Below are 72,089 nucleotides of genomic sequence, written 5' to 3'. Positions count from 1 at the left end.
GTACGACCCGTACCCCCACCCGCGTATGCATGGAGCGCACCCCCCATGCCAACAGTGTAAGTACGACTCGAACCCTCACCCGCGTATGCAAGGAGCGTACCCCCCAGCCCAACAGTGTAAGTACGACCCGTACCCCCACCCGCGTATGCATGGAGCGTACCCCCCACCCCAACAGTGAAAGTACGACCCGTACCCCCACCCGCGTATGCATGGAGCGCACCCCCCATGCCAACAGTGTAAGTACGACTCGAACCCTCACCCGCGTATGCAAGGAGCGTACCCCCCAGCCCAACAGTGTAAGTACGACCCGTACCCCCACCCGCGTATGCATGGAGCGTACCCCCCACCCCAACAGTGTAAGTACGACCCGTACCCCCACCCGCGTATGCATGGAGCGTACCCCCCACCCCAACAGTGTAAGTACGACCCGTACCCCCACCCGCGTATGCATGGAGCGTACCCCCATGCCAACAGTGTAAGTACGACCCGTACCCCCACCCGCGTATGCATGGAGCGTACCCCCCACCCCAACAGTGTAAGTACGACCCGTACCCCCACCCGCGTATGCATGGAGCGTACCCCCCACCCCAACAGTGTAAGTACGACCCGTACCCCCACCCGCGTATGCATGGAGCGTACCCCCCATGCCAACAGTGTAAGTACGACCCGTACCCCCACCCGCGTATGCATGGAGCGTACCCCCCACCCCAACAGTGTAAGTACGACCCGTACCCCCACCCGCGTATGCATGGAGCGTACCCCCGGCCCAACAGTGTAAGTTCGACCCGTACCCTCACCCACGTATGCATAGAGCGTACCCCCACCACACCAGTGTAAGTAGACTCGTACCCTCACCTCGAATGCATTGAGCGTACCCCCACCGTGTATGTTCCAAGCGTACATATCCTGAAATCGGAGGTGTGTGTGCAGAGTCCACCCAGCAGTGCCCTGAGACAGGAGGGGTGGGTGCCTATCACTCCCAGCATTGCCCTGAGACAGGAGGGGTGTGTGCAGAGTCCTCCCAGCAGTGCCCTGAGACAGGAGGGGTGGGTGCCTATCACTCCCAGCAGTGCCCTGAGACAGGAGGGGTGTGTGCAGAGTCCTCCCAGCAGTGCCCTGAGACAGGAGGGGTGGGTGCAGAGTCCTCCCAGCAGTGCCCTGAGACAGGAGGGGTGGGTGTGGAGTCCTCCCAGCAGTGCCCTGAGACAGGAGGGGTGGGTGCAGAGTCCTCCCAGCAGTGCCCTGAGACAGGAGGGGTGGGTGCCTATCACTCCCAGCAGTGCCCTGAGACAGGAGGGGTGGGTGTGGAGTCCTCCCAGCAGTGCCCTGAGACAGGAGGGGTGGGTGCCTATCACTAACAGCAGTGCCCTGAGACAGGAGGGGTGTAACACCTGTGTGTGAGGCCAGAATTATCCACATGCATACTGGCTACAAGGGAACATGTCCCCATGAACTCATGTCAACAGACTCCACACACAAGTACAGTGATCACCAAGGATGCCACGATTGTTGCAGGTGGAGACATGGCCCTGCATGCATGGCCAAAGTAGAAGGGCTCCGTCACACACACAGCTCATGTAGACACAGCTCTGCGCTAAACATTGGGAACACCCTGCAGGGAAGAAAGCTGGGTACACAGAGGAAGGAATACACCCTGGGACAAGTGCACCATGCAGTAACTGCTTACATGAACAAAGAAAGTTAGCCAACACCTTGTGATGGCACACAGATCACAGGGTCGCACCAATGAGCAGTACACTACTACATATCCCACACACCCAAACCCTTACACACCACCCAAAACCATGTATCAGCCCCACCAACACCAACACCAGCATAGCAGTAGTGTGATAATGAAAACAAAATTAAGCTTTATTCAGCATGAGCACAATGTCCGTGGATCGCAGGCAGTTCAATCTTCACAAAGCCCATAGGGCAGTCAATGATTCTCAGCTGGATGGGGGACACAGTGGGATGCGTGTCCCCTACCTTGCCTGCACAGTCAAATGGCATCGTCTTCCACACTGGTGAGGGCATCAGGGGGGGGGGAAGCAACAGGCACCGCAGGGACATCAGGGCAAAGGGGCGGCGTTGTGGGTGCAGGGATGGAGGACTCCACCACAGGGGGTGGGTCAGTGCCAAAGGCGGAGGCCAGGATGGCACTACACACCTTTGCAAGGTCCTCCAGGGAGTCCCCTGCACCCGAAGGGACCTCAGGCCCCAAGGAGGGGGGGGGGTCAGAGGGATGGGTCGCAGCGCCACCGGGGGAGGGTGGAGACAGGGGGGGAGACTCAACCACCCTGACCGGGGACCTCCTTGACCGCTTGCGTGGTGGTGTAACTGTGGGGCTCAGGGACAGAGCGGCCATGAAGGAGTCCTTGGGGGAGATGTGGCCAGGAGAGCTGAGGGGAGGGGATTTGGAGGGAGTGGACTGGGTGGAATGCGGACTCCCACTATGGCTGCGTGTCACACGTTTGCCCCCCGACCCAGTGGGTGTGCCTACCTCACCCTGTGTGTGCGTGTCAGGAGGAGTGCGGTGGACCTTCCCTGCTGGTGTGGTGCCCGTGTCCGTTGATGTGGGTGCATGCCGACGTCTGGGTGTACGTAGGACAGGCATGGGAGTGGGAAGTGTGGATGGGGCAGGGGTAGGTGGGGGGAGGTCGCACTGCAGGAGACCCACTGCTGCAGTCAGTGTGGAGTCTATGGACCTCAGCAAGTTGCGTTGGTCAGCCTGCGATGAATGAATGCCCTCCAAGAAAGCCTCGATGTTGGTGAGGGTTTTGCCGTGGGCATGGAGGACATTAAGGATCGCAGCCTGACCAACCTGCAGTTGCCGCTGGATGTCCACAGACTCTGCATTGGCGGCAGCAGTGGAGACAGGGGCAGGGGGTGCGGTGCCTGGCAGGAAGGGGACATGCTGTGACCGGGCACGCTGGGAAGGGACACGAGCAAGTGGGAGGCGGCTGGTGGAAACTGAGGGGGCGGTGCGAGGTGTTGTTCCGCTGTCAGCTGCTGGTGCAGCCTCCGCCCACTCGGAGACATCCTCCTCGGACCTGTCAGCTTCGTAGTCTGATGTGCCAGTCGACAGGTCCTCGGCCACACTCTCCTCCGCCTCTGTCCCACTCGATGTGCCAGACCCGATGTCACGGCTGGCACTGGTGCTCGGTCCCTCCGCCTGGTCTGTGTCCATGTCTCCCTCTGTGTCCCCTGACGATGCTGTGGGCAGGGTGGAGAGACAGAAATTAATCAGACACCTGTACACATCTGTCACATGAGTCCAATCTACATAGGTAACATTGCATGGCCTGAAAAGGAAGATCCCTAACATCTACTGAACAGGGTACCGATGTAGGGCATGAAACACACAGTTGGTTGAGCCACCATGCCACTGAAATACCATGGAGAGCATGAGACAATAGCTAAACACAGGAAACGGAGTCTGACATAGCACCCAGGCCCTGGGGACAATCCAGCACTGCATCTGCACCACACAGCGTTGGCGAAAATACCAATGACCAGGGAGCATATCCATGAACTTGAGACACATGCTGCATAGGTAATGCTGAAAACATGCACAACATGACTCGGTCACTGCACATTGCGTGTGTGTCCAGACACATCACACACTGCCCAGACCCAGCAAGTGGAAATCAGGAGTTAACACATAGGCATTGCCCGCCCCAACAAGACCCTACACGAGGCAAATTGTTGTGACACAGGTGGCACCAACATCTCATAGTCTGGGTGATACACACAGGGGCAGGCAAAAAGCAAGATTGGACGCCAAACAGCCAAGGTGCGCCTGTACAAATAATGAGGTACCAGTGCCCATCCTCAGATGAGTATAAAAAGACACACAGGCACTGGCAACTGTGAGTATGAAGAAGGACAATCAGGTCAGGCTGCACAGTGGACACCTGTACAAAATAGCACGTCTATATACATGGTGACAGGGGACAATGGCACAGAGCACAACCTACGCTGTAGACACTGAGATTGGCCACGTTTATGATGACACATACACCACTGAGGAAAAGGTGCCCCAGGGGACAGTAGTGGGCACGCAACTACATGCTACTGAATGGTAATGACTGCAACACACGTCACCATCCCTGCACTATGTGTATCGCACACTCATGCACATCATGTCACAGGCCACTACATAGGACATGCGCGCTGTAAGGCATGACACATGAGAGACCAACTCCCATGTCTGGAGTCAGCATCAGTGCCAACTGACATGGAACCCACATGCAGTGAACTTGACAGTGCACAGGCAAGGTCCCACAACCTGTTACACACCACCCCCACACATGATGCTACAGTCATTGTTCTCGTGGACAAAGCGCCAGCCTACATTACCTTGTGAAGGAGTGACTACACACAGACCAGGGAACACATTGCAAGGAGGGGAAGGGTGGCAGGGGCACAGCGCTATACTGGGGCAAACAGGATCTGCACAGCACCTTTAAACCCTGCCAGTGAATTCATGCTACTGTGCCCTTACAAATGCCGGTGACACACAACAAACACACATGTACCTACCCCCTTCCGGCTGCTGCATCGCCTGTAAGCGCCTCTCCAGGTCTGGAAAGACCACCGGCAGCACACGCCTGTGGAGGTGGCTCAGACGGCGGCGGCCGCGGTTCTTGTGGCTCTCAGGTGAGTCCCCCAGCAGGAGCCGTGCAATCCTCCGCGTCCAGCACCGGATATCCTGCCAGCGTTTCCTCACCTGGGGCAGGCTCCGCCTCCGACCATCCACACCCCTCACGGCACTGACGGCGGTCAGCCAGATCTGCTCCTTGGCAGTGGCGCCTACCTGTGAGGAGGAACAAGTGACACCACATCAATACACCAGCCACATGTCACAGAGAGACATATGGGTACAAATTAGCTGGTTACAACAAGGCATGTCATGCAGCCAACGCATTGCACCTTTGTCATAGGGACATCATCCCCTGGTGAGGGCAAAAGCAGTACGTGCCACAGTGGGTACACAGGTGGAATGATGGCAATGTCACAATCAATGATCAAGGCTCACACTGTGCATCACACCCACCCCTCCTGTCTCAGGGCACTGCTGTGAGTGATAGGCCCCCACCCCTCCTGTCTCAGGGCACTGCTGTGAGTGATAGGCCCCCACCCCTCCTGTCTCAGGGCACTGCTGGGAGGACTCTGCACACACCCCTCCTGTCTCAGGGCACTGCTGTGAGTGATAGGCCCCCACCCCTCCTGTCTCAGGGCACTGCTGTGAGTGATAGGCCCCCACCCCTCCTGTCTCAGGGCACTGCTGTGAGTGATAGGCCCCCACCCCTCCTGTCTCAGGGCACTGCTGTGAGTGATAGGCCCCCACCCCTCCTGTCTCAGGGCACTGCTGTGAGTGATAGGCCCCCACCCCTCCTGTCTCAGGGCACTGCTGTGAGTGATAGGCCCCCACCCCTCCTGTCTCAGGGCACTGCTGGGAGGACTCTGCACACACCCCTCCTGTCTCAGGGCACTGCTGTGAGTGATAGGCCCCCACCCCTCCTGTCTCAGGGCACTGCTGTGAGTGATAGGCCCCCACCCCTCCTGTCTCAGGGTACTGCTGTGAGGGATAGGCCCCCACCCCTCCTGTCTCAGGGCACTGCTGGGAGGACTCTGCCCCCACCCCTCCTGTCTCAGGGCACTGCTGGGAGACATCAGGCACCCCCCCCCCTGGGACCCCCCCGACAGTACATGGCATGTGTGTTACACCTGGACGCAATGGCAGAAGTCACAGTCACAACATAGGGACAGTCTGTGGCAGTGGCCTATGCACTCACCTGATACCCTGGTCGCCCATACAGCATGGAGTACTGTGGGAGGATCACATCCAGCAGAGCCATGTTCTCCTCCAGGGTGAATGGCTGTGTCCTCTCCACAGCCCTTGACATGGTTCCAGGGAATCAGTAGCAGCAGCTGGGTCGACGAATGCAAAGATGTGCAGGCAAGTGCTCCCTCATGGGACCTGGCTGCCTTATATGTGCCCTTCTGCCCAGTCTCATGCACAGGAGTACAGAGTGATTGGTCACTCACATTTGCATCCTATGTTTCCACCAATCCCTTCAAACCTAGCAGTCTGTGGGTTCTCTATCGGTTTCATTCTCCTGCATGATGTCAGCCCCACAAACACATTGCAACAAAGTAGAAGAATTCCAACTGACTTCTGCTGTGCACCTTCCAGAACAATTCCGAAATTTGAACTTGGTCTCCATGACAACCAGCATGCATGTAGGCCTTAATACTTGTCCCCTATGTAATTTGGAGCATCACACACAGGTACGGTGCGTTTCGGGGCCCTAGGGCACCCCAAATGCATGGCAACGGCCCGTACATGCATGCCTACGTTCACTATCACTATGGGTCTGCACGCGTATGCGTACTCGTAGTGGTACGGACCGTACACAAGCATGTACGCTCACTATCACTATGGGTCTGCACGCGTATGCGTACTCGTAGTGGTACGGACCGTACACTCGCATCTACGCTCACTATCACTATGGGTCTGCACGCGTATGCGTACCCGTAGTGGTACGGACCGTACACTCGCATCTACGCTCACTATCACTACGAGTACGCATACGCGTGCCGACCCATAGTGATAGTGAGCGTAGATGCGTGTGTACGGTCCGTACCACTACGAGTACGCATACGCGTGCAGACCCATAGTGATAGTGAGCGTAGATGCGTGTGTACGGTCCGTACCACTACGGGTACGAATACGCGTGCAGACCCATAGTGATAGTGAGCGTACATGCGAGTGTACGGTCCGTACCACTACGAGTACGCATACGCGTGCAGACCCATAGTGATAGTGAGCGTAGATGCGTGTGTACGGTCCGTACCACTACGAGTACGCATACGCGTGCAGACCCATAGTGATAGTGAGCGTAGATGCGTGTGTACGGTCCGTACCACTACGAGTACGCATACGCGTGCAGACCCATAGTGATAGTGAGCGTACATGCGAGTGTACGGCCCTATCACTATGGGTCTGCACGCGTATGCGTACTCGTAGTGCTACGGACCGTACAAATGCCTGTACGCTCGCCATCACGATGGGTACACATACGGCAGCACTCCCACAGTGATTTGGGAACATGCACAGGCCCTCTCAGCAGCAGTACGGCGGTTTTTACACATCACTGTGGTGATAGGCGACACACAGGTAGGAATAGGGCGGACATACTTGTCCATGGATGGACATACTTGTCCAGGAATGGACATCAAGGCATCGTCTGTGCATTACTACATGTGTGGGGCACAGGTGTCACAGGCTGTGATGTGGAACATGCCTCCTGAGTGGAGAAGGCACCAGATGTATGATGAGATGTGTACAGGTGTACTGTGTGAGGGTGCAATGTGTGCCAGGCATGCCCTTGACTCCTTTGACATGTGTGCATGCGGGACTGCGCACTTGGGGTGAGCGTCACTGGCATGGCACGGACACCAACACACGGAAGTGTCCCATGATGCCCGGTACAGGGGTCATGACACATGACTTGTCACTACCCACAGTGCACAATGTGACTATGTCATATATGTGTCCGGGATTTACATCAGGTTGATGTTGTAGCACCCTCAAAAGCTGCAGCCGTTGCAGCAACCAACATGTGGCTGTGTGTAGATTGTCATTGCACACTGTTCCGCACACCATGCCACATGTGTTATCGGATGTGAGGTGCACATGTATGCATGGGACACGGAGTAGCGTGACAAGGCCATGTCAGCATCCTCACAAGGAATGTGTGGTGAGTCATGACATGTGCACCTTCATGGCAAGGTGTGTGGGCTGGACTAGTGTAATGTCATGTGACCTGTGGCTCCAGTGTTCCGCTACCAGTCTCTGCAATCGGCATCCCACTTCTGCTGATGTGTGGGTGTATGTCACTCCTGTCTTGCGTCGGGCTGTGCACTTGCACTGGGACACAGCTATGTCCATGGCGTGGCATGGGGAGGTTCTCAATCACCGTGTGTAGCTGGGTCTTGGAAGGAGTGTCACCTTGCATCCATACGTGTCCTGGGCATGTAGCACATACCTGACTCCCTATGTAGCATGTGTGTATTGCCAGATTTACATGTGCTCAGTAGACATGAGTTGTTCTCGTAGTGCACTCACTCTTCCTTGTCACTTCCAAATTACTGCAGAGCGCCGCCTCTTGCCCGAAGAATTCCAGACTTGGCTACCATGCAGGAGAATGACAGGATCCGGCTCTACCGCTTCACCCAACCGTTGATTCTGGAGCTGACGGCGAGACTGGCACCACACCTGCAACCGCAGCACAGGTATCCTACGGCACTGACACCCCAGCTGAAGGTAATGGCTGCCCTACATTTTCTTGCCACGGGTACCTTCCAAAATACCATAGCTCATGTTGGTGGCATGTCCCAGAGCATGTTCAGCGGTGTGCTGCATGATTTCTTGGAGGCCATGTTGATTCACCTGGATGACTTCATCAAGTTCCCAACCCCTGAACAGATGACTGAGGTCAAGCGTGGATTCTATGCCCTGGGAGGGATGCCCCATGTCATTGGGTCCATAGATGGGACACATGTAGGTTTGGTACCACCACACGCACGGGAGGTGGCGTACCGCAATCGGAAGCACTACCACTCCATCAATGCCCTTGTGGTGTGTCTGTCCAATATGGTGATTTCACATGTCTGTGCTCGTTTCCCAGGGTCAGCACACGATGCCTACATCATGAGGCGTAGCGGGATGCCTGATATGATGATGCAGCTGCGCAACGAACGGGCATGTGTTGTTGGTGGGTACAGTCTGTCTGTCCTGTATTCTGTATAGCCGACCAGCACGACCGCTTCACCAGTTCTAACGATGTCCATGTGCTTCCCATGTAGGGGACGCTGGCTATCCCAACATGCCTTGGCTGCTGACACCTCTCCGCAACCCCATCACGCCGGCCCAGCTCCGCTATAACACCGCCCATGGCCGGACAAGGCGAGTGATAGAGAGGACGTTTGGCATGCTGAAGAGCCGATTCCAGTGCCTCCACAAGACCGGCGGTGCACTCCCTTATGCCCCGGCGAAGGTCTGCAAGATCTTCATGGTCTGCTGCATGCTGCACAACATGGCAGTTGAAAGAGCTGTGCCACTCATCCTGAATCAACATGACGAGGACCATCCACCCGTGGAGGACGAAGGGCTTGGCAATGGGGCTAGTGATGTGGAGGATGTGGAGCCGCAAGAGGACATCCGGACTCGGCTCATACGCGACTTCTTTGCTTAGTGGTGAGTACCAGGGTCTGAGTGTGCACGCATTGGTCCCCGTGTGGCATGCGTTGTGATGTGTGTCTCCACCTGCATGTATGGCACGTGGGTCAGAGGTGTGTGTGGGTGTGTCACTGGAGTGATGGTGGCAGTGATGGTAGTATTTCCCCAGTCATAATTGTGACCTAGCATGTTGTCATCCATACATGTGTCGAGTAAATGCACATGCAAGTGGCTGTGCTTTTTGTGGCTGACTTCTTGTGTGTCTCTCTTCCCCAGGTACCTGCGCATGCCGTTTGCTGGTTGCATTGTTGTGGCACTGCTATTCCTCATGGACATGACATCGTGGGCTGACTCAGCGTTACAGGCACGGACACGTTTGGAAGTCTCCATGGGGTAAGGGATGCATCTGGGGTGTATTGGGTGTGGCAGTTGTTCACGATGTGTGCACACTGCCCCGGTCGGGGTTTGGTTCCTCTGCAGTCATGTGGCATCCCCATGGGACACGACATGCAGCTGGGTACACCTGAATAGATGGGCTGCCTGGTTGTCAGTCATCAGTGATGGGATAGTGGATTGTGATGATGGCATCAATGTGTGTGACACTGCCCTCGGACACATACGGTTAACATTGTCTTGACATGGCGTGGGACTTCCACATCAGCGGATCTATGGTGTATGTCAGGCTCTCCGTGTGCAGCTGTGGGTTTTAGCTGTTAGCCGACACTTGTGTGCCAGTTCCATGGCTATCACGCATTTGTGCTGCAGAAGGGGGGTGCCAGTGTTGGACCCACATGTTACTCCACATGATGTGTTCATGTGTACTTCAAGTTGCCTCTGCAATCCCAAAAACATGACTAATAAAGGTGTCCCTATGCCTCCAAGGTGCCTCTTCTCAGTCAATGCTGGTGTGTTGGCACGGTGCATCCTGCATGTCTGGCATGGTATTCCCTGATTGTGGCTATGTGTCAATGTGTCGAGTGGCAAGATGCAAGCTGTGTGTGTGTGCTGAGACTGTGTATTGGGCATGATGTCCATGACTGTGTGGGTATTGTGACATGTGCCATCCCCATGCATCCAACGTTGTCCATGACCCCATTCTCTGCATCCACCGGACTCAAGCTTGCAGGACATGGTTCTGCCACCTGTCTACACATACCTGGGTGCCCCCCAGGACACTGGCCAGGATCCCTGACCTCTGCGCATGACTGTTGCTGTACTCAATGTGTCTGTCAGCACGGTTGTTCGGCCACCCCCTCAGCTGGTTCTGCCCATCACGGGTGTGTATGGTGCTCCATGTCTGTCTTGCCTAATAAACTGTGACCCATGTGTCCTGTGCCAGACTCAGGCCCCAGGGTGTGGATGGTTGAAGTGAACAGATGACTCAGGCATGTTTAGACTGTACAAGACACATGTTAGGTAATAATGCTACCAGCAGGCATCTACTCTTAATAGTGTGATTTATTATTGGGGGGGGGGGACAAAGTGAGGGGCTTTCCGGGATTAGGGAATCCAAAGTTCAGTAGGGGAGTTGGTGTCCTTGCCATTGGAAATCCTCAGAGTCCATGCCACAGTCTTTGTCAACATTGGTCAGCCAGTGACCAGCAGGGCCATGTGGCAGAGAATGTCTCTTGATGCTGTGATGCTGTTGCTCCAGTGCGCCAGGTGCCAGGCCAGGTGTCCTGGGAGATGGTGATGTAGCAGCCACCCTCACGGTCCTTTCCGTGGACGACCCGGCTTCCTGCGGGGAACCTCAGCAGCAGGCCGTGACGACGTCTGGGATGCTCCGTCGGATGTTTCCTCCTCCTCCTCCTGATCCCTCCCTGTGGGTGGTGATGTTCTCCGCCTTCTGGCAAAGGGAGGGTCGGCCATGGTGTCGGCCATCCGACGGAGTGTAGCGTGAATCCCCTGGAACGCCGTCACTTGCTCAGCCTGTCTGTCCTCGATCCTCCGTTGGTGTACCTGTAGACAGGCTATTAGCTCCGCATGTTGCTGGGCCTGCTGGACCTTGATCCCCTCGAGGACGGACACGACCTGGGCCATGCCCGTGGTGTCCTGCCGGTATGAGTCCAGGATGTTACGGACATGGGAAAATACCGGATCCCCAGCCAACTGGTCAGGCTCGCGCCTCCGCCGTCCTCCACTCCCACCACCCCTGCCCACTTGCGTCTGGCCTGCACTTGTGGGCACATCGGGTCTCCGGGACCCCTGAGGGGTGGCATTGGCGTTGTCGCCTGCCTCCTCCTGGGTGCCCGGGACACCGTGTCCCTCCTGGCGAGCCTGGCTGCATTGTGGTGTTGGGGCAGGGATCCTGGGTGTCTCCTGGGATGTGGCAGGAGTGGGGGTGGTGGTTGGCACGGTTGTACCTGACGCAGGTGCTGCAGGTGGTTGGACACCAGAGGGGCCAGGTCGGTCGGGGTCGTCCGCAGAGTGGTGAGAGTGGTCGCTGCCGGTGGGATCGGTCTCCTGCAGATCCGGGTCCTGTGAGTGTTCCCCCCCAGTGTTGGGGGGTGCAGCACGACGTTGACCTGTGTGTGAGAGAGAAAATGTTAATTTTGGTCCATGCAACATCCATGTTTCATCCGTTTCAAAGTTGGCACATTTCCTCTTGGAATTAGGATCTGTCTTGCATTCCACTCACAGTGCACTTGTGCATGGGTGTGTCCCTTGGGCACCAATTTGGCCCCTTTAACTATGTGTGGCACAGTCTTACTTGCTGCGTCAAGTGTGACTGCAGTCAGCAGTGGAGTGTGCAGGTGTGGCGAGCCATGCATTTGCGCCTTCCTTGTAGCACTGCACATGTGCACATGGAGTGGATCCACACACTTATATGATGCAGGTGGCTGTCCTTGTGCTCGTGTACAGGTTGTGACATGGCCCTGCGTTTTGCCATGATGAAGAGGGGGGGTTCTGGCACTGGCCACCCTTGTCTACATGCACGCAGTCCACCTGCTGACGAGCAGACATTCCCGCACACCAAAGGACTGATTTGCTATCCCTGTGTCTCCCTCCTTCTCTGTCCCCCTCTCCCTCCCTCTCTGTCCCCCTCTCCCTCCCTCTGTGTGTCAGCCTCCTCCCTCTGTCCGTCTTCCTGTGTCTCCCTCCCTCTCTGTCCCCCTCTCCCTCCCTCTCTGTCCCCCTCTCCCTCCCTCTGTGTGTCAGCCTCCTCCCTCCCTCCGTGTGTCAGCCTCCTCCCTCTGTCCGTCTCCCTCCCTCTCAGTCCCCCTCTCCCTCCCTCTGTGTCCCCCTCTCCCTCCCTCCGTGTGTCACCCTCTGTCACCTTGGCCCAGCTTCCTGGGCACACACTGTTAGCAGATCTTTGAGTGGCCCTTGGCCTGTTGATGTGAGTTTGTTTCTGATCTCCAGGCACCCATTTTGTCTGCTGTGTGTCTGTGCGCTGCTGCTGTGGTGGTGTGTGCTGCCACTCTTTCACAATGTTGGCTGTTCATTAGCTGCTGTCATGTGCAAAACAGTGCCTTCACCCCCATGTGTTGATGCAAGGCGTCCGCCATTTGCTGGCAAGTCATTCCTGTGTTGGGACACAGTGTTTGTCTGGCTGTGACCTAGGCCATATGGGCAGAGGGCATTGTTGTCTGCTTTGGAGTCGCACTATGTGATTTTTGGTGCCCAGCCTCCCGCCATCCGGGTTACCGTGTCATGTGTTGTTGTCTTCTGTGGCCTTGTGACTTGACATTGTCCAGCTGGGTGCATGGGGCATGGTGGCAGCAGTGGCATGTGCCTGCTCATGGAGTGTGGTTGAGTCATGCGATGGCTTGTGGTGGTTGCGTGCCTGTTAGTAATTTTGGTTGTGGTTGCAGTTCCCCCCATGTGAGGTGCGTTGTTTGTGTACTCACCCGGGTCTCGGAGTCCTTCTACTCCTTCAACTGCCTCCACCGGCAGTATGGCCATCACCCTCTCCTCCCAGGGATGGTACTGTACGGCTCTGCGGGAGGGCCCTCCTCCGGTGGCGTTGGCCTGGTCGTGTTCCTTCTGCCTCTTGGCTCTGACCCTCCTCCGCAGATCGTACCACCTGTTCTGGCAATCCTGCTTGGTCCTCCTGGTGTCCGCAACAGCATTCACAGCATCGACGATGGTCTGCCACATGGCTGTTTTGGCTGACTGGCTGGTGCTTCTGACCAATGTTCCAAAGATCTGTGGCTCGACTCTGAGGATTTGATCAACAAGGACCTCCAACTCTCGGTGACTGAACTTTGGATTCTTGGTAGTGGGCATGGTGAGGGGTGTGGGTGGGGATGGTGTGGGTGTGTGGAGTGTGTGGATGTTGGGGGGGGGTGTGGATGGTTGTGTATGTGTGTGAATGTGATGAGAGGGTGTTTGTGAGGGTGGTCGTGTGAAGGTGTGCAAGTGTAAGGTGTGGTGTAGCTTGTAGTCTGGTTCTGTGGTGTCTGGCAGCAGTGAGTCTGTTGCAAAGGCTCATGGTTTGTGTGTGTGGGCCCTTTTTATTGGTCCATGGGTGGGTGTGGCAGTTTTTGAATTTTGGGTGGGTGTGTTATAAGGAGTGGTGGTGTATTGGGCCTCTGTTTGTTTTTGGCAGTTGCAGGTCAGTGATTGTGTTATTTTAGTGGTTGTTGGCCATGTTTAGTGGCTGTGTGCCTTTCGAATGGTGTATTCTTGTGTTGTTTTATTTTGTCCTGGTTGTGTACGTGCGTTTTGAGCGTGTGTACGGTGTGTACATGGGCCATTTGGTTGTGCGATGATGTCCTTGTGTGTGGCTTTGTACGACTCGTACATGCGGTTGTGATGTTGGGGCATGGGGTGCGCTCCGTACTTAGGAGGTTGTGTTGGGGGTGCGCCAGGAACTACTGGGGTGTAGGTTCACGGTGGTACGACACGTACTGGGGTGGGGGTAGGACTGGAACGTACTGGGGTGTAGGTACACGGGGGTATGACACGTACTGGGGTGGGGGTGGGGCTCGAACGTACTGGGGTGTACATAGACGGTGGTACGACACGTACAGGGGTGGGGGGGTGTACATTGACGGTGGTACGACACGTACAGGGGTGGGGGGGTGTACATTGACGTTGGTACGACACGTACTGGGGTGGGGGTAGGACTGGAACGTACTGGGGTGTAGGTACACGGGGGTATGACACGTACTGGGGTGGGGCTCGAACGTACTGGGGTGTACATAGACAGTGGTACGACACGTACAGGGGTGGGGGGGTGTACATTGACGGTGGTACGACACGTACAGGGGTGGGGGGGTGTACATTGACGTTGGTACGACACGTACTGGGGTGGGGGTAGGACTGGAACGTACTGGGGTGTAGGTACACGGGGGTATGACACGTACTGGGGTGGGGGTGGGGCTCGAACGTACTGGGGTGTACATAGACGGTGGTACGACATGTACAGGGGTGGGGGGGTGTACATTGACGGTGGTACGACACGTACAGGGGTGGGGGGGTGTACATTGACGTTGGTACGACACGTACTGGGGTGGGGGTACGACTGGAACGTACTGGGGTGTAGGTACACGGGGGGTATGACACGTACTGGGGTGGGGCTCGAACGTACTGGGGTGTACATAGACGGTGGTACGACACGTACAGGGGTGGGGGGGTGTACATTGACGGTGGTACGACACGTATAGGGGTGGGGGGGTGTACATTGACGGTGGTACGACATGTACAGGGGGGGGTGTACATTGACGGTGGTACGACACGTACTGGGGTGGGGGTACGACTGGAACGTACTGGGTGTAGGACACGGGGGTATGACACGTACTGGGGTGGGGGTGGGGCTCGAACGTACTGGGGTGTACATAGACGGTGGTACGACACGTACAGGGGTGGGGGGGTGTACATTGACGGTGGTACGACACGTACAGGGGTGGGGGGGTGTACATTGACGGTGGTACGACACGTACAGGGGGGGGTGTACATTGACGGTGGTACGACACGTACTGGGGTGGGGGTACGACTGGAACGTACTGGGGTGTAGGTACACAGGGGTATGACACGTACTGGGGTGGGGGTGAGGCTCGAACGTACTGGGGTGTACATAGACGGTGGTACGACACGTACAGGGGTGGGGGGTGTACATTGACGGTGGTACGACACGTACAGGGGTGGGGGGGTGTACATTGACGGTGGTACGACACGTACAGGGGGGGGTGTACATTGACGGTGGTACGACACGTACTGGGGTGGGGGTATGACTGGAACGTACTGGGGTGTAGGTACACGGGGGTATGACACGTACTGGGGTGGGGGTACGACTGGAACGTACTGGGGTGTACATAGACGGTGGTACGACACGTACTGGGGTGGGGGTACGACTGGAACGTACTGGGGTGTACCTAGACGGGTGGGGGTATACATATACGGGGGGTACGTGTCGGACGTACGGGGGCTGGGGGGAGTGTTGGGCGCGTATGCGGGCACATGTCTCCATGGTTGCTATAGGTGTTCGGTGCGGACGGTGTTTTTTCCATACGGTTGTAGGCTCGGACGCACGGGATGGATCGTGATTCCTCGGTCGGACTTGGATTTTTACGTTTGTAAGGTAAATCGTCCGAGGACGTGTCGGACACATTTTCCGACCCGAGGACGTGTGGGGAATGATTCCCAGTGCGGTTCGTATGGACTTTTTACCATGCGAATCGTGATTGCCAGTTCGTACGGCACTTGTACGATTCGTACGGTAAAAAGACCCGATACGAGTCGTACGGGGACATTTTTTACCGGATCGTGATCGGCACATAAGTCTACAGCTACACTTTCCAATACTTTCCCTACTGCTGCATTTTACTGGAGTTACAATAGTAATTTTTACCCCTGCAGCATCCATCACTTTCACCATTGCTGCATCTTGCTGGAGTTAGAATAGTAATTTTTACATCTACACTATCCAACTCTTTCTGTACTGCTGCATGTTACTGGAGTTAGAATAGTCATTTTTACCCCTACAGCAACTATCAATTTTCCAACTGGTGCACCTTCCTGGAGTTACAATAGTAATTTATATTAGAACAGTATCCAACACTTTTCCTACTGCTGCACCTTCTGGAGTTAGAATAGTAATTCATACACAAAAATTATCCATTTTTTTCCCTACTGCTGCACCTTCCAGGACTTACAATAGTAATTTTTACCACTAGAGTAGGCCACAATTTCTGTATTTTTAAACTATATTGATTATTTAAAAAAAAGTTATAACTATTACTTTGTGCACTATTTAGGTCTGTTTATTTCAAATACCTTTTGGTTTTGGTGATTTGTTCTTGGTCTGGCTTCCTGTCTTCTATGTTGGAATTTTCTGCTGATTTTGGTTGGCTGGTTTTCTGTGCTTCGAGTTTTGTTTAAGAGTTGAATCTATTTGTGTAAGGGTCTATAAGGATAACAAATGTTAATGTACATTTATAAAAACATTTATTTAAAATTGCATTGCTTTGTTGATAATTTATTATAGTGTACCTGTACTGTTTTAATAAGTTTAACAAATGCTACATTTTCCAGGAGTTAGAATAGTAATTGATACCTGTTTACCATGCAACACTTTTTCTAATGCTCTACATTTCTGGAGTTAGAATATTAATTTTTATCTCTACACCATTAAAAACTTTCTTTACTGCTGCATCTTCCTGGAGTTAGAATAGTAATGTTTTCCCCTACACCATCCATCACTTTCTCTACTGCTGTACCTTCCTTGATTTAGAATAGTAATTGATACCCCAAAACTATACAGCAGTTTCACTACTGCTGCATGTTCCTGGAGTTAGAATACTAATGTTTTCCCCTACACCATCCATCACTTTCTCTACTGCTGGACTTTCCTTGAGTTAGAATATTAAGTGATACACTAAAATTATTCAACACTTTATCGAGTGCTGTATGTTACTGGAGTTTGAATGATTATTTTTACCCCTACAGCATCCATCAATTTCCCTACTGCTGCACCTTCCTGGAGTTAGAATAGTAATTTTTACCCCTACACTATCTTACACTTTTCCTACTGCTGCACCTTCTGGAGTTAGAATAGTAATTCATTCACAACAATTATCCATTTTTTTCCCTACTGCTGCACGTTCCAGGACTTACAATAGTAATTTTTACCACTAGAGTAGGCCACAATTTCTGTATTTTTAAACTATATTGATTATTTAAAAAAAAGTTATAACTATTACTTTGTGCACTATTTAGGTGTGTTTATTTCAAATACCTTTTGGTTTTGGTGATTTGTTCTTGGTCTGGCTTCCTGTCTTCTATGTTGCAATTTTCTGCTGATTTTGGTTGGCTGGTTTTTTGTGCTTCGAGTTTTGTTCAAGAGTTGAATCTATTTGTGTAAGGGTCTATAAGGATAAAAAATGTTAATGTACATTTATAAAAACATTTATTTAAAATTGCAAATATGTAAACATTTCATTGCTTTGTTGATAATTTATTATAGTGTACCTGTACTGTTTTAATAAGTTTTACTACTGCTACATTTTCCAGGAGTTAGAATAGTAATTGATACCTGTTTACCATGCAACACTTTTTCTAATGCTCTACATTTCTGGAGTTAGAATATTAATTTGTATCCCTACAACATTGAAAACTTTCTCTACTGCTGCATCTTACTGGAGTTAGAATAGTAATGTTTTCCCCTACACCATCCATCACCTTCTCTACTGCTGTACCTTCCTTAAGTTACAATAGTAATTGATACCCCAAAACTATCCAACAGTTTCACTACTGCCGCATGTTCCTGGAGTTAGAATAGTAATGTTTTCCCCTACACCATCCATCACTTTCTCTACTGCTGGACTTTCCTTCAGTTAGAATATTAATTGATACACTAAAATTATTCAACACTTTATCTAGTGCTGTATGTTACTGGAGTTTGAATGATTATTGTTACCCCTACAGCATCCATCAATTTTCCTACTGCTGCACCTTCCTGGAGTTAGAATAGTAAATGTTACCCCTACACTATCTTACACTTTCCCTACTGCTGCACCTTCTGGAGTTAGAATAGTAATTTATACACTAAAATTAACAATCACTTTCTCTACTGCTGTACCTTCCTTGAGTTAGAATAGTAATTGATACCCCAAAACTATCCAAGAGTTTCCATAGTGCTGCATCTTCATGGAGTTAGAATACTAATGTTTTCCCCTACACCATCCATTACTTTCTCTACTGCTGGACTTTCCTTGAGTTAGAATATTAATTGATACCCTAAAATTATTCAACACTTTTTCTAGTGCTGTATGTTACTGGAGTTTGAATAGTAATTATTATTCCTACAGCATCCATTAATTTCCCTACTGCTGCACCTTCCTGGAGTTACAATAGTAATTTTTACCCCTACACTATCTTACACTTTTCCTAATGCTGCACCTTCTGCAGTTAGAATAGTAATTCATACACCACAATTAATCATCATTTTGTCTTCTGCTGCACCTTACTGGAGTTAGAATAGAAATTGTTACCCCTAGAGTATCCCACAATTTGTTTATTTTTTAAGCTATATTGATTTTTTAAAAAAGGTTAGACTATTAATTTGTGCAGTATTTAGGAGTGTTTATTTCAAATACCTTTTGGTTTTGGTGAATTTTTCTTGGTCTGGATTTTTGTCTTCTATATTGGAATTTTCTGGGTATTTTGGTTGGCTGGTTTTTTGTACTTCGAGTTTTGTTTAAGAGTTGAATTTATTTGTGTAAGGGTCTATAAGGATAAAAAATTTTAATGTACATTTATAAAAACATTTATTTAAAATTGCAAATATGTAAACATTTCATTGCTTTGTTGATAATTTATTATAGTGTACCTGTACTGTTTTAATAAGTTTTACTACTGCTACATTTTCCAGGAGTTAGAATAGTAATTGATACCTGTTTACCATGCAACACTTTTTCTAATGCTCTACATTTCTGGAGTTAGAATATTAATTTTTATCCCTACAACATTGAAAACTTTCTCTACTGCTGCATCTTACTGGAGTTAGAATAGTAATGTTTTCCCCTACACCATCCATCACCTTCTCTACTGCTGTACCTTCCTTAAGTTACAATAGTAATTGATACCCCAAAACTATCCAACAGTTTCACTACTGCTGCATGTTCCTGGAGTTAGAATAGTAATGTTTTCCCCTACACCATCCATCACTTTCTCTACTGCTGGACTTTCCTTGAGTTAGAATATTAATTGATACACTAAAATTATTCAACACTTTGGTGCCGATCACGATTCGGCAAAAACCGGGTACGAACCGTCCGACGGAGCACAATCTCCGCCCGACGCGTACCCGGTCGTCAATTTTTACAAACAAGGAATTACGATTCGCACGGGTACACCATTACCGTACGAATCGTAAAAAAGCCCGACCGAACAAAAAAACACCTACCAATGCGATCCGGGAAAGCGCCGACCTGACGTCGGGACGCTCGCAGCCAGCCATTCACGACCCAGGAATCACGATTCGCACCGACGTCACCCCGCACGGTGAATATTTTGCGGCAGCCAAAAACTGCCGGGAAATCAGGACGACGCGAACAAGGACCACCAGTACGCGACGGACAGACGAAGACGCGAACAAGGAGGACCAGTACGTGACGGACACACAGGACGACGCCACCAAGGAGGACCCGTACGCGACAGGACGACGCGATCAAGGAGGACCCGTACGCGACAGGACGACGCGATCAAGGAGTACCAGTACGCGACGGACAGACATGGACCCGAACCTACGAGTCATCCCTACCCTCATAGCAGTCCACCTCCTCTACAGGTTACGACGCAGACGCCGCAGAAGGTCAGAATAACTAAGGGAGGGGGGAAAGTGGGGTGGGGTGGGGGTGGCAGGACCAGGGCAGGCCACAAAACAACCACATAAGTCACACACCACACATGGCCTGGACATACCTGACTCCCATGCCCTGGTCACCACGAGGGGGTGGGGGCGTGTCCTGATAAGCCAGCGACCGCCACAACGGAAGTCCGTCACCACGCGAACCGGCAACACAACCAGACAGGTACGTCCCGTACCCACGCCTGAAGAGCGTGGGTACGAGTCGGACCACGCCCACACACGTCACCCCAACAATGGCGGGACGGATCGCACCCACGTGGCAAAGGCCTGGGTACGGGCCGCACAAACATCACATAGCGTGGGGACGGATATGTACGGACCCTACCCCCACCCCGTATGCAAGGAGCGCACCCCCACACCAACAGTGAAAGTACGACCCGTACCCCCACCCGCGTATGCATGGAGCGTACCCCCACCCCAACAGTGGAAGTACAACCCGTACCCTCACCCGAGTATGCATGGAGCGTACCCCCCACCCCAACAGTGTAAGTACGACCCGTGTGGAGAGGTGTGGCTCACTAGTTAGAGGCGGCAGACCCGTAAGCAGAGAATTGGCCAGGGACCAGGGTTCAATTCCCGACGCGGCAGGGTCGTGGACCAGGGTCAAAATGGACTCGATAATTCTCGCCTCGGTACCTACTCTAACCAGGAACACACTCGGCAACTCTGGGCATTAAGCTTGCCTCATCTCTACAACGGCCCCCCACAGACGCCAGGGATGCCTGGTTTCACCTTGGAGATACCCAGAAAGGGACCATCTCACAGGGATAGCCAGGACGGGTTCCCCAGCGGTCTACAGCGCTGGGACACCCCGTTGCTGGGGTAGCTGTGCGCTTTACAAGTCTACAACATTTACATTTACAACATTTACCCTCACCCGCATATGCAAGGAGCGTACCCCCCACCCCAACAGTGTAAGTACGACCCGTACCCCCACCCGCGTATGCATGGAGCGTACCCCCCAGCCCAACAGTGTAAGTACGACCCGTACCCTCACCCGCGTATGCAAGGAGCGTACCCCCCAGCCCAACAGTGTAAGTACGACCCGTACCCCCACCCGCGTATGCATGGAGCGTACCCCCCAGCCCAACAGTGTAAGTACGACCCATACCCCCACCCGCGTATGCATGGAGCGTACCCCCCAGCCCAACAGTGTAAGTACGACCCGTACCCCCACCCGCGTATGCATGGAGCGTACCCCCCATGCCAACAGTGTAAGTACGACTCGAACCCTCACCCGCGTATGCATGGAGCGTACCCTCCATGCCAACAGTGTAAGTACGACTCGAACCCTCACCCGCGGACGTACGGACCGTACCCCCACCAGTGTAAGTACGACTCCTACCCCCACTCGCGGACTCACGGACCGTACCCCCACCCCAACAGTGTAAGTACGACCCGTACCCCCACCCGCGTATGCAAGGAGCGTACCCCCCAGCCCAACAGTGTAAGTACGACCCGTACCCTCACCCGCGTATGCATGGAGATTACCCCCACCACACCAGTGTAAGTAGACTCGTACCCTCACCTCGAATGCATTGAGCGTACCCCCACCGTGTATGTTCCAAGCGTACATATCCTGAAATCGGAGGTGTGTGTGCAGAGTCCACCCAGCAGTGCCCTGAGACAGGAGGGGTGGGTGTGGAGTCCTCCCAGCAGTGCCCTGAGACAGGAGGGGTGTGTGCAGAGTCCTCCCAGCAGTGCCCTGAGACAGGAGGGTGGGTGCCTATCACTCCCAGCAGTGCCCTGAGACAGGAGGGGTGGGTGTGGAGTCCTCCCAGCAGTGCCCTGAGACAGGACGGGTGTGTGCAGAGTCCTCCCAGCAGTGCCCTGAGACAGGAGGGGTGGGTGCCTATCACTAACAGCAGTGCCCTGAGACAGGAGGGGTGGGTGCCTATCACTCCCAGCAGTGCCCTGAGCCAGGAGGGGTGGGTGTGGAGTCCTCCCAGCAGTGCCCTGAGACAGGAGGGGTGGGTGTGGAGTCCTCCCAGCAGTGCCCTGAGACAGGAGGGGTGTGTGCAGAGTCCTCCCAGCAGTGCCCTGAGACAGGAGGGGTGGGTGCCTATCACTCCCAGCAGTGCCCTGAGACAGGAGGGGTGGGTGCCTATCACTAACAGCAGTGCCCTGAGACAGGAGGGGTGGGTGCCTATCACTCCCAGCAGTGCCCTGAGCCAGGAGGGGTGGGTGTGGAGTCCTCCCAGCAGTGCCCTGAGACAGGAGGGGTGTGTGCAGAGTCCTCCCATCAGTGCCCTGAGACAGGAGGGGTGGGTGCCTATCACTCCCAGCAGTGCCCTGAGACAGGAGGGGTGGGTGCCCATCACTCCCAGCAGTGCCCTGAGACAGGAGGGGTGGGTGTGGAGTCCTCCCAGCAGTGCCCTGAGACAGGAGGGGTGTGTGCAGAGTCCTCCCAGCAGTGCCCTGAGACAGGAGGGGTGGGTGCCTATCACTCCCAGCAGTGCCCTGAGACAGGAGGGGTGGGTGCCCATCACTCCCAGCAGTGCCCTGAGACAGGAGGGGTGGGTGTGGAGTCCTCCCAGCAGTGCCCTGAGACAGGAGGGGTGTGTGCAGAGTCCTCCCAGCAGTGCCCTGAGACAGGAGGGGTGGGTGCCTATCACTCCCAGCAGTGCCCTGAGACAGGAGGGGTGGGTGTGGAGTCCTCCCAGCAGTGCCCTGAGACAGGAGGGGTGGGTGTGGAGTCCTCCCAGCAGTGCCCTGAGACAGGAGGGTTGTGTGCAGAGTCCTCCCAGCAGTGCCCTGAGACAGGAGGGGTGGGTGCTTATCACTCCCAGCAGTGCCCTGAGACAGGAGGGGTGTGTGCAGAGTCCTCCCAGCAGTGCCCTGAGACAGGAGGGGTGGGTGTGGAGTCCTCCCAGCAGTGCCCTGAGACAGGAGGGGTGTGTGCAGAGTCCTCCCAGCAGTGCCCTGAGACAGGAGGGGTGGGTGCCTATCACTAACAGCAGTGCCCTGAGACAGGAGGGGTGGGTGCCTATCACTCCCAGCAGTGCCCTGAGCCAGGAGGGGTGGGTGTGGAGTCCTCCCAGCAGTGCCCTGAGACAGGAGGGGTGTGTGCAGAGTCCTCCCAGCAGTGCCCTGAGACAGGAGGGGTGGGTGCCTATCACTCCCAGCAGTGCCCTGAGACAGGAGGGGTGGGTGCCCATCACTCCCAGCAGTGCCCTGAGACAGGAGGGGTGGGTGTGGTGTCCTCCCAGCAGTGCCCTGAGACAGGAGGGGTGTGTGCAGAGTCCTCCCAGCAGTGCCCTGAGACAGGAGGGGTGGGTGCCTATCACTCCCAGCAGTGCCCTGAGACAGGAGGGGTGGGTGTGGAGTCCTCCCAGTAGTGCCCTGAGACAGGAGGGGTGGGTGTGGAGTCCTCCCAGCAGTGTCCTGAGACAGGAGGGGTGTGTGCAGAGTTCTCCCAGCAGTGCCCTGAGACAGGAGGGGTGGGTGCCTATCACTCCCAGCAGTGCCCTGAGACAGGAGGGGTGTGTGCAGAGTCCTCCCAGCAGTGCCCTGAGACAGGAGGGGTGGGTGTGGAGTCCTCCCAGCAGTGCCCTGAGACAGGAGGGGTGTGTGCAGAGTCCTCCCAGCAGTGCCCTGAGACAGGAGGGGTGGGTGCCTATCACTAACAGCAGTGCCCTGAGACAGGAGGGGTGGGTGCCTATCACTCCCAGCAGTGCCCTGAGCCAGGAGGGGTGGGTGTGGAGTCCTCCCAGCAGTGCCCTGAGACAGGAGGGGTGGGTGTGGAGTCCTCCCAGCAGTGCCCTGAGACAGGAGGGGTGGGTGCCTATCACTAACAGCAGTGCCCTCCCTGAGACAGGAGGGGTGTAACACATGTGTGTGAGGCCAGAATTATCCACATGCATACTGGCTACAAGGGAACATGTCCCCATGAACTCATGTCAACAGACTCCACACACAAGTACAGTGATCACCAAGGATGCCACGATTGTTGCAGGTGGAGACATGGCCCTGCATGCATGGCCAAAGTAGAAGGGCTCCGTCACACACACAGCTCATGTAGACACAGCTCTGCGCTAAACATTGGGAACACCCTGCAGGGAAGAAAGCTGGGTACACAGAGGAAGGAATACACCCTGGGACAAGTGCACCATGCAGTAACTGCTTACATGAACAAAGAAAGTTAGCCAACACCTTGTGATGGCACACAGATCCCAGGGTCCCACCAATGAGCAGTACACTACTACATATCCCACACACACAAACCCTTACACACCACCCAAAACCATGTAGCAGCCCCACCAACACCAATACCAGCATAGCAGTAGTGTGATAATGAAAACAAAATTAAGCTTTATTCAGCATGAGCACAATGTCCGTGGATCGCAGGCAGTTCAATCTTCACAAAGCCCATAGGGCAGTCAATGATTCTCAGCTGGATGGGGGACACAGTGGGATGCGTGTCCCCTACCTTGCCTGCACAGTCAAATGGCATCGTCTTCCACACTGGTGAGGGCATCAGGGGGGGGGGAAGCAACAGGCACCGCAGGGACATCAGGGCAAAGGGGCGGCGTTGTGGGTGCAGGGATGGAGGACTCCACCACAGGGGGTGAGTCAGTGCCAAAGGCGGAGGCCAGGATGGCACTACACACCTTTGCAAGGTCCTCCAGGGAGTCCCCTGCACCCGAAGGGACCTCAGGCCCCAAGGAGGGGGGGGGGTCAGAGGGATGGGTCGCAGCGCCACCGGGGGAGGGTGGAGACAGGGGGGGAGACTCAACCACCCTGACCGGGGACCTCCTTGACCGCTTGCGTGGTGGTGTAACCGTGGGGCTCAGGGACAGAGCGGCCATGAAGGAGTCCTTGGGGGAGATGTGGCCAGGAGAGCTGAGGGGAGGGGATTTGGAGGGAGTGGACTGGGTGGAATGCGGACTCCCACTATGGCTGCGTGTCACACGTTTGCCCCCCGACCCAGTGGGTGTGCCTACCTCACCCTGTGTGTGCGTGTCAGGAGGAGTGCGGTGGACCTTCCCTGCTGGTGTGGTGCCCGTGTCCATTGATGTGGGTGCATGCCGACGTCTGGGTGTACGTGGGACAGGCATGGGAGTGGGAAGTGTGGATGGGGCAGGGGTAGGTGGGGGGAGGTCGCGCTGCAGGAGACCCACTGCTGCAGTCAGTGTGGAGTCTATGGACCTCAGCAAGTTGCGTTGGTCAGCCTGCGATGAATGAATGCCCTCCAAGAAAGCCTCGATGTTGGTGAGGGTTTTGCCGTGGGCATGGAGGACATTAAGGATCGCAGCCTGACCAACCTGCAGTTGCCGCTGGATGTCCACAGACTCTGCATTGGCGGCAGCAGTGGAGACAGGGGCAGGGGGTGCGGTGCCTGGCAGGAAGGAGACATGCTGTGACCGGGCACGCTGGGAAGGGACACGAGCAAGTGGGAGGCGGCTGGTGGGAACTGAGGGGGCGGTGCGAGGTGTTGTTCCGCTGTCAGCTGCTGGTGCAGCCACCGCCCACTCGGAGACATCCTCCTCGGACCTGTCAGCTTCGTATTCTGACGTGCCAGTCGACAGGTCCTCGGCCGCACTATCCTCCACCTCTGTCCCACTCGATGTGCCAGCCCCGATGTCACGGCTGGCACTGGTGCTCGGTCCCTCCGCCTTGCCTGTGTCCATGTCTCCCTCTGTGTCCCCCGACGATGCTGTGGGCAGGGTGGAGAGACAGAAATTAATCAGACAGCTGTACACATCAGTCACATAAGTCCAATCGACATAGGTAACACTGCATAGCCTGAAAAGGAAGATCCCTAACATCTACTAAACAAGGTACCGATGTAGGGCATGAAACACACAGTTGGTTGAGCCACAATGCCACTGAAATACCATGGAGAGCATGAGACAATAGCTAAACACAGGAAACGGAGTCTGACATAGCACCCAGGCCCTGGGGACAATCCAGCACTGCATCTGCACCACACAGCGTTGGCGAAAATACCGATGACCAGGGACCATATCCATGAACTTGAGACACATGCTGCATAGGTAATGCTGAAAACATGCCCAACATGACTCGGTCACTGCACATTGCGTGTGTGTCCAGACACATCACACACTGCCCAGACCCAGCAAGTAGAAATCAGGATTTGACACATAGGCATTGCCCGCCCCAACAAGACCCTACACGAGGCAAATTGTTGAGACACAGGTGGCACCAACATCTCATAGTCTGGGTGATACACACAGGGGCAGGCAAAAAGCAAGATTGGACGCCAAACAGCCAAGGTGTGCCTGTACAAATAATGAGGTACCAGTGCCCATCCTCAGATGAGTATAACAAGACACACAGGCACTGGCAACTGTGAGTATGAAGAAGGACAATCAGGTCAGGCTGCACAGTGGACACCTGTACAAAATAGCACGTCTATATACATGGTGACAGGGGACAATGGCACAGAGCACAACCTACGCTGTAGACACTGAGATTGGCCACGTTTATGATGACACATACACCACTGAGGAAAAGGTGCCCCAGGGGACAGTAGTGGGCACGCAACTACATGCTACTGAATGGTAATGACTGCAACACACGTCACCATCCCTGCACTATGTGTATCGCACACTCATGCACATCATGTCACAGGCCACTACATAGGACATGCGCGCTGTAAGGCATGACACATGAGAGACCAACTCCCATGTCTGGAGTCAGCATCAGTGCCAACTGACATGGAACCCACATGCAGTGAACTTGACAGTGCACAGGCAAGGTCCCACAACCTGTTACACACCACCCCCACACATGATGCTACAGTCATTGTTCTCGTGGACAAAGCGCCAGCCTACATTACCTTGTGAAGGAGTGACTACACACAGACCAGGGAACACATTGCAAGGAGGGGAAGGGTGGCAGGGGTGCAGCGCTATACTGGGGCAAACAGGATCTGCACAGCACCTTTAAACCCTGCCAGTGAATTCATGCTACTGTGCCCTTACAAATGCCGGTGACACACAACAAACACACATGTACCTACCCCCTTCCGGCTGCTGCATCGCCTGTAAGCGCCTCTCCAGGTCTGGAAAGACCACCGGCAGCACACGCCTGTGGAGGTGGCTCAGACGGCGGCGGCCGCGGTTCTTGTGGCTCTCAGGTGAGTCCCCCAGCAGGAGCCGTGCAATCCTCCGCGTCCAGCACCAGATATCCTGCCAGCGTTTCCTCACCTGGGGCAGGCTCCGCCTCCAACCATCCACACCCCTCACGGCACTAACGGCGGTCAGCCAGATCTGCTCCTTGGCAGTGGCGCCTACCTGTGAGGAGGAACAAGTGACACCACATCAATACACCAGCCACATGTCACAGAGAGACATATGGGTACAAATTAGCTGGTTACAACAAGGCATGTCATGCAGCCAACGCATTGCACCTTTGTCATAGGGACATCATCCCCTGGTGAGGGAAAAAGCAGTACGTGCCACAGTGGGTACACAGGTGGAATGATGGCAATGTCACAATCAATGATCAAGGCTCACACTGTGCATCACACCCACCCCTCCTGTCTCAGGGCACTGCTGTTAGTGATAGGCCCCCACCCCTCCTGTCTCAGGGCACTGCTGGGAGGACTCTGCACACACCCCTCCTGTCTCAGGGCACTGCTGTGAGTGATAGGCCCCCACCCCTCCTGTGTCAGGGCACTGCTGGGAGGACTCTGCACACACCCCTCCTGGCTCAGGGCACTGCTGTGAGTGATAGGCCCCCACCCCTCCTGGCTCAGGGCACTGCTGTGAGTGATAGGCCCCCACCCCTCCTGTCTCAGGGCACTGCTGTGAGTGATAGGCCCCCACCCCTCCTGTCTCAGGGCATTGCTGTGAGTGATAGGCCCCCACCCCTCCTGTCTCAGGGCACTGCTGGGAGGACTCTGCACACACCCCTCCTGGCTCAGGGCACTGCTGTGAGTGATAGGCCCCCACCCCTCCTGTCTCAGGGCACTGCTGTGAGTGATAGGCCCCCACCCCTCCTGTCTCAGGGCACTGCTGTGAGTGATAGGCCCCCACCCCTCCTGTCTCAGGGCACTGCTGTTAGTGATAGGCCCCCACCCCTCCTGTCTCAGGGCACTGCTGTGAGTGATAGGCCCCCACCCCTCCTGTCTCAGGGCACTGCTGGGAGGACTCTGCACACACCCCTCCTGGCTCAGGGCACTGCTGTGAGTGATAGGCCCCCACCCCTCCTGTCTCAGGGCACTGCTGTGAGTGATAGGCCCCCACCCCTCCTGTCTCAGGGCACTGCTGGGAGGACTCTGCACACACCCCTCCTGGCTCAGGGCACTGCTGTGAGTGATAGGCCCCCACCCCTCCTGTCTCAGGGCACTGCTGTGAGTGATAGGCCCCCACCCCTCCTGTCTCAGGGCACTGCTGTGAGTGATAGGCCCCCACCCCTCCTGTCTCAGGGCACTGCTGTTAGTGATAGGCCCCCACCCCTCCTGTCTCAGGGCACTGCTGTGAGTGATAGGCCCCCACCCCTCCTGTCTCAGGGCACTGCTGGGAGGACTCTGCACACACCCCTCCTGGCTCAGGGCACTGCTGTGAGTGATAGGCCCCCACCCCTCCTCTCTCAGGGCACTGCTGGGAGACATAAGGCACCCCCCCCCTGGGACCCCCCCGACAGTACATGGCATGTGTGTTACACCTGGACACAATGGCAGAAGTCACAGTCACAACATAGGGACAGTCTGTGGCAGTGGCCTATGCACTCACCTGATACCCTGGTCGCCCATACAGCATGGAGTACTGTGGGAGGATCACATCCAGCAGAGCCATGTTCTCCTCCAGGGTGAATGGCTGTGTCCTCTCCACAGCCCTTGACATGGTTCCAGGGAATCAGTAGCAGCAGCTGGGTCGACGAATGCAAAGATGTGCAGGCAAGTACTCCCTCATGGGACCTGGCTGCCTTATATGTGCCCTTCTGCCCAGTCTCATGCACAGGAGTACAGAGTGATTGGTCACTCACATTTGCATCCTATGTTTCCACCAATCCCTTCAAACCTAGCAGTCTGTGGGTTCTCTATCGGTTTCATTCTCCTGCATGATGTCAGCCCCACAAACACATTGCAACAAAGTAGAAGAATTCCAACTGACTTCTGCTGTGCACCTTCCAGAACAATTTCGAAATTTGAACTTGGTCTCCATGACAACCAGCATGCATGTAGGCCTTAATACTTGTCCCCTATGTAATTTGGAGCATCACACACAGGTACGGTGCGTTTCGGGGCCCTAGGGCACCCCAAATGCATGGCAACGGCCCGTACATGCATGCCTACGTTCACTATCACTATGGGTCTGCACGCGTATGCGTACTCGTAGTGGTACGGGCCGTACACTCGCATGTACGCTCACTATCACTACGAGTACGCATACACGTGCAGACCCATAGTGATAGTGAGCGTAGATGCGTGTGTACGGTCCGTACCACTACGGGTACGCATACGCGTGCAGACCCATAGTGATAGTGAGCGTAGATGTGTGTGCACGGTCCGTACCACTACGGGTACGCATACGCGTGCAGACCCATAGTGATAGTGAGCGTAGATGCGTGTGTACGGTCCGTACCACTACGGGTACGCATACGCGTGCAGACCCATAGTGATAGTGCCGTACACACGTATCTACGCTCACTATCACTATGGGTCTGCACGCGTATGCGTACCCGTAGTGGTACGGACCGTACACACGCATCTACGCTCACTATCACTATGGGTCTGTACGCGTACCCGTAGTGGTACGGACCGTACACACGCATCTACGCTCACCATCACTATGGGTCTGCACGCGTATGCGTACTCGTAGTGGTACGGACCGTACACACGCATCTACGCTCACTATCACTATGGGTCTGCACGCGTATGCGTACCCGTAGTGGTACGGACCGTACACACGCATCTACGCTCACCATCACTATGGGTCTGCACGCGTATGCGTACTCGTAGTGGTACGGACCGTACACACGCATCTACGCTCACTATCACTATGGGTCTGCACGCGTATGCGTACTCGTAGTGGTACGGACCGTACAAATGCCTGTACGGTCGCCATCACGATGGGTACACATACGGCAGCACTCCCACAGTGATTTGGGAACATACACAGGCCCTCTTAGCAGCAGTACGGCGGTTTTTACACATCACAGTGGTGATAGGCGACACACAGGTAGGAATAGGGCGGACATACTTGTCCATGGATGGACATACTTGTCCATGGATGGACATACTTGTCCATGGATGGACATACTTGTCCAGGAATGGACATCAAGGCATCGTCTGTGCATTACTACATGTGTGGGGCACAGGTGTGACAGGCTGTGATGTGGAACATGCCTCCTGAGTGGAGAAGGCACCAGATGTATGATGAGATGTGTATAGGTGTACTGTGTGACGGTGCAATGTGTGCCAGGCATGCCCTTGACTCCTTTGACATGTGTGCATGTCGGACTGCGCACTTGGGGTGAGCGTCACTGGCATGGCACGGACACCAACACACCGAAGTGTCCCATGATGCCCGGTACAGGGGTCATGACACATGACTTGTCACTGCCCACAGTGCACAATGTGACTATGTCATTTATGTGTCCGGGATTTTCATCAGGTTGATTGACATTGCACACTGTTCCGCACACCATGCCACATGTGTTATCGGATGTGAGGTGCACATGTATGCATGGGACACGGAGTAGCGTGACAAGGCCATGTCAGCATCCTCACAAGGAATGTGTGGTGAGTCATGACATGTGCACCTTCATGGCAAGGTGTGTGGGCAGGCCTAGTGTAATGTCATGTGACCTGTGGCTCCGGTGTTCCGCAACCAGTCTCTGCAATCGGCATCCCACTTCTGCTGATGTGTGGGTGTATGTCACTCCTGTCTTCCGTCGGGCTGTTCACTTGCACTGGGACACAGCTATTCCCATGGCGTGGCATGGGGAGGTTCTCTATCTCCGTGTGTAGCTGGGTCTTGGAAGGAGTGTCACCTTGCATCCATACGTGTCCTGGGCATGTAGCACATACCTCACTCCCTATGTAGCCTGTGTGTATTGCCAGATTTACATGTGCTCAGTAGACATGAGTTGTTGTCGTAGTGCACTCACTCTTCCTTGTCACTTCCAAATTACTGCAGAGCGCCGCCTCTTGCCCGAAGAATTCCAGACTTGGCTGCCATGCAGGAGAATGACAGGATCCGGCTCTACCGCTTCACCCAACCGTTGATCCTGGAGCTGACGGCGAGACTGGCACCACACCTGCAACCGCAGCACAGGTATCCTACGGCACTGACACCCCAGCTGAAGGTAATGGCTGCCCTACATTTTCTTGCCACGGGTACCTTCCAAAATACCATAGCTCATGTTGGTGGCATGTCCCAGAGCATGTTCAGCGGTGTGCTGCATGATTTCTTGGAGGCCATGTTGATTCACCTGGATGACTTCATCAAGTTCCCAACCCCTGAACAGATGACTGAGGTCAAGCGTGGATTCTATGCCCTGGGAGGGATGCCCCATGTCATTGGGTCCATAGATGGGACACATGTAGGTTTGGTACCACCACACGCACGGGAGGTGGCGTACCGCAATCGGAAGCACTACCACTCCATCAATGCCCTTGTGGTGTGTCTGTCCAATATGGTGATTTCACATGCCTGTGCTCGTTTCCCAGGATCAGCACACGATGCCTACATCATGAGGCGTAGCGGGATGCCTGATATGATGATGCAGCTGCGCAACGAACGGGCATGTGTTGTTGGTGGGTACAGTCTGTCTGTCCTGTATTCTGTATAGCCGACCAGCACGACCGCTTCACCAGTTCTAACGATGTCCATGTGCTTCCCATGTAGGGGACGCTGGCTATCCCAACATGCCTTGGCTGCTGACACCTCTCCGCAACCCCATCACGCCGGCCCAGCTCCGCTATAACACCGCCCATGGCCGGACAAGGCGAGTGATAGAGAGGACGTTTGGCATGCTGAAGAGCCGATTCCGGTGCCTCCACAAGACCGGCGGTGCACTCCCTTATGCCCCGGCGAAGGTCTGCAAGATCTTCATGGTCTGCTGCATGCTGCACAACATGGCAGTTGAAAGAGCTGTGCCACTCATCCTGAATCAACATGACGAGGACCATCCACCCGTGGAGGACGAAGGGCTTGGCAATGGGGCTAGTGATGTGGAGGATGTGGAGCCGCAAGAGGACATGCGGACTCGGCTCATACGCGACTTCTTTGCTTAGTGGTGAGTACCAGTGTCTGAGTGTGCACGCATTGGTCCCCGTGTGGCATGCGTTGTGATGTGTGTCTCCACCTGCATGTATGGCACGTGGGTCAGAGGTGTGTGTGGGTGTGTCACTTGAGTGATGGTGGCAGTGATGGTAGTATTTCCCCAGTCATAATTGTGACCTAGCATGTTGTCATCCATACATGTGTCGAGTAAATGCACATGCAAGTGGCTGTGCTTTTTGTGGCTGACTTCTTGTGTGTCTCTCTTCCCCAGGTACCTGCGCATGCCGTTTGCTGGTTGCATTGTTGTGGCACTGCTATTCCTCATGGACATGACATCGTGGGCTGACTCAGCGTTACAGGCACGGACACGTTTGGAAGTCTCCATGGGGTAAGGGATGCATCTGGGGTGTATTGGGTGTGGCAGTTGTTCACGATGTGTGCACACTGCCCCGGTCGGGGTTTGGTTCCTCTGCAGACATGTGGCATCCCCATGGGACACGACATGCAGCTGGGTACACCTGAATAGATGGGCTGCCTGGTTGTCAGTCATCAGTGATGGGATAGTGGATTGTGATGATGGCATCAATGTGTGTGACACTGCCCTCGGACACATACGGTTAACATTGTCTTGACATGGCGTGGGACTTCCACATCAGCGGATCTATGGTGTATGTCAGGCTCTCCGTGTGCAGCTGTGGGTATTTAACTGTTAGCCGACACTTGTGTGCCAGTTCCATGGCTATCACGCATTTGTGCTGCAGAAGGGGGGTGCCAGTGTTGGACCCACATGTTACTCCACATGATGTGTTCATGTGTACTTCAAGTTGCCTCTGCAATCCCAAAAACATGAATAATAAAGGTGTCCCTATGCCTCCAAGGTGCCTCTTCTCAGTCAATGCTGGTGTGTTGGCACGGTGCATCCTGCATGTCTGGCATGGTATTCCCTGATTGTGGCTATGTGTCAATGTGTCGAGTGGCAAGATGCAAGCTGTGTGTGTGTGCTGAGACTGTGTATTGGGCATGATGTCCATGACTGTGTGGGTATTGTGACATGTGCCATCCCCATGCATCCAACGTTGTCCATGACCCCATTCTCTGCATCCACCGGACTCAAGCTTGCAGGACATGGTTCTGCCACCTGTCTACACATACCTGGGTGCCCCCCAGGACACTGGCCAGGATCCCTGACCTCTGTGCATGACTGTTGCTGTACTCAATGTGTCTGTCAGCACGGTTGTTCGGCCACCCCCTCAGCTGGTTCTGCCCATCACGGGTGTGTATGGTGCTCCATGTCTGCCTTGCCTAATAAACTGTGACCCATGTGTCCTGTGCCAGACTCAGGCCCCAGGGTGTGGATGGTTGAAGTGAACAGATGACTCAGGCATGTTTAGACTGTACAAGACACATGTTAGGTAATAATGCTACCAGCAGGCATCTACTCTTAATAGTGTGATTTATTATTGGGGGGGGGGGGACAAAGTGAGGGGCTTTCCGGGATTAGGGAATCCAAAGTTCAGTAGGGGAGTTGGTGTCCTTGCCATTGGAAATCCTCAGAGTCCATGCCACAGTCTTTGTCAACATTGGTCAGCCAGTGACCAGCAGGGCCATGTGGCAGAGAATGTCTCTTGATGCTGTGATGCTGTTGCTCCAGTGCGCCAGGTGCCAGGCCAGGTGTCCTGGGAGATGGTGATGTAGCAGCCACCCTCACGGTCCTTTCCAGTGGACGACCCGGCTTCCTGCGGGGAACCTCAGCAGCAGGCCGTGACGACGTCTGGGATGCTCCGTCGGATGTTTCCTCCTCCTCCTCCTGATCCCTCCCTGTGGGTGGTGATGTTCTCCGCCTTCTGGCACAGGGAGGGTCGGCCATGGTGTCGGCCATCCGACGGAGTGTAGCGTGAATCCCCTGGAACGCCGTCACTTGCTCAGCCTGTCTGTCCTCCATCCTCCGTTGGTGTACCAGTAGACAGGCTATTAGCTCCGCATGTTGCTGGGCCTGCTGGACCTTGATCCCCTCGAGGACGGACACAACCTGGGCCATGCCCGTGGTGTCCTGCCGGTATGAGTCCAGGATGTTACGGACATGGGAAAATACCGGATCCCCAGCCAACTGGTCAGGCTCGCGCCTCCGCCGTCCTCCACTCCCACCACCCCTGCCCACTTGCGTCTGGCCTGCACTTGTGGGCACATCGGGTCTCCGGGACCCCTGAGGGGTGGCATTGGCGTTGTCGCCTGCCTCCTCCTGGGTGCCCGGGACACCGTGTCCCTCCTGGCGAGCCTGGCTGCATTGTGGTGTTGGGGCAGGGATCCTGGGTGTCTCCTGGGATGTGGCAGGAGTGGGGGTGGTGGTTGGCACGGTTGTACCTGACGCAGGTGCTGCAGGTGGTTGGACACCAGAGGGGCCAGGTCGGTCGGGGTCGTCCGCAGAGTGGTGAGAGTGGTCGCTGCCGGTGGGATCGGTCTCCTGCAGATCCGGGTCCTGTGAGTGTTCCCCCCCAGTGTTGGGGGGTGCAGCACGACGTTGACCTGTGTGTGAGAGAGACAATGTTAATTTTGGTCCATGCAACATCCATGTTTCATCCGTTTCAAAGTTGGCACATTTCCTCTTGGAATTAGGATCTGTCTTGCATTCCACTCACAGTGCACTTGTGCATGGGTGTGTCCCTTGGGCACCAATTTGGCCCCTTTAACTATGTGTGGCACAGTCTTACTTGCTGCGTCAAGTGTTACTGCAGTCAGCAGTGGAGTGTGCAGGTGTGGCGAGCCATGCATTTGCGCCTTCCTTGTAGCACTGTACATGTGCACATGGAGTGGATCCACACACTTATATGATGCAGGTAGCTGTCCTTGTGCTCGTGTACAGGTTGTGACATGGCCCTGCGTTTTGCCATGATGAAGAGGGGGGGTTCTGGCACTGGCCACCCTTGTCTACATGCACGCAGTCCACCTGCTGACGAGCAGACATTCCCACACACCAAAGGACTGATTTGCTCTCCCTGTGTCTCCCTCCTTCTCTGTCCCCCTCTCCCTCCCTCTCTGTCCCCCTCTCCCTCCCTCTCTGTCCCCCTCTCCCTCCCTCTGTGTGTCAGCCTCCTCCCTCTGTCCATCTTCCTGTGTCTCCCTCCCTCTCTGTCCCCCTCTCCCTCCCTCTCTGTCCCCCTCTCCCTCCCTCTGTGTGTCAGCCTCCTCCCTCTGTCCGTCTTCCTGTGTCTCCCTCCCTCTCTGTCCCCCTCTCCCTCCCTCTCTGTCCCCCTCTCCCTCCCTCTGTGTGTCAGCCTCCTCCCTCTGTCCGTCTTCCTGTGTCTCCCTCCCTCTCTGTCCCCCTCTCCCTCCCTCTCTGTCCCCCTCTCCCTCCCTCTGTGTCCCCCTCTCCCTCCCTCCGTGTGTCAGCCTCCTCCCTCTGTCCGTCTCCCTCCCTCTCAGTCCCCCTCTCCCTCCCTCTGTGTCCCCCTCTCCCTCCCTCCGTGTGTCACCCTCTGTCACCTTGGCCCAGTTTCCTGGGCACACACTGTTAGCAGATCTTTGAGTGGCCCTTGGCCTGTTGATGTGAGTTTGTTTCTGATCTCCAGGCACCCATTTGGTGTGATGTGTGTCTGTGCGCTGCTGCTGTGGTGGTGTGTGCTGCCACTCTTTCACAATGTTGGCTGTTCATTAGCTGCTGTCATGTGCAAAACAGTGCCTTCACCCCCATGTGTTGATGCAAGGCGTCCGCCATTTGCTGGCAAGTCATTCCTGTGTTGGGACACACTGTTTGTCTGGCTGTGACCTAGGCCATATGGGCAGAGGGCATTGTTGTCTGCTTTGGAGTCGCACTATGTGATTTTTGGTGCCCAGCCTCCCGCCATCCGGGCTACCGTGTCATGTGTTGTTGTCTTCTGTGGCCTGTGACTTGACATTGTCCAGCTGGGTGCATGGGGCATGGTGGCAGCAGTGGCATGTGCCTACTCATGGAGTGTGGTTGAGTCATGCGATGGCTTGTGGTGGTTGCGTGCCTGTTAGTAATTTTGGTTGTGGTTGCAGTTCCCCCCATGTGAGGTGCGTTGTTTGTGTACTCACCCGGGTCTCGGAGTCCTTCTAATCCTTCAACTGCCTCCACCGGCAGTATGGCCATCACCCTCTCCTCCCAGGGATGGTACTGTACGGCTCTGCGGGAGGGCCCTCCTCCGGTGGCGTTGGCCTGGTCGTGTTCCTCCTGCCTCTTGGCTCTGACCCTCCTCCGCAGATCGTACCACCTGTTCTGGCAATCTTGCTTGGTCCTCCTGGTGTCCGCAACGGCATTCACAGCATCGACGATGGTCTGCCACATGGCTGTTTTGGCTGCCTGGCTGGTGCTTCTGACCAATGTTCCAAAGATCTGTGGCTCGACTCTGAGGATTTGATCAACAAGGACCTCCAACTCTCGGTGACTGAACTTTGGATTCTTGGTAGTGGGCATGGTGAGGGGTGTGGGTGGGGATGGTGTGGGTGTGGGGGGTGTGTGGATGTTATGGGGGGTGTGGATGGTTGTGTGTGTGTGTGAATGTGATGAGAGGGTGTTTGTGAGGGTGGTCGTGTGAAGGTGTGCAAGTGTAAGGTGTGGTGTAGCTTGTAGTCTGGTTCTGTGGTGTCTGGCAGCAGTGAGTCTGTTGCAAAGGCTCATGGTTTGTGTGTGTGGGCCCTTTTTATTGGTCCATGGGTGGGTGTGGCAGTGTTTGAAGTTTGGGTGGGTGTGTTATAAGGAGTGGTGGTGTATTGGGCCTCTGTTTGTTTTTGGCAGTTGCAGGTCAGTGATTGTGTTATTTTAGTGGTTGTTGGCCATGTTTAGTGGCTTTGTGCCTTTCGAATGGTGTATTCTTGTGTTGTTTTGTTTTGTCCTGGTTGTGTACGTGCGTTTTGAGCGTGTGTACGGTGTGTACATGGGCCATTTGGTTGTACGATTATGTCCTTGTGTGTGGCTTTGTACGACTCGTACATGCGGTTGTGATGTTGGGGCATGGGGTGCGCTCCGTACTTAGGAGGTTGTGTTGGGGGTGCGCCAGGAACTACTGGGGTGTACATAGACGGTGGTACGACACGTACAGGGGTGGGGGGGTTACATTGACGGTGTTACGACACGTACTGGGGTGGGGGTACGACTGGAACGTACTGGGGTGTAGGTACACGGGGGGTATGACACGTACTGGGGTGGGGGTACAACTGGAACGTACTGGGGTGTAGGTACACGGGGGTATGACACGTACTGGGGTGGGGGTACGACTGGAACGTACTGGGGTGTAGGTAGACGGGGCTATGACACGTCCAGGGGTGGGGGTAGGACTCGAACGTACTGGGGTGTAGGTACACGGGGGTATGACACGTACTGGGGTGGGGGTACAACTGGAACGTACTGGGGTGTAGGTACACGGGGGTATGACACGTACTGGGGTGGGGGTACGACTGGAACGTACTGGGGTGTACATAGACGGTGGTACGACACGTACAGGGGTGGGGGGGTGTACATTGATGGTGGTACGACACGTACAGGGGTGGGGGGGTGTACATTGACGGTGGTACGACACGTACTGGGGTGGGGGTAGGACTCGAACGTACTGGGGTGTAGGTTCACGGTGGTACGACACGTCCAGGGGTGGGGGTAGGACTCGAACGTACTGGGGTGTAGGTACACGGGGGTATGATACGTACTGGGGTGGGGGTACGACTGGAACGTACTGGGGTGTACATAGACGGTGGTACAACACGTACAGGGGTGGGGGGGTGTACATTGACGGTGGTACGACACGTACTGGGGTGGGGGTACGACTGGAACGTACTGGGGTGTAGGTACACGGGGGGTATGACATGTACTGGGGTGGGGGTACGACTGGAACGTACTGGGGTGTAGGTACACGGGGGGTATGACACGTACTGGGGTGGGGGTACGACTGGAACGTACTGGGGTGTAGGTACACAGGGGGTATGACACGTACTGGGGTGGGGGTACGACTGGAACGTACTGGGGTGTAGGTACACGGGGGGTATGACACGTACTGGGGTGGGGGTACGACTGGAACGTACTGGGGTGTAGGTAGACGGGGCTATGACACGTCCAGGGGTGGGGGTAGGACTCGAACGTACTGGGGTGTAGGTACACGGGGGGTATGACACGTACTGGGGTGGGGGTACGACTGGAACGTACTGGGGTGTAGGTACACGGGGGGTATGACACGTACTGGGGTGGGGGTACGACTGGAACGTACTGGGGTGTAGGTACACGGGGGGAATGACACGTACTGGGGTGGGGGTACGACTGGAACGTACTGGGGTGTAGGTAGACGGGGCTATGACACGTACTGGGGTGGGGGTGGGGCTCGAACGTACTGGGGTGTAGGTACACGGGGGTACGACACGTACTGGGGTGGGGGTACGACTGGAACGTACTGGGGTGTGGGTAGACGGGGCTATGACACGTACTGGGGTGGGGGTACGACTGGAACGTACTGGGGTGTAGGTACACGGGGGGTATGACACGTACTGGGGTGTGGGTACGACTGGAACGTACTGGGGTGTAGGTACACGGGGGGTATGACACGTACTGGGGTGGGGGTACGACTGGAACGTACTGGGGTGTAGGTACACGGGGGTATGACACGTACTGGGGTGGGGGTACGACTGGAACGTACTGGGGTGTAGGTACACGGGGGTTAAGACACGTACTGGGGTGGGGGTACGACTGGAACGTACTGGGGTGTAGGTAGACGGGGCTATGACACGTCCAGGGGTGGGGGTAGGACTCGAACGTACTGGGGTGTAGGTACACGGGGGGTATGACACGTACTGGGGTGGGGGTACGACTGGAACGTACTGGGGTGTAGGTACACGGGGGTATGACACGTACTGGGGTGGGGGTACGACTGGAACGTACTGGGGTGTAGGTACACGGGGGTATGACACATACTGGGGTGGGGGTACGACTGGAACGTACTGGGATGTAGGTAGACGGGGCTATGACACGTACTGGGGTGGGGGTGGGGCTCGAACGTACTGGGGTGTAGGTACACGGGGGGTACGACACGTACTGGGGTGGGGGTACGACTGGAACGTACTGGGGTGTGGGTAGACGGGGCTATGACACGTACTGGGGTGGGGGTACGACTGGAACGTACTGGGGTGTAGGTACACGGGGGTATGACACGTACTGGGGTGGGGGTACGACTGGAATGTACTGGGGTGTACATAGACGGTGGTACGACACGTACAGGGGTGGGGGGGTGTACATTGACGGTGGTACAACACATACTGGGGTGGGGGTACGACTGGAACGTACTGGGGTGTACCTAGACGGGTGGGGGTATACATATACGGGGGGTACGTGTCGGACGTACGGGGGCTGGGGGGAGTGTTGGGCGCGTATGCGGGCACATGTCTCCATGGTTGCTATAGGTGTTCGGTGCGGACGGTGTTTTTTCCATACGGTTGTATGCTCGGACGCACGGGATGGATCGTGATTCCTCGGTCGGACTTGGCTTTTCACGTTTGTAAGGTAAATCGTCCGAGGACGTGTCGGACACATTTTCCGACCCGAGGACGTGTGGGGATTGATTCCCAGTGCGGTTCGTATGGACTTTTTACCATGCGAATCGTGATTGCCAGTTCGTACGGCACTTGTACGATTCGTACGGTAAAAAGACCCGATACGAGTCGCACAGGGGAATTTTTTGCCGGATCGTGATCGGCACCTTTATCTAGTGCTGTATGTTACTGGAGTTTGAATGATTATTGTTACCCCTACAGCATCCATCAATTTCCCTACTGCTGCACCTTCCTGGAGTTAGAATAGTAAATTTTACCCCTACACTATCTTACACTTTCCCTACTGCTGCACCTTCTGGAGTTAGAATAGTAATTTATACACTAAAATTAACCATCACTTTCTCTACTGCTGTACCTTCCTTGAGTTAGAATAGTAATTGATACCCCAAAACTATCCAAGAGTTTCCATAGTGCTGCATCTTCATGGAGTTAGAATACTAATGTTTTCCCCTACACCATCCATTACTTTCTCTACTGCTGGACTTTCCTTGAGTTAGAATATGAATTGATACCCTAAAATTATTCAACACTTTTTCTAGTGCTGTATGTTACTGGAGTTTGAATAGTAATTATTATTCCTACAGCATCCATTAATTTCCCTACTGCTGCACCTTCCTGGAGTTACAATAGTAATTTTTACCCCTACACTATCTTACACTTTTCCTAATGCCACACCTTCTGCAGTTAGAATAGTAATTCATACACCACAATTAATCATCATTTTGTCTTCTGCTGCACCTTACTGGAGTTAGAATAGAAATTTTTATTCCTAGAGTATCCCACAATTTGTTTATTTTTTAAGCTATATTGATTATTTAAAAAAGTTTAGACTATTAATTTGTGCAGTATTTAGGAGTGTTTATTTCAAATACCTTTTGGTTTTGGTGAATTTTTCTTGGTCTGGATTTTTGTCTTCTATATTGGAATTTTCTGGGTATTTTGGTTGGCTGGTTTTTTGTACTTCGAGTTTTGTTGAAGAGTTGAATCTATTTGTGTCAGGATCTATAAGAATAAAAAATGGTAATGTATATTTATAAAAACATTTATTTACAATTGCAAATATGTAAACATTTCTGTGCTTAGATGATAATTTATTATAGTGTACCTGTACTGTTTTAAAAAGTTTTACTACTGCTACATCTTCCAGGAGTTACAATAGTAATTGATACTTGTTTACCATGCAACACTTTTTCTACTGCTTTACTTTCCCGGAGTTAGAACATTATTTTTTATCCCTACACCATTGAAAACTTTCCCTACTGCTGCATCTTTCTGGAGTTAGAATAGTAATGTTTACCCCTACACCATCCATCACTTTCTCTACTGCTGTACTTTCCTTGAGTTAGAATATTAATTGATACCCTAGAAATATCCAACACTTTCCGTACTGCTGCATCTTACTGGAGATAGAATAGTTATTTTTCTCCTACAGCATTCATCACTTTCCATACTGCTGCACCTTTCTGGAGTTAGAATAGTAATTTTTACCTCTACACTATCTAACACTTTCTGTACTGCTGCATTTTATTGGAGTTAGAATAGTAATTTTTACCTTTACAGCATTCATCACTTTCTCTACTGCTGCACTTTTCTGGAGTTAGAATAGTAATTGTTACCCCTACACTATCCAACATTTTCCGTACTGTAGCACCTTATTGGAGTTAGAATATTAATTGATAAAATAAAATTGTCCATCACTTTCCCTACTGTTGCACATTTATGGAGTTAGAATAGTAATTATAACCCGTAGACTATCTTATAATTTCTTTATTTTTTAAGCTATATTGATTAGTTTATAAAAAGTTTTAACTATTAATTTGTGCAGTATTTGGGTGTGTTTATTGAAAATACCTTTTGGTTTTGGTGAATTTTTCTTGGTCTGGCTTCCTGTTTTCTATGTTGTAATTTTGTGTTTGTTTGGGTTGGCTGGTTTTCTGTGGTTCGAGTTTTGTTAAAGACTTGAATAGATTTGTGAAAGGATCTATAAGGAAAAAAAAAGTTAACGTACATTCATAAAAACGTTTATTTAAAATTTTACATATGTAAACATTTCTGTGCTTTGATGAGAATTTATTGTAGTGTATCTGTACTGTTTTATAAAGTTTTACTAATGCTACAACTTACTGGAGTTAGAATAGTAATTGATATCTCTATACTATGCAACAATTTTTCAATTGCTCTAGCTTTATGGAATTAGATTAGTAATTTTTACCCCTACACCATTCCTCACTTTTCCTACTGTTCTAACTTTCTGGAGTTGGAAAAGTCTATTTTACCCCTACACCATCCAACACTTTCCCTACTGCTGCACCTTCCTGGAGTTAGAATAGTAATTTTTACCCCTACATGATCCAACGCTTTCCCTACTGCTCTACCTTATTGGAGTTAGAATCCTAATTTTTACCCCTACACCATTCAAAAAAAGCTTTCTTACTGCTCTACGTTCCTGAAGTTAGATTTTATATTTATTCCGTTACACTATACTACAATTTGTCACTAGCAGCACATTTCTGGAGTAACATTAACAAAATTAAAAATCATACTATCTCACAATTTCTATAGTTTAACCAAAAACAAAATTATTTTACGAATTTGTATTTGTATGTTAAACATATAAAATATTTATGCTACGCAACAAATATTTTCTAATTACTATTTTAAAATTGTGCATACAATTATTTAGAAATATACCTTCACATTAGTAGAGATGAGGAGTGTAGGTTGTTTAGATAAACTTCTTATTTTTAACGTTGTCTTTTTCTTCACAGTTGATACAATTTATGCTATAGAAAAAAAAAAAATGTCGGTATTTTTTGAAAAATAATACATCTTAATATTTAGTTAACTTATATTTCATTACATGATAATTTTGCTTAACATGTTTGAGGATTAAAAAATAATGTTTGCATTTTATTAGGTGCAGTGTATGCAATGTTTGAAATGTTAAATGCATAAAGTAGCAGTTTGTGTTTAATTTTAATCGAAACTTACTTGTATTTCGAATCCAAAAATGCTTCTCAAATGTATTTCGGCGTTTTCTCGGTGAAGAGGTCAGAGGGTCAGGTTTCTGAGTCTGGTCTCTCTGGGAGTTGATAATCAACTGGTTTAAAAATGGTGTCTTGCTTGTATTTATAAGTTTTAGTCAGTGTCATTATTATTTTTTTTAAACACCGCGTTGGTTATAATTTTTAATGTGGTTTAATTTGCCGTGTAAATTTGTAATTTTAAAAACATTTTAAGATGTGTTGTTTTTACTTTTAAGTTCCGTTTTGGCATCCATTTTGAAAGTAGTGTTTTGGTATTATTTTCATGGAAAGTGTTGTAGGACATGTTTTGGAAGTAGAAAGTTAAAAATGGCGAGTATGTGTATGTGACATGTTTAATTTCGTTCATTTGTTTTGTTAGTTAATATTATTTTTTATGTTTAATATATTTAATAAATTGTTGTTTGTGGAATACTTTTATAAATGTTGAATAATAGATATTTTTGTATATGCGAGCATTAATTTTAATACCCGAGTATTAATTTTAATACTCAAGTATTAATTTTAGTACTCGAGTATTAATTTAAAAAAAATATTATGCTTTTCAATACATTTACGTTCAGTTTTTCTCTACGTTTTAAAACACTTCCCCACCCAAAAACCCCTAATTTCCCTGCATCCCGTGGCAGGATTTATTTATCAAAAAAAAAATATATATATATATTTATTGATGCGTTGTAAAGGTATGCGATATAGTTGTGTTCGTTGTAAAAGTACTTTATATTTAATATCTCTTTCCCGCGTTGTAACAGTTTTCGTAGTAACAACATGCGTTGTAAAAGTATTTGCGTTGTAAAAAATGCGTTGTAAATACATGCGTTGTAATAGCATGCGTTGTAACGTCATACATCCTTTACAGCAGCATTATAAAATATGTGCATAACCCTTTAATTACTGAATATAAATTCGACCCACTTGCAGGCTTCATGTTTCTAAACTCTTGGCACCCCTCTGTCCATTCATGCTATCTCCGAACAGCCATTCGAGGTGATGCACTCACTGCACGATGCCTACTTCCACATCAGACTGGTTAATTGAAGGAAGCATTTGTAATCTCTAAATAAAAGAAGCTTCTGCCTACCAGCGACTGCTGATATGTCTACTGTTTTACTGCTCATAGAAGAAGGAGGTGGATAAAAATTTTGCTCTACTTTTCCAAAGTTAATTTCGGGTCTAAAGTGAAGGAAAATGTACACAGTAAAAGTTGTCCAAAATAAAATGTATTTCTTTCCCTTCCATTGACAAATAGCTGTGCTGTTTGGAGGCAACAATCGTTGAGTATTAGCCCGTTCGTCATTCTGCAGACACCAAGGTGCCGATCACGATCCGGTAAAAAAATTCCCCGTACGACTCGTATCCGGTCTTTTTACCGTACGAATCGTACAAGTGCCGTACAAACTGCCAATTACGATTCGCATGGGAAAAAGACCATACGAATCGCATTGGGAAGAATTCCCCACACGTCCTCGGGTCGAAAAATGTGTCCGACACGTCCACGGACGATTCACCGTACAAACGGGAAAAGTGAAGTCCGACCGAGGAATCACGATCCATCCCGTGCGTCCGATGTTACAACCGTATGGAAAAAACACTGTTCGCACCGAACACCCATAGCAAACATGGAGACATGTGCCCGCATACGCGCCGAACACCCCCCCAGCCCCCGTACGTTCGAGTCGTACCCCCACCCGTGTATGTACACCCCTGTACGTGTCGTACTCCCCCGTGTATGTACACCCCTGTACGTTCGAGTCGTACCCCCACCCGTGTATGTACGGTGCGTACCCCCAGCGCGCTGGGGGTACGCACCGTACATACACGGGTGGGGGTTTGACTCGAACGCACAGGGGTGTACATACACGGGTGGGGGTACGACTCGAACGTACAGGGGTGTACATACACGGGGGAGTACGACACGTACAGGGGTGTACATACACGGGTGGGGGTACGACTCGAACGTACAGGGGTGTACATACACGGGGGAGTACGACACGTACAGGGGTGTACAGACACGGGTGGGGGTACGACTCAAACGTACGGGGGCTGGGGGGGGGTCGGCGCGTACATACGGGGGCTGGGGGGGACGGTGCGTACCGGGCCACCTACTCTGGTCATTTCGCGCCGTACTTCGCTTTTCCGGCACTTTTTGGGTGCCGTGAAAATATCGCCGTCCGGACTGCTGTCGGTCCGAATCGTACTTCCTGGGTCGTGAAACGCTGCCTGAATGCGTCCCAACGTCACGTCGCAGCATTCCCGGATCACATTCGTACGTATATTTTTGTCGGTCGGTGCTTTTTACGATTCGTACGGAAATGGTGTTTCCGTGCGAATCGTAATTCCATGTTTGTACAGTTTTCCGACCGGGTACGAGTCGGACGGAGAAAACTCTCCGACCGACGGTTCGTACCCGGTTTTTACCGGATCGTAATCGGCACCCAAATGTGAAATGAAACATGATCACAAAGTGGATTAGCTCTGTGTTTGCACAGCACTGCAGCGCAGCTTTAAAAACATGCCACAGCGTTGTGGAACTATCAGTTTGACACTCACACACGGAAGCCTTAAGGTTTCAAAATCAAAACCAAGGAAGGACTACAATAGCACCGCCTTCATAAAAGGCAGGTTAGATACTGGCTGCAGGGATCTGTAATACAGAACATTGTGCGGTTCTGTACCAGTGCATTTAATTTTGTCCTTGTAAGTTCAGGGCATCACTGGTCTAAACTGATATAACCCAGGATATAACCCAACTAATGTTGTTGAGAGAAGACCCTGCCAACATTTTTACAAAAACAGAACTGTTTGTTTCCCCCACCCCAAACAGGACTCAAACACATAACCCCTCAGCTTAGGAAGTCATTGCCTTAACCATTAGGCCACAAGGGTGCTATGCAAATTGTGAAACCATTAAGGTACAATCCTTTACTTTTGTGTGCGCACGTGAACAAAAGAAATACCAGGAAACAAAGCGCCGCAAAGAGATCAACACTGTACAGCGGCATAATGAGATAAGTGAAATATTGTTGCGGAACGACGATAAGCTATGCACTAACGCACTAACCGGCAAACAAAGCTCTGAGATATCACCGCACAGATGCCAGTACCACATAAATCCCAGCATGTGACCCGCTAGTACACAATCCAGCCCACATGGGCGTGCCAACAAGGAGACAGGGCTTAAACAAACAAGTGCGAGTGGAGGAAAACTGTAGTTAGGAGCCGCTGCATCGGGACTACACGGAAGTTCTTAACGGATCAACAGCCAACAGAAAGCAAGATAACAACAGCAATGCCACAGTTCAATGAATCGCAAGCGGTATGACAAATTAAATGGACTTTCACTGAACATTTATGTCTCGCTGAGACAGAGCATGCAGCGCATGCGCTGCCAAGGCGAGACCTTAAAAGGGAGACTTTGGTAAATTTGGAATGCCTCCACATGGGTAACTCAAAGCAGCCATAGCTGCAGTGCCCCTGCTGCGAAAATAAATATAATAATAACAATGCCCCCTTCGTTCTAATGTATTACTCACAAAACAGCTTTTGAAGTCCATCTCATACATTAATGCAACCAAGGAAAAGATTCTTGTTTAGTAGTCTGGGGGAGCACACAGGGGTGCCTCTTTAGAAGCAGCTCGAGAGCTACTTGAGCTCACAAGCCACTTCTTTAAGGTCCAGGTGCGCATGTTATATGGATCAGGTGCACATACTAAAAGTGCAGGAGCGCTCCGAGGGCAGAAGAGTGACTGAGGTTAGGTGGCAGTGAAGAAGCAAGCTAACAATGTGAGCTTCACAGAATCACAGGGTTCAAGCCATTTTAATAATTTGGGCTTCTCTGGGGGATTGGCTGGAGCCCAGGAAGCAGGTAGTGCCCAGGCACCCTGTGATTCGAAATGACTATCCTTGGGCAATATAAGTGACGTGCATTGTGTGGGGAGTTAACAAAGGAATAGACTGTAACCTATAAAGAGTTGCTTTGAGGTTACTGTGAAATTAGTGAAGAGTGACATGGCTGCAGAGTTAAAAAAACATATATGGCAGTAGTTCAACACTATTCTCTGCAGCAGAACGTTCACATGTACGCAGGCACATGCACATCCTCTCAAGCCACCCAAAAGAAGTTAACAAGGAACAGACATTTGGACTTACCTGGGTCAGCCAGCCACGGGCGCTGGTTAAGTAGATTATTTTATTTGGGACTGTGAGCTTCATCACTCCTCCAAAATAGGTAGCTAGACTGTCTCCCTCAATTGTGTTTCCATTCATGATAATTTATGGGCGGAGACGTTGCTCTAAGTGGCCGAATTGGACCCAATCAAGCCAGTACATAACTGCGAGGATGGAATGGAGCACACCAGTGTGTTTAGGGGAAGATTACAGTTGGAGCCCATCATACGTTACTCCCCTAGAGCCACGGCTCAGATTGGTAATCCAGCGCTTGAGTTATTTAATAACTTTCCTTGAGAACTGCTGAGTAACTGCTGTCAACGTGACTAGGATCCACCAGTCAATTGCTAGGGGCTACCCATAGTATGGTAAGCTAGGCAGCATGAAAGGGTGCATGCAAAAATGCGAGGTATAGGTTGGAACTTTACGACCTCTAACAGTTCCAAGTATCCTAGTGTTACTAAGACAGGCGGGTTGGGGCAAAAATACATCTCATCCAGTGTGCTTCTTTTAAAGCCTGAGCTCATACTGCAACAGGTCAAGCACTTGTTAATTACAATGGTGCACGCTGGATGTGTAGACTTAAGGGCATTACATTAGACAATGGTAAGAGTGGTGTACCTCCCGGGGGGTCACAATTCCTGTCTGGGGCCTAAGTGCTGGGCGGCAGACCAAAAGTTAATTTAAGAATGCCCACTCTTTACCCAGCAGGCTTTCCTACCACTGAAGCATTAAGTTAGACAACGGTTACATGGGGCTACAGCCCTGTGGTCATGAAGCATGGCCGGGTTACAAGTGCTGAGCAGAAAACCAAAAGAAACATGTCAATAATAACCACTCATTACCCAGCAGGCCCTTCAACCATGGAAGCGAAGAGTAATCATGCCAGAACAAGTTTTGGAGTGTACGAACAAATATGGTCCATGTGCTCACTGAAACCCTACCTTTCAAGGTTGAGTGTTCACTGCTTCTTGTTTTAATGTGTCTGGACTCTCAGCTACAAGTGTAATTTGTTAAAGTGGGGAATCAAGATGGTCCCCTCTGTCCCGTTGCCAGCAGTCCATGGTATGGGTGTATAACAAAGCCATTTATTGGCATTAGTCAAGCAAATGAGTTTGTTTGGTACGGTGGGTACATCTCTACTGTCAAAATTGGTGTATGACAGTCTCTTTTCCTTCATTTATGACATATGCGAGTGGGGTCAACTGGTGGGGGCTGAAAAGCATCTGACTGTGACCGCGCACAATTCCAAGAAGTGAAACCAGCCTTTCACCAACCGTAAAGGCCTTACAGGCAGCGTCTGCATGGCACCTTGAGGTCGTGGTGATCCAACTGGGAGGCAGCGACCTCGCACAGCTCGGAAGGAGGGACCCCCTCCACGCCATCAAAACAGGCTTGGCGGAGGCGGCCAAGCTCGGTCGCAGCACCACCATCATATGGTTCGAAATAATTGCCAGGTAGGCATGGTGAGGTCCCCTGTCAAATAGCAGGGTAGATAGCTCCAGGAGGAAACTAAGCGAGCCAGCAGATGTTGCAAAACCAATGGCCGGGAGAGCATCCGGCACAGCCTGATCATACCAGGGCAACCGGAGTTTTACACCCAGGTAGGGGTGAATCTTACAGAAGAAGGGAAGAGAGTTTCTGGGCCAACTGATGGGTAGCCTTGGCACTGGCAGGCTGCCCTTTAAAGAGGATGGTGGAGCCAAAGGGAGATGTCAGCCTCCCTTGAGGCATGTCAGCTAAGAAGGGATACATTTGTGGGTAAGGAGGCACACTGGAAGGGTGGTGTGCAGGAGAAAGGCCGTTCACCTTGGGATGCCTCACGGCTGGGTGAGCAGGCTAGAAGGGGGAAGCAAGCTGAAATGGCACTGGCAGCCCAGACCCGCCGACCGGTAGGACACAAAATGAACAAACAAGGCAGCGAGTTGGGGCCTAACCCAGGGAGAGGCTAACACCCCCCATGCAAGAAGCGTGAAAACATATAGGAGACTCTATGACCCATAAAACGGCATGCACAGTGGCCTGAACAAACTATGAGGTGTCACAAGTATGTTAGACGGATAACAGAACGTGATTGTGAGATGTCAGAAAATATTTATGACCTGTCAGCCATTGTGAGTTATGACCTGTCATGTGATTTACGAGCCTGTCAAAATGATTTATGGCTGTTAAGGGACTGATTAAGGAACTGTCATGTCTATGATTTATGAGCTTGTCAAAATGATTTATGAAATGCCGTGTTGTTGGTTTATGGCCTGGTCATAGCGGGTGACGACCACCATACTGTAAAGCAAAAGTAATTTGTATATGTTATGCAAAATAAACTACAGCCAACATATACCACAAGAAACAAGACACACGTGTAGGCAAACGTTATTGGTAAATATATGTGAAGACTGACATGCATGGTAGTTTGGGAGTGGGCCCAGGGTGGAGGTTATAAATTCACTTAATGGAATTACCTGCATTGTATGTATCTCATGCCGCATAGACTGAATGTCATGCTCCACACCACTGACTTGGGCTGTCCCAGATGCACTCTGACTGATGCAGATATTCTCCATATGGTGTGGGGTTGCCTGCTCATTGAACTCTTCTGGTTGCAGGTTACAACTGACTTGGAGCACATACTAGGTTGTCGCCAGCCACATACAGTTGAGATATGTCTTCTTCGGCTGTACAGTAGGCACAGTAGACTTCCAGCGAATATAGCGGGCAATAGATTCCTGGACCTGGCCTGGAGTTAGCTCTGATAGATACTGACAACCACTGTAAGTTCCTTCATGCACCCCACAGAAGATGGTGAACCATTGTAGAGACCTGGGCTCTGGCTGAAGGTACAGAGCTGCATGCCGAAGAGTATAGGGAGTTTCGTAAGCAGTCACTTGCACACTTGTGGATGGTGGTAGTTGCCAGCTTTTTGGAATGCAAACCTTAGGCTGAGAGTGGATGAGTCAGTGATCTGCTGTAGGCGCTCATGCTTGTCCCCGTGAAGCTCCTAAATCACCTTTGTCCTCCCCAGGGCACCACTTTACTGCCTATCCTCGTTCTGCTATAAACCCGCTCATAGGAGTCATACCATTATCAGATTTAACGGATACGTTCACCTCCACTGGTATAAAATCTGAGCACATTTTTATGTTACTGGTTATGTTACTTATGCATTCTGCTTTACTTGGTAGAGACGGAAATGAGGCTGAACACATGACACTTACAATGCAAAATGAGGAAATGGATTATATTAATACTTAGATACAGATGTCTTACAACAGAGCGGATGATGCTTATCAACAGGGTCAAGAACATGTACTCTGTAAAGTATTCAACAACTTATTTTGAAGATATGGTTGTATGCATTACATCTTTGCTGTCAAACAAGAAGTGTACTACATACACATGGAAAACCAATAAATATATTTTTTTTATATGTTGAACCCAGTGAGGTGTTTTATGTCATGCTCCAGGAATCAATACATCTTTTGTGACTTTCTCCGGCCTTGATGTCTGATCTAGCTGTCTAGGTGCAGTCTATTCAGTTCCCTCGTATTGTCTGTCTAGACTTTTAGATCTTGTGTTACTACTCCATGCTTTTTCTGGAGCTGAGCATATCCCTCAGATAATATTTCTTGTTGGTGCTAGTTAATTTCATCTGGATATGAGTAAGCTTCAGTTGCAGCAGCCTTCGGTGTTGTGTTTGCGGATGATGAGCATGTTCACTGTGGTTAAGTGGGCCTCTTGTCCAATATTTGATCACTCTACAAACTGCGACTTGAGTATGAGCTTAATTGAGAGTTGGCAGATGGGCAGATTCCTCCATCACAGAGAAACTGATCAATCCATCAGGCTTATAGAATTCCATCTTTCTTATTGAGGGTTTGGGCTAAATGTCCGCCACCCGTCATGACATAGAAAAGTCTGTCATCAATGGTCAGTCCTCAGTGGTTAGTGTCCACATCCATTATCAACAGATACAGCTCATCTTCGATGGCCACCATATCTAGAGGTGGACCACAGAGAACAGCAATGGCGGTTGGATTTTCTATGGCAGAAGAATTTGTCACATGGCCATATGTGTCCGTCAATATAAACCTGCTCAAAATCATCTTATCAATAACACCTGCACCTCACTCTACAAAACATGCTGCTGAAACAACACAAACCATTTTTCTCTCAAACATGAAGCACCAGCAGAAAACCGAGGCCAGCTCCTGTTTTCAAACTTTCTGAAAAAAGGCACCAAGGGTTACAGAAAATGAGTTAACTGTTATGGTGGATGAGATAATTTGGGTTGAGGCAGAGATGTTTGGAGTTCTGGTCCAGACAACAACCATGAGCCAGAGAAGGCAAATGCATGACTGAATTGTGGCTAATGTGAATGCTGTTTTCAACACCAGATGCTCACAGATGGGCATCCGCAAGTGATGGACTGATGTACAGGTAAGAGTATATTTCCTCCTTTCCAGGTCACAGTGAGATACCCTGGTAACTTGTGGTTGCTCTTCTAGACTCTCAACCTTATCCCCTGTGAGGGGAAGGTGTTGTCCATGGTCCATACTGAAGGTGTTGCTGGAATTTCAGGTGGGCTGGAAACTGGTGCATACAAATGCTACTTCTTTAGCACTAACAATTTCCCACTCTCATCACCCTGCCACCCCCATTCTTCATTTCAAATCTCTCAACTAATGGCACCCTATTAACACACCTTTTGTACTTTCCATCTGTCACAGCTCCATACATACCCTACCTAATCACTACCTACCATGTCATCACTCTGATTCACCTTTTTCCTTAACACTGCTCATAAGTGAAAGGTTTTCAAACAGGTTAACATTTTATTTGGAACATAAGTCACACTCTCCCATATATAAGGCCGCATAGATCTAAACATTTACTACAACACAGCAAACTATGTAAAAAACAATTTTATTGTAGTAGAAATGATAAAAGATGAATCCGGGTTGATTTTTAACATTGCATATCACTACATTGTAGATTATTAATTATGTTAATTTTTGGATATATTTTTCAAAAGAATCGCTTTTAAAATATAACTAACAAGTAAGGAATCTCAAAGTGGAGTCGGAATTAATAGTTTACATTTTTGCTAGTAAGTATAACTCTCCTTTTGCACACATTATCATCATAGGTACGGATTCCTCACTTGCTCCTGTTAAATGTTTTGAACTGCTCCTTTTTTATTAAATCTAAAGACACACACACATGGACTCATCTGCAGATAAGAGGTGTATTTATAAGTGAAGCAAAATCCCTGCAATGGGTGCTGTATCTGCTGACTATAGTGTTTCATCCGTCACACTCAATTTTCACTTTCTGATGTTGCCTATCGGATTTTTCAAAATTATGTTTTATATCTTGAGAAGTTTGCACTGAAATGTGCTTATAATACTAATCACTCATTAGATTTTAAGCTTCAACTTCACAAGCAGTTGCTAGGGCATATTACATTAAGCCTGGAACAGGAGAGTCAAACGATCCTGCTTTAGAAACCTCACACACACTTTTGAAGCCTCAAACTGTGAAGCCACATTTAACTTCACTTCTCTCACTATGAATCTATTTTAAAAGTTGTCACATTAATTAGAAATTAAACATCTTTTAGGATCCTCAACTAGATCAGTCATGGATATATTTCATATCTATGACGGACTAACCTGTTTAGCCAAAAGTAAATTTGGTCCCAAATGTAGCAAATAAATAAATAAATTTACTATCATTTGCTATTTTTTCAAGCATTTTTTTAGATCTCATTGTGAGCTTCAACTCTGTTGGTCACTCTGTAGGAACAAAGAAGATCGGAAGCCCTGACCCGTTCCACATCCCACCACAATTTACACCATCCTACACCTGCCACCATTCCACCTACCACCACCATATCCCAAACCCCTAAAACTTCCCATACCCACATTATCCTCATACCCCCAAACACGCCCATGCCCCAAACCTATCCATCCTCCAATATATCACAGTACCTGTTGCACTCCTTCCCTAGAACCAACTGGCCCTCCGCTACGTAGGAAGATCCTAAAAGCCACACCCCATCTAAGGAAGTAGATCCCTGGAATGATATCAGCTCCATGAGGATGGCAAGCCCCGGGGGAAGATTGCTACATGTGTTGTGATGGCAAAGGCGATGCCTGTTATTGTTGAACTGTGCAAGGACACTCTTTGATTGGACCGCAGCCGAATTTGATTTCTTTGAATTCTCTTTGTATATATACATTTGAAAATTCCTTGATGAGGAAGGTTTCGTTGACGCTTTTTCTTTTGTCTTTATCAAAATTTCTACTTTAAAATATGTGTTTATTGTTTATTTGAAGATAACAAGATGAACAAAATGCAGTTTATAGTAACTTTTGTAGTACTACAATAGTATTACAAACGTACTACAAAATGTTATTCGCAAACATGTATGCAAAGGTTCCGCCTCCCCTATCCTATCTTTTTTCTATGCAGCAATTTCCTGCCCGACTGTGGACTATCCGCACATTTATGTATATGTTTTAGCAGCAACTGTGGGAGAAGCGGATCAACAAACTGGAGTCACTGGAAAATGCTGAATATTTATGACTAAAAGGAGGGAATCAAGGAGGGATTAAGGAAAGGTAAGTTAAGGTATAGGAAGGGATGTGCTCCCACCGACATAGGAGTAAGCCCATTGGTATTAAACAACTGCACTTCTAAAGTTACTAAAGCCAAAACAGGACCCAAAACAGTAGAAAATGACTCCAGCTCATTGTTGAAGTCCAGCACAACACATGGCCAACCATTTGTACTGTAACACGCTCCAACAGAAAATAATGATGATAGGCACTTAAAATAAAACCCAATAGGGGAAAAAATATTTATAAAAATAACTGAAAATAAAACATCTTTAATTATAAAATATTTGAAAAATCTTTAAATTAAAAAAAATTATGTAACATTAAAATTTTATAACATTAACATTTAAGAATATACATTGAAATGAATTTTATACCACACTTTCATAATATATAATATAAATAAACATGATAATAGTATTATTTATATCTAAATATCTATTATTCATATTATAGATATAGTATTTTATATTATATATGTAAATAATGATAGTATATATTTACATTCAGTTTGATTAATTCTATACATCAATTGTAGTTATTATGAATGCATAATACTTTTTTTTATTTCATGGAGGATTTTATTCTATAATTTAAAATTCAGCAAAATATTTGTAAGTCTAATTAATATACTTAAAATGATGAACAATTTAATTAAAAACTAGGTTTATAATGCTGCAGCATTTTGCCTTTTGTTCTACATATAAAATAAATATATAAAAAACATAATTTCCATAAATATAAATCATAAAAATATGTATATAATTTCTTTCAAGTTAAATAAACACTGTTATTTTTCCCTATACTTTAACATAGAAAGATTCGCAGTGAGGGTGGAAAAGTTCCCTATACTTTACCATATCAAGGTGGATGAGACGGAGAGGGTTTACAGGTAACGGATCACCATCTATGGCATGACCAAGGAAGCTACCATTGCCAGATGCAGATTCTGATATGATGTGTCTCACGCACATTAGGTAGATATTTATTATTTTTTTCAACAAACTAGTCACTTTGCTACATGCATGGCTTTCCCTCCTACATGTGTGGTGTTTCCTCCCCTTGTAAGGAGTGTTGAAAAGGCTCAGTCTGAGTGCAGAGAAATTACATAGTGGAGAAGAATGTCAGCCATTTTGAAATCCTTCTGAGTCTTTCTCTTTAGGTCATAACAGCATTCTTCTCCATCCTACTGCTCCCTGCCTTATTCTTGCCCCCAACATGGCAGAGGAAGTCTCAGAGAAGGTATCCCTTCTCTGAGACTGAATTAGACATCTTAAGCCAGGGGGTTGACAAGTACCCTCACCTTTACGGGAGTCCTGAGACCCAGCTGACCAATGCAGTGTGGGCCCCCAATCTAGAAGGACGTCGCCAGACACTACAGTGCAGTGGGAGTCCACAACCATGGGGTAAAGCCATGACATGAGCACTAGAAGGACCATTATCGCTGGGCCAAATTTAAACCACAGGACATGACCGACTTGTCCACCCTGTCTCAGATCACTGATATACTATCAACCACAACAATATTGTGTCAAAAATATTGATTACAAAAATATAGTTTCCCTATACTTATAAAGGTAAGTACAAAAATATTGAGAGAAAAAATGTTGTTTTACATTTATATTGTAAAGAATTATATACATATACATATATATATATATATATATATATATATATATATATATATATATATATATATATATATATATATATATATATATATATATATATATATATATATATTATCTACTGGCGGTCGCCAGTAGATAGTTATAGTTAGGACCACGTTTCCATAGGAAATCCGCAACATTCTATTTGGAATAACTTTGGTGCCGGTCGACGAATCCTCGCGAAATTTTCAAAATAGGTGGGGCGCTATGCTCCGCTCCTACCCTGAAAGTCTCGGGGGGATTCGTCAAGCGGGGGCTGAGAAAAAAGGGGGGTCCCAAAACACGTTTTTCCCATGCATTTTTCCATAGGACCTTTAGACACAGCTACAGACCGAACGGCTGAACAGAGTTACTTGAAATTTGGCAGAGAGGTAGTCTACAGGTCAAGGAAGTGCCTTTTGTAGGTTTGGTGTAAATCTGTTCAGTAGATCCTGAGAAAATAGCATTTAAATCAATATATATATCTGTGGCAGCTTACGGTGCGCTTACCGTGCGCTTACGGTAAGCTTACCGTACGCGTACGGTGCCGTGCGCGAGCGCAATTCTGATTGGCTGTTAGATCTTAGTAAACATTCGAATCGGTCGAAACCAGGAAGCGGTGGCTGCCATTTTCTATCTCGCACTCTGAGGGGGGGAGGAAATACAAAGGCAAAAAACATGTAAAGGGGCTGTTTAGACTGCTCCCAACCACCTAGCCTTGATGAAGGTGTCCCCAAAGAACCCCCAAGGCAAAAAATTCAATTTTAATTTTTTTTGAAAAATCGCCGTTTACGCTTACCGTACGCGTACGGTAAAAACATTTAAAAAAAACAAAATATCCACACTCTCCATACTCCGTGTTCAAATGGTGCCCGAAGGGCACCATTTGTGCATGGCATATCTGATTTCATAAATAATCCAACATTACCTTTCACAACGAAGCGCATAATATGTCCTCCATGTGCGCACGGTGCGCGAAGCGCATCGTGCGTACATGGCCCATCCAGCGTAACGTGGGCACGCGGTGCACGTAGCGCACCGCGTGCGTGCACGGCACTAGCAAAGCGCACAGTGCGCGCACGGAACGAACTGCGTTAAGTGGGCGCGCACGCCACGAATGGCGTAAAGTAACTTAGCATTTAAAAAACCGTACAAATTCACTGAAAAAACTGCGTTAAGTGGGCGCGCACGCCACGAATGGCGTAAAGTAACTTAGCATTTAAAAAACCGTACAAATTCACTGAAAAAACCATAGGTTTCACACACGTTATAGTTAGGAATTAGCATTTAAAAAACCTTGCAAATTCACTGAAAAAACCATAGGTTTCACACATGTTATAGTTAGCTGGACATTTTACTGATAAAAAACCAATGAAATTCCCCCATTATAGTTAGTGCAGGCAACTATAACTCACGCGACCACGTGCCCACCGTGCGTGCACGGCACTAGCGAAGCGCACAGTGCGCGCACGGAACGAACTGCGTTAAGTGGGCGCGCACGCTACGAATGGCATAAAGTAACTTAGCATTTAAAAAACCGTACAAATTCACTGAAAAAACTGCGTTAAGTGGGCGTGCACGCCACGAATGGCGTAAAGTAACTTAGCATTTAAAAAAACGTACAAATTCACTGAAAAAAACATAGGTTTCACACACGTTATAGTTAGGAATTAGCATTTAAAAAAACCTTGCAAATTCACTGAAAAAACCATAGGTTTCACACATGTTATAGTTAGCTGGACATTTTACTGATAAAAAACCAATGAAATTCCCCCGTTATAGTTAGTGCAGGCAACTATAACTCACGTGACCGCAATCCTCTGCTGATGCTAATACTGTATTTAGACACTTATTTGCCCATGTCTTCTTCCATTAAATTTTAGCTATACATATATTACAAATATTTTTTTTTCATAAAGACACATATGTCATCAGCAGAGGATTGCGGTCGCGTGAGTTATAGTTGCCTGCACTAACTATAACGGGGGAATTTCATTGGTTTTTTATCAGTAAAATGTCCAGCTAACTAAAACATGTGTGAAACCTATGTTTTTTTCAGTAAATATATATATATATATATATATATATATATATATATATATATATATATATATATATATATATATATATATATATATATATTACCTACTGGCGGTCGCCAGTAGGTAGATATAGTTAGGACCCTGTTTCCATAGGAAATCCGCAACATTCTATTTGGAATAACTTTGGCGCCGGTCGACGAATCCTCGCGAAATTTTCAAAATAGGTGGGGCGCTACGCTCCGCTCCTACCCTGAAAGTCTCGGGGGGATTCGTCAAGCAGGGGCCGAGAAAAAAGGGGGGTCCCAAAACGCGTTTTCCCCATGCATTTTTCCATAGGACCTTTAGACACAGCTACAGCCCGAACGGCTGAACAGAATTACTTGAAATTTGGCAGAGAGGTAGCCATAAGGTCAAGGAAGTGCCTTTTGCAGGTCTGGTGTAAATCTGTTCAGTATTTCCTGAGAAAATAGCATTTAAAATCATATATATATGTGGGCGGAGCCTAACCACACATCTCATCCTGAGATCTGATTGGCTGTCAGCACTTCATCCAAGAAGTGTTGGCAGCCATCTTGGGACCAATATACATGATAGCACCTCATTAAAAAGCATTGCAGTTAATAGAAGGTTTTAAGACTTTAGTTACATTATAAATCATTTGTTGATGGTACCATACTCATTTTAGGAATTGTGGTATGTTCTAAGGTGATTTCACCATGTGAAAAAGCCTTCTGCTGGGATATCATGATTGAGAGAAAAATATTTTCTCATGCTTTTACCACAGAGGTTTGGAAGGTGATCTATAGGCTAAACTGAGAGCTTATTTTCTGTAAATTCACATTATCTTTCTCAGTCATGTGAGAATGAAGTCTGACATTCTCAGTAAAACATGTACATCCAACAAGGGCAGAGACTGTCAGTTGATTCCTTTGTGTTCTACTGCAGCTTCCCAGAGTGTTCCAAACAACTACTAGAGCGCTAACAGTCCTACTTATGATAAACGTATGGCACACCTTAAGCCATCTTGCTTGGATTAAAGTGGTAACTCTTAAAACATTTAATTTAAAAAGGAACAAAATGAGGGGGTTCATTTTTCCATAAAAAGTATGATTAGTGCTGCAGAAAGAAAAATTAGGGCACATTTTGAGTGACTTCTCAAATCCTCTTCTATTTCATTAAAAAATTCTGACATGCAGACTGAAACATGCACTTTCAATACCAGCAGCAGTTTTCCCTGGTGAGCAGTAGCTTTACTACAGTGATCTAATGAGCAAAAAGAGTGCTAACATTCTGAATTTATGGCAAATGTGTGACACATCTGAATGCCTTCTTGATGGAATCAAAGTAAAAAACTGAAAGTATTTCCTACTGAGGAGACTGCAGTAAATGAGGAAATTAGGAAACTTCATAACAAATAAGTCTCCCAAGATGGCCACCAGAGACAAAAGAACACAAATGTAGCCCAAATATCACCCAGATGTAGCCCAAGTATAGCCCAATGACAGAATGTCCCAGAATGTTCTTAAAAACAACTAGAGCGCTTACTGTCTTCATTATGACAAAAGTAAGGCACACCTGAAGCCATCTTGATTGGAATAAACTGGTAACACTTAAAACATTTAATTTAAAAAGGAACACAATGAGGAGGTTCATTTTGCCATAGAAATTATGATTAATGCTGAAGAAAGAAAATGAGGGCACATTTTGAGTGACTTCTCAAATCCTCTTCTATTTCATTAAAAAATTCTGACATGCAGACTGAAACATGCACTTTTAATACCAGGAGCAGACTTCCATGGTGCAGTAGTTTTACTACAGTGATCTAATGAGCAACTAGAGTGCTAACATTCAGAATTTATGGCACATGTGTGACATATCTGAATACCTTCATGATGGAATCAAAGTAAAAAACTGAAAGCATTTCCTACTGAGGAGACTGCAGTACATGAGGAAATTAGGAAACTTCATAACAAATAAATCTCCCAAGATGGCCACCGGAGACAAAAGAGCCCAAATGTAGCCCAAAATCACCCAGATGTAGCCCAAATATAGCCCAATGACAGAAGTGTGCAAAACACTTATTATTTTATGTTTTTGCAGTGTTATATAGTGCAGACTTGTCAGGTATTGGAGTGCTTTACATGAGCATTGGTTACATCACACAAGAACAAATTCATTTTGGTTGTAGACATGGGGAGACTAAGTGATTTGACCAGAATCACAGAATGTCGAGCTGAAGCAGAAACTTCAACCTGGTTCCCCAGTTGCAAAGTCTGCAGTTCTGGAAGTAACACCACATCCTCTCCCCTAAGTGCAACATTTAATCAAGAGGTCAACTGGATAAAAAAACATAAAGATAACAAATAATTTAAAAGTGCTTTGTCGCTATTTGAAAACTCAGAAAATATGTCCTTATTTTAGTCTTTTAGAGCACTAACCATAATTTTGATGCCAATAAGACCCTCTCATATATGTAATTTCTAAAGGAAATGCTCTAGGTATTACAGTTTTGATTACATCAAGATGATGTCAGGCGTTCCACACTTTTGTAATAAATATAGAATGTTAGCAATCTAGTTGTTCATTAGGATACTGTTGAGAGGCAGAGGCCAGGGGCACGGACTCTGAAAATTGAAGGCAGGTAGGAGGGTGCAAAGGCAACAATTTAACCACACTGAGCAGGCAGGAAGGGCCGTGGAAGCACAACAGACTATGGAGGGCAGTGGAAAGGGGGGCAGGGGCAACAAACCAACAATACAGGACTTGCAAGAGAGGCTGTTGGAGGGAAGATCTATTACGGGTCAAGGAAGCTAGGGGCGGTCCCCAGATCCCCGGGAGCCACCACAGAACTGAGCAGGAGAGTGAGTCAGGGACAAAAGGGGCACCTTAATTTGAGCCGGGGTGCCTAGGAACGCTTGCTCCAAAAATGAAGAAAACAGACATATGAGACATGGAATTGGAGGCAGAATACAATGGCAGTTTAATGAGAAGATGCAACTTCAAAGAAACCGCAGAATAGAGACATAAAGTACAAAATACAGAATCCAGATAATCATACAGCTGTCATAATATTCTCTGTATCTCAATTAATGTACTGACAGAGAGAGAGAGAAAACACATCTATAAATGCATCATGAGAAACAAGTTACACCAAGGAAAATGTTACCTAGGAACACTCACGTTTACTCGTAGAGCAAGCATTCCTGCAATTACAATACAAAACCTTTTAAATGCAAAAGTAAAGAGAACAATGGTTAAACATAACATGACATTTCATATAGGTAAAATAGAATAAGATACTTCAAGCAAAGCAGAGCAAGACATTTTAAGCAAAGGAAGACAAGAGCTCCCAGCTCTTGGGGAAAACCTGCACTGCCTGTTAACCTACATACAGACGGCGAGGTAGTCCGTCGATATCTGTGGGTGCTCCCTTTTTATATCATTTTGTGGGCTCCTTTGCACGCTACATCTACCTACGTATGCTACCCAAAAGCTTCGTCTGCAGATTTTACCAGACATTTCGTCATTTACCCACTTAATGCTGACAATGGACTGGGTGAAAAGGTCAGTCTCTCAGGCCAATCGCTTATCGTAAGTTCCATAGAGCAAGCAGAAAATAATGGGTATTGTACGGGAATTCAATATATTCATGTATAAAATCTCCTCAGTTCTCCTAACTTGACGCTCTGCAGTTGCCACTTCCTTAAAAGCGGGAAACCTGCCCAGGAAGCAAGTACCAGTCCAGGATGCAGCCTACTGTATGTCGACAGCTTCAGGGGGATGTTGAACTTTGATACCGAGCACGGAGCACTCGGGTAGGGTGGGGGCTACTAGTTTGGATCAGAAGGCCTCGCAGACCTGCCTTCAGACTCCTATACACTAAAATTGCAGAGCTATGGTCAATTTAACAAAGAGGCCTACATATTGAACAGAAGGGCCTACACAGGGGTTTTATGCTGGCTGAGTGGTAAGGATGTCTCAGGATAATTATATAGCAACACAGGACCCGCTGGTCAATTTAATACGGCCTACAAATGCAGCTGGCAGGGCAAGGACAAGGGTCTCATACTTCAGGTGTGGACAGAACGGGCCAGGGGCCCCCTGTGATACAAAATCTACCCTCCTTCAAGGCTGTGGCAATGTAATAGACCATTGTGGGCAGAAGGAAGAGGCAATGGTAGTACAACCATACATGCCAACAGACCCGATTCAGCCAGGAAACGTCCAATGTTTTTAAGCTCAAATGGGCTTTATTTGATCTGTCTCCTGTCTACAATATCCTCTTTTTCAATGTAACTCAAAGGGGAAAATCAATACCCCAGTTTTTTTTCAAAATCTCCCTCTTACCAAGTTCAAAATGTTCGCAAGTATGGTACATTGGATCATGGAAGGAAATGGGATAGGGACATGGACTTGGATAACAGAGGACAGGAGGGACATGGAGAGGTGCACCAAACTGACCCTGCAGGGCAGGCATCAGGGTTTGCAGCAGCACAATACACCACACAGGGCATGCAGGACGGGAGTGCAGCACAACAATCCATAGAAAGCAAGAGGGAGGGGACAGGACCATGCACATGGACAACAGAGAACAGAGGGGCAAGAGGCAATGGTAGCTAGCTGACCATAATGGACAGACAGGAGAGAAAGCTGCAGTATAACAGACCATAAAGGGCAGGAGGGACGGATCAGGGGCATTACAATGGAACAGACAAGCCAGGAGGGAGGGTGTAGGGCTGGGGGCAAGGGGGCAGGGCAGGAGCAGCAAGATAGCCATGGAGGTCAGGCAGGATGGGCACTAGAAGCAAGACACACCATGAAGAGCAACAGTGAGACTGTGATGGCATACACACAGACCATGGAGGGAAGGTGGGAGGGGGTCAGGGGCAGCTAACTGACCACACAGGGAAGGTGAGAGGGGCCATGGCAGCACAGAAGACCATGCATGGCAAGTGGGAGGGTTAGTGGCAGCACAATGGCTATGATGGGCAAGAAGGAGGGTGGAGGGGCATGCACAAAGGACGATGGAGGATAGAAGGAAGGGTCAGGACCTGTGCACAGACAAGAAAGTTCAGGGGAAGGGACCTCACAACAGACCACACGGGGCAGGCAGGAGGAGCAGTTGCAGCACAACAGACCAGGGAGGGCAGAAGGGTGTGGCAGTACAATGGACCATGTAGGACAGGAGGAAGAGGATAGGGGCATGGCATGTGGACAGGCAGGGTGGAGGTGGCAGGGACAGGTTACAGTCATCTGACAATGCTAGGCAGGTGGGAGGGGAGTGGCAGCTCAACAGAACACTCAGAGTAGATAGGAGTGGCAGGTCCATGGGACATGGTGGGCAAAAAGGATGGAGCAGGGGCATGCACAAAGACATCGGAGGGCAGGGGGAAGGAGAATAGGGGCAGCAAGCTAAGCACAGAGTTTAAGCAGGAGGTCAATGATGGGGCATAGAATTGGGCAATGGAGGGCAGGAGGAGTGGACTGGTACATCATACTAAATTGAGGGCAGTGGCAGCACATCAGACCATGCATGGCAGGAGGGAGGAGGCTAGTCCATGGATTCACACAACAGAGGATAGGGAGGAAGGGGATGGGGCAGCAAGCTAACTGTTCAGAGAAGGCGGGTATTAGGAACTTTATTGTTTTTAAAACATTGTGTCTGTGCGAACTACTTAAAATATGAACAAGTATGCAGCATAATCTCACTTTTATTCAGGAAGAAGAGGACGTTTGTGACTGTGACTCCGGGCTCACTTGGCAGAAACACCCCCTGACCCTCCACCCCCTATCGCAAAATGTAATGCCCGTGAAAAGGGTAGGTGAACACAGTGTTATATAGAACATAGTCCTGAGAGCACGATTGAAAATGAAAACTAGATATAGTGTATGGTATAAACTATGCACCAAAAAGTGTGATATAAGATGAACCGGGCGTGAAATATAATATGCAATACATTGTGCGCAATGACAGATTCATGGGAGAGCGCGAGATAGCACAGGCACTAGCGCGTGCTATGCGATATGCGCCTTGGAGTGTAATATGCACAGGGCAGTGTTGTGTAACCTAACTAGTCTCTAAAGTTGTAATATAAAATATGTGCTGGGGAGTGTAACGTTGCATATGCACTGTGACAAAGATATGGATCCCAGATTGTAATATGTATGGCATAGCACTGTGCGTTATAACATAGGCATCGAGAAAGGCACGTTAGATGGGGCAATATAACCCGTGCGAAGACAAGTGTGGCATGACATATTCACGGGGTGGTGTTACAGTGCACATGGGCTAGAGAGTGTCATAGCATATGCACTAGCTAGTGGAATACAACACAGAGGTGTGTGGCACTCGGCAGGCAATGGTGGGTGTAACACAGCATTGGGCTCTGTCAGGAGCATGCTGTGACTCTCAAGTGATGTTCGTCCCCTTTCCAGAGAGTAAAATAAAAAGTATTACACATCCGGCAGTGGATGTGTGTTTTATTAACCGTGAGGGGGGTTTCTTGCATAGTTTTGGTCGAATTTTTGTCGAATCCCCTTTGAATGGCTTGGTGTGCATGTGTATTAAATGTGCCCGTCAATAGCTACCCATGTTTGTATAAATAAACGACAAGGGTGTCTACCAGGATTAGGCACGGTAGGGCATCAGACATGTCAGAGCTTCACTAGTGGTGTAAATACATTCCACGTGGATTCATTGCATGCATAGTCGCCTTTTAATGAATATCACGCAAATCGTCATGGTGATAGGTACGTACGGTTTGTCCAGCATGTCCTAGGTGTGTCTATAAATATATATTTTTTTTAAATAATAAAAAACAGTGGCCGGCCCTGGGGATTGGGGTCAAAAAAATATAATTAGGAGACTGGCCCTGGGGGATGGGGTCATCAGGGCCAATAAATTAGAATAAGAAGGGGAACCAAACAGCCCCCCTTCTTAAAAAACTAAAATAAATAAAAGACTGGCATCGTGCCGGAGGCCATGCCCCCTCCGTGCAGCACTCTGCAAACGCGCCCCCAACAGGCATCTCCAGTATGCGCCAGGGAGCTGCGCTGCAGCCAGGTGTTCTGAGGCCAAGCCCCTTTTTACACCTCTCTGCAACGCAGCTCTGTGGCGCTTACTGGAGGTACCTAGTGGTCTAGTTTGACCCTAGGGACCCTTAGGATTCAGGGGGACTTAATCTCTCAACTTAGAACAGCCACAGGGCGCGTTTACACAGTGGTGAAGGGAGGGGACGGGGCCTGAGGTGACGTGTGCAAACACGCACTATGGCACGTTTTAAATTGGGGATATAATTTCCCTTCAATACTGAGGGCCCCTGAGGGCTAACTAGCCCACCAAGTGCTTCCAGTAAGCGCCACTGAGCTGCATTGCAGAGAGGTGGTCCAGGCCGTGCCACTTTTTACACCTCTCTGCAACGCAGCTCTGTGGCACTTACTGGAGGTACCTAGTGGGCTAGTTGGACCCTAGGGACCCTCAGGATTCAAATGAAATTAATCTCCCAACTAAAAATGGACACAGGGCGTGTTTACACAGTGGTGAAGGGAGGGGACGAGGCCTGAGTTAACGTGTGCAAAAACGCCCTGTGGCCTGTTTTAAGAGGTAGTTTTAATCCCCATGCCCTATTATACACTAGGGGCTTACAGAGGAGGTCATGCTAATCACAGGGGGACCCCAACGCATAATGTTCCCTAGTGTATGTAGGTGTTTTCACTGTATTCTAAGTGTCTTTTAACATAGCACTGGCTCTAGGACTGGTTAGTCAGACTCAGTTACCACCAGTATCCGTCTGAAAAAGTTGAGGGTACAGGATGATTTTGCAACAAGGCTTCTTTCTGCTCTTCTTTTTGTTCTTTCTGCACGTTATCCTTCTTCCTGCACTTATCTTCGTATTTGAGGACTTCTGTTGCTTCTTTCTGCACTTCTTTTGTTTCTTTCTGTGCATTTTTTCTTCTTTCTTCACATGTCCTATCTCTGTAGGCATAGTTAGAAATTAGCATTTAAAAAACCTTTGAAATTCACAGAAAAAACCATAGGTTTCAGGCACGTTATAGTTAGGAATTAGCATTTAAAAAACCTCAGAAATTCACTGAAAAAACCATAGGTTTCAGGGGTGTTATAGTTAGCTGGACTTTTCACTTGTACAAAACCATTGAAATTCCCCCGTTATAGTTAGTTCAGCTAACTATAACTCGCGCGCCCGCAATGTACTGCTGATGACGTCACATATTACATCACTCATGACATGGTCAGTGACATCACTCATGACATCACTGATGACATCTCAAATGACATCACTGATGACATCACTGATGACATCATCCTTGTGATAGAGTGGCAGACCTCCTCTTCCCCTAATATAACCTTTGATACACACATTCAAAAATAGAAATTAAAATTTTAAAAACAATGGACATACCAATACCAGTTACAACAACCTATACAGTAATTCTAAGATCCACATACACATCCACTCATTCACCAACAGTCCTATACAGTCACTCATACATGTACTCACTCATCATATGTACTCATACACCTATACATCCTGTTACACAATGCCACTCATCCATAGAGGTACTCACACACATAGTCACTCATGCTAATAAAGAATCAAACATACATTTACTTGCATATACAGTTATACACACACCACCACACTTACTTCTACGGAAACTTACACATACTTAGTCTTTTAAACAATCACTTATAGAAACACATACTTATTCATATAGGAACTCTTTCAATCTCTCACTGTCACATATACTCGCTTATATACACCAATAGTCACATATACTAGTTTAAAACATATGTAGTTACTCATAAAGACACTATTGAGACAGTCATTCACTCACTAACACACCCATACACTCACTCATCCACCCATAGAGTCCTGCACACATGCTGTCTTCAACACATACAAAGAGTGAGTCATTCATTCATGCACCTATGCACTACGTAATACCCCCACCGAACCATGCAGACACTCAGACTGATACTCATAAAACCAACTAATAACCTATATAAACACCCATGTAGCTACTCACCAACCCATGCAGCCACTTATACACAAAGTGAGAGACTGATACAGATATTTACATATTTAAACATTACTCACTAAGCCATGTATTCACTATGAAACACTTAATCAGTCAGTTACACAATCAATTTTTCAAAAACAAATCATCCATTTAGACACTTATATACCCATTTATTCTTCCATCGACCTTGAGATATACATATATAAAACATATTTAATTTTCAGAAACACACACATTCACTGGATGATGTCATCAGTGATGTCATCAGTGATGTCATTTGAGATGTCATCAGTGATGTCATGAGTGATGTCACTGACCATGTCATGAGTGATGTAATATGTGACGTCATCAGCAGTGCATTGCGGGCGCGCGAGTTATAGTTAGCTGAACTAACTATAACGGGGCAATTTCAATGGTTTTGTACAAGTGAAAAGTCCAGCTAACTATAACACCCCTGAAACCTATGGTTTTTTCAGTGAATATATATATATGTGTGATGTTTCTTAGCTCTCCGGTTTATGCCTACAAGATGAATTAAAATCTACTTTGCAACGCTCTTGGCATGTGTCGGACTCATTCTTCAATGGAGTGGGTAATGTTTTGGATATTACGCCAGTATTGCAGGCACTGGCTACCGGCACGCCCTCTTGGTCAGGAGCAACGCGCACAGCCAGCAAAAGATGGACATTTTGTGTGAAACACAAGCGCGTGGCCCCCCCCCCCCGGGTGGAAATGGCATTATGCAGCATACATCATCGCCTGGGGGAAAGAGGAGTATTATTTTAATACTGATGAGAGACTTTGCGTGATTTCAATACTTACAGCAACAACTGAATACCAGCTGCATTGATGCTGTGATGTCCGCAGCCAACATTGTTTGGGGTGCCACTGTGTGCATGGGGGTTACATCACTGAATGTGCTTTCACCCCGGGCAGTATTCATCGTATGCAGCGAGGTTTGAAAGTAGGCGAGCGGTGTAGCAAGACTTTTAACACTGTTCCTTTAATGAAGAGGTGAGGTCAAGCACCAATGAAAACAACAACGTCTGCATTTAAACAGCTTGCAGGCGTGAGGACTTCCAATATGAAACCGGCACTGATGAAAGCAAATCGCTGAAACGCGTCTGCCGTGATGTTTCTTAGCTCTCCGGTTTATGCCTACAAGATGAATTAAAATCTACTTTGCAACGCTCTTGGCTTGTGCATTTTGTTCAAAAAGCCTCGAATCTTCCAAACAAGTTTCAGGCATCAATCGCCCTTGATCACAATCCATCATGGAATGAATATCAGATAAGTTATAACTTTTGGCAACATCTACTACAGAAGTGAATTTGAACTATATTCACCATAATGCACAGCGTGTTAAAGCCCAGAGGGGCGGACATTTAAAGAGGCGCAGGTGCGCGTGAAATCATGCTGCCATTTGTTCTTGCCTACACCAGTGATCAAGGGCGATTGATGCCTGAAACATGTTTTGAAGATTCGAGGCTTTTTGAACAAAATGCTTAAAAGGACATTGTATGCAAACCTGGCCTGCCAATAAAATGGTTTTACTTACACGACGTGTGAGGTTCTCAACGCGGAGTAGTTTTTTGGTGGATTTATGGCGGTCTCACTCGGATCGCGAGAGCCCCGCTGCTGAAGTGCAGGTCCGTAGCGCAAAAGAAGTTGAGGTGCTATGGAATGTCATGTTGCCAGTTGGTGGGATGTTGATGTAAAGGTGAGCAGCCATGAACTTTAAAGTAATCCATCATGGAATGAATATCAGATAAGTTATAACTTTTGGCAACATCTACTACATATATATATATATATATAACTGTATGTGTAGACATAGTTCGGACTTCAAATGGGTTAACTTTACTATTCTCACTCCCGTCTGTACAACAATAGGAAAAGTGTTGGACTCCGGAGGGGTAACATTTACTATTCCCACTCCAGGAGGGTAATATTTACTGTTACCATTTCAGTCTGTGCAACAGTAGGGAAAATGTTGGGCTTCATAGGGGTAACATTTACTATTCCCTTTCCAGTCTGTGCAACAATAGGAAAAACGTTGAACTCCAGAGGGGCAAAATGTACTATTGTCACTCCAGGCTGTGCAATAGTAGGGAAAGCAATGGACTTCGCAGGGGTAAAATTTACTATTCTGTTTCCAGTCTATGCAACTGTAGGGAAAGCATTGGACTCTAGAGCGATAACATTTACTATTCCCACTCCAGTCTCAGCAACAGTAGGGAAAGCGTTGAACTTCAAAAGGGTTAAACTTACTATTCCCACTCTAGTCTGTGGAACAGTAGGAAAAGCGTTGGACTCCAGAGGGGTAACATTTACTATTTCCACTACAATCTGTGCAACAGAAGGGAAAAGCATTGGACTTTGAGGGGTTACATTTTCTATTTCCACTACAGTCTGTGCAATAGTAGGGAAAGTACTTCACTTCAAACACATAACATATCTGAAAAATAACTCCATTCATTTATAACAAATATAAAACTCTTATTATGAGCTTCATTAATTAAACCCCCCAAATATATATATATGTATATAAATAAAAATAAACAGTAACATGATTAGTAAATGGATTAATAAGAAATTATCAATTTAAAAATATTTCATTTATCACATAATTAACTAACCACACAATACCCCCACAAAACTATCAGTCCATATTTAAATTGTAACTTAAATACATGCATGTCATACAATTAATATTCAATTGAATTATAATAAATTTTTAATTCATTACTAATTAACCTCCCACCTATACCCCAATAAACCCAGCAACCTGAACCTACAATATAACTTACAAAATACAATTAGTACTCAATGTACATAATTATTAATCAAATGCATAATTAATAATACTTTATTAATCCAGTGTCAATCAATTAATATTTAATTAACTTCCCACCCTATACCCCTACAAACCCAACAGCTTACAGCTGATATATAACCTAAACAATTTAGGCTGGTTGTACGTAGCTTTTTTTAGATCGCTTACGGCCTGATTCTCAGAATTAGGCCATTTGCTACTTTAAAAAACTTTTTTATGAACAGTTGCCCAGTCTGCGATTCGGTAGCCTATCACTAAAGCACAAATTAGTTTTACGATCCTGTATTAGGAAGGGGCGTGTATAGGGCATCTCTTGCTAATAGCGACTCGTAGTAGTGTATGTGAATGTTTTGGTGAGTTGGTGGTAACCCATTATCAAATAGGAAGGGATCCCCTAGGAACCCCTTCCCCTTTATGAATGTTGGTGAAAAATTTTTTTAAGGGCAGGCAGTAGTTCCACGGACTACTGCCTACTCTTAAAAAATTAAAACAAAACTTTACATTTTTCATGTTAAATTGCAGCCCGTTTTAAGGAAAACGGGCTACATTTTAAAAAAACTTACTTTATTTAAAAGCAATCCTTTACATGGTTATCTGCTCCCCAGCAGGCCACCGTCCCTCTGATTTTTGCAATTCAAAATGGGTCGCAAACCGAGACCTACTTCATCAATAATAATGAGGTAGGTTTATTTGCGACCCACTGGGAATCGGTAAAGGTGTGAAACACACATTTGAACATAGCTGTTTGTGATTAACAAAGAGTGAATCGCAAAAATTCACTATTAGGCAATCACAAACCCAAACCTATGTACATCTGCCCATAATTATTACACAAAATACATATTTATTAATGAATTCTAAAATTAATATGTTAATAATTAATTATTAATTATAATTAATGAACTGCCCATCCTAAACCCCTACAAACTTAGGAATCTCCTACAACAATATAAATTATTATCAGCAATTAACTTAAAAACTTGTAACTTACTCAAAATAACAAACTATGTTTTAAAATATTAATAAAAGTTATACAAACAATATTAACACATAACATTAATATATGAACTAACACTCATAAAGATAATTTAAAAACAATATATATTACAACTATATTATTGAAAACGACATTAGCAACAATGATATTATTGAAGACAAAATTACTCACCTGAAAAATCAATATTCTTGACAACAATAGTTCTGCATAACAATATTTATGTATCACAATTTTTCCTTATATTTGTGCAACTCGATATTTCTGATCTGATATTTAGTCAAAACATCCGCAACCACATTCTTGGCAACCCTGCATGACAGACACCACTCGACCAGAGCCCTCCACACTTAGCTGGGAGAGTTTGAGAAGCCTCAAGATGGCACCTGTATGTTAGGAACAATCACTAAAGTGCATGTGCATTTTTTTAAGAGAGGTGCCATGTCATGTATTCACTGTAAACGTTGGTGTAATCTTCAATGTTGCAATTAACTAGTTTATTTATGGTTCAAACGTTTTGAAAGTTCATAACCCTTTGCAATGCTTTGATGCCTTGTTTAAAACCAATATTTTCAAAATTATAAAGTGGATTTTTCACAGAAATCAGATCTTAATACATAGTGACCTTTTACCTCCTTTTAATGGCTAATTCGGCGCATAATATTCAATGTTTCTTGTGTAGCTGTTTGTAATTGCCAAAATGTGAATATGAAAAGAGAGGATAGTGAGACATTGATTAAAGACTGCACAATGTCAACACTTCTATATTGGGGAAAAAGAATTCCCTTTTCGCAAAAGGTAGGTACATATACATTATTGACGCTATGAACTCAAAGTGGCGCACTTTTTTTATATTACTTTTTTTCAGTAGACTGAGCTTGCCAAAGACTGTCTCAGTAGTACCTGGGGTACGCCTGGCGAGTAACAGGATCGGATGTCAAGAGAAGCTGGGTCGACACTGAGGAGCTAATTGGGGCGGGTGATGTGGACACCACCAGCCTTGTGGGGGAAGATATTGAGGGCATTCTTACGACAACAACGGTCCCTGGACTACCGTACTTGTGGTAGTGGTCTGACCACCACAACTCTGATGGTCCAACTGCCAAATTACAATTGTGGTGGTGGGACAGCCCTAAGACCGCCGCCACCGCACAGTTCCAGGATCCCAAGGTTGTAAATGGTGGCAGTTCTGATGATGGAACCACCCAGCAGATTAGGACCTGCATTTCCACTGCCCATTTAATGGCGGGTATCCATCCATGAAAAGTGTGGCAGAAAGGCAGGGAAGGGGGTCCAAGCTGGGCTTCTGGGCAAAACTGCCCATTGGGGTTTGTAGGGGAACGGGACGCATCTTCTGCCCCCCTGGAATTGCACCGTTGTTCATGCACTGTGTGTCACATAGCATATGCTGCATGCCACATGGTGCACACATGTGCTATAGGTGTTGTCATGGCAGTGATATGGTGCTTAGACTCTCGTATGAGCTTAACATACCCACTGCCATGACACTGCCACCGCAACGCCTGCCTTTCCTGGATTCCACTCGGAATTCAGCCAGCAGGTTCTCCACAGGCTTGGCATTCTTTCTGGGACTGCCTCTGTGGTGTTCCTTCAGGAAGACTGCCAAACTCATAATAAGGCCCTGAGTCTCTTCTTGGTCTTGAGTAAGACCAATATGTTGTGTCCCAAGAGCAGCCCCCACAACAACTGTGCCTGCACCCTACCCCTCTGTAGCTCCTATGACCCCAGTCAATTGGAGTCTCCAGCTTCACCCTCTGCCCAGTGCCCACCCTAAACAACTAGAGTTGAAGGACACTTCTGCTCCCAAATTGTGCAGCCCATTCCTTTGCCCTTAAACATGTGTACTTGGTTGCTCTCAAGGTG

The sequence above is a fragment of the Triturus cristatus genome, chromosome 3_1 (genome assembly GCF_964204655.1).
Source record: "Triturus cristatus chromosome 3_1, aTriCri1.1, whole genome shotgun sequence".
NCBI lineage: Eukaryota > Metazoa > Chordata > Amphibia > Caudata > Salamandridae > Triturus > Triturus cristatus.
This window is presented reverse-complemented; position numbering follows the sequence as displayed.